This window comes from Aethalodelphis obliquidens, unplaced genomic scaffold (genome assembly GCF_003676395.1).
Source record: "Aethalodelphis obliquidens isolate GAN/ISIS:26980383/991018 unplaced genomic scaffold, ASM367639v1 scaffold8, whole genome shotgun sequence".
NCBI lineage: Eukaryota > Metazoa > Chordata > Mammalia > Artiodactyla > Delphinidae > Aethalodelphis > Aethalodelphis obliquidens.
In genome coordinates, this window is record NW_020837952.1 from 55,882,968 (window position 1) to 55,951,666 (window position 68,699).

The 68,699-nt window shown below is 52.8% G+C and overlaps 4 protein-coding genes across 7 annotated transcripts in view; 3 read left to right on the top strand and 1 right to left on the bottom strand.

The window, feature by feature from the left end:
• The window catches only part of MGAT3 (beta-1,4-mannosyl-glycoprotein 4-beta-N-acetylglucosaminyltransferase), a 30,940-nt gene extending 23,138 nt beyond the window's left edge, over positions 1-7,802 (top strand). Inside the window, exon 2 of the mRNA XM_027107704.1 lies at positions 2,962-7,802. Within this exon, the coding sequence (XP_026963505.1) occupies positions 2,963-4,564 (1,602 nt within the window). The 5' untranslated portion in view covers position 2,962 and the 3' untranslated portion in view covers positions 4,565-7,802. The remainder of the gene's footprint in view (positions 1-2,961) is intronic.
• A 17,188-nt stretch (positions 7,803-24,990) lies between these two features.
• On the top strand, positions 24,991-39,512 carry MIEF1 (mitochondrial elongation factor 1). Of its 4 annotated transcripts, none has more exons than XM_027107706.1 (6): positions 24,991-25,150; positions 27,026-27,368; positions 33,080-33,230; positions 34,138-34,315; positions 34,515-34,777; positions 35,284-39,512. In XM_027107706.1, exons 2-6 carry the CDS (start codon positions 27,364-27,366, stop codon positions 36,088-36,090), a joined length of 1,404 nt encoding a protein of 467 aa, XP_026963507.1. In that variant the 5' UTR covers positions 24,991-25,150; positions 27,026-27,363; the 3' UTR covers positions 36,091-39,512. The 4 variants fall into 4 exon arrangements, with proteins under 4 accessions (XP_026963507.1, XP_026963509.1, XP_026963508.1 ...); XM_027107708.1 differs by having other exon boundaries at positions 27,026-27,162; XM_027107707.1 differs by having other exon boundaries at positions 24,992-25,150; positions 27,026-27,382.
• Positions 39,513-41,692: 2,180 nt separating this feature from the next.
• On the top strand, positions 41,693-43,770 carry ATF4 (activating transcription factor 4). Its single transcript, XM_027107709.1, has 3 exons — positions 41,693-41,888; positions 42,451-42,768; positions 42,855-43,770. Exons 2-3 carry the CDS (start codon positions 42,543-42,545, stop codon positions 43,682-43,684), a joined length of 1,056 nt encoding a protein of 351 aa, XP_026963510.1. The 5' UTR covers positions 41,693-41,888; positions 42,451-42,542; the 3' UTR covers positions 43,685-43,770.
• A 2,997-nt stretch (positions 43,771-46,767) lies between these two features.
• Positions 46,768-50,267, bottom strand: RPS19BP1 (ribosomal protein S19 binding protein 1). The gene is made up of 4 exons (XM_027107710.1): positions 50,137-50,267; positions 49,846-49,974; positions 47,634-47,731; positions 46,768-47,240 (listed from the first exon to the last, which is right to left on the bottom strand). Exons 1-4 carry the CDS (start codon positions 50,186-50,188, stop codon positions 47,106-47,108), a joined length of 414 nt encoding a protein of 137 aa, XP_026963511.1. The 5' UTR covers positions 50,189-50,267; the 3' UTR covers positions 46,768-47,105.
• Positions 50,268-68,699: the final 18,432 nt, after the last annotated feature.

Genomic DNA, 68,699 nt, shown 5'->3' on the forward strand with positions numbered 1-68,699 from the left:
TGGATGAAATCCCATTATTGACCCCCCAGAATCGAGTCTGACCCTTACTAATTGTGTGTCCCTGAACAAGTTATACCATCTCTCTGGCCTCGGTCTCCTCGTCCGTATGATGGAGAGGACAAGGGTACCTGCTGCGTGTTGGGGGAATCCAGCGAGGACATGCGTGTAATGTGCTCAGGACAGTAGCTGGCCTGTAAGGGTCAGCAATCATCAGCTTTATCGTGACACCTGATGGTTCTGGATGAAGCTTTATAACAGAGGTAGAAATGCTGGAGCTGGGGCCAAATTTGGTCCCATGGCTTCAGCCCACAGCCAGGCCAGCTGCTCCAGGGAGGGCTACGGTCTCAGCTGTCAGGAGGGAGAGGCTGGCTCGGGAACAGAACTTATGTTCAGGTCCTGTTCAGTCACCTTCTTAAGGTTCTTTGGGGAAAGTCTCATCATCTTTGTGAGTCTCAATTTCACCTGTAAAAATGGGGCGTTCACAGTCCTCAGTCTCCCAGGGGTGGTGAGACTTACATGAGACCCCGGGTGCCAATGCTTATTTATTTATTTGTTTTCCTATTAATACGCCATTCACTCTAAAAAATGTATCTGAAGCACTTATCAAAATACTTGAAGATAAGATAAAAAGGGATCGGGCCAAGAAGAATAAGTTTAAAAAACACAGGCAGCTGTGTGTGAAAGTGTCCTGGAAAACTTGGCCTGTGACGCACTGACTTGCTCTGGGCCAACCACCGTGTGTCTGTGAGCCTCCTAGCAGCCCGAGCGATGAGGGAGACACACTCGGTTCCATGATTCTTGGCAGCAAGCCAGGCTGGGGCCTTATCAAACGGCCTCACCCTGAAGACCCCAGTGATTAAGAGGGGGATCCCAAGCACTGGTGAGTCTGTCCTCTGAAGCGCACAGCTGGCCAGGTGTAACTAGATCCTGAAAGCCAACCTGACCAGGGAGCCAAGGGGCAGCTGGGTCAGTGTGACCTCAGCAGGGCTGTAGGGGCCCCTTTGCTCTAAGCAGGGCGTTCACTTGCCTCCCTGAGTTTCACTGACCTTCCTAAGGCCTTTGTTCACTAGTCTGAGCGGCAGCCCCGGCCTTGCCCTTCACAGCTCACGGCCAGTTCAGTCCAGCAAGGGCTGGGATTGGGGTGCCCCACAGAGACACGCCCCAAGTGGGGACAAATAATCTGCCAGAAGAATCAGGGCTGCCTTGCCAGGTCCTACAAGCCCTCGGGTGGGTCACTCTGGAGGCTTCTGCAGTGTCGCCTTGTACCTAGTCCCTACCCCAGCAAGACCTCCTTTCCGCCTGCCTCTGTTGGGCCTCAGCCCTTTGCCCCTCCACTCGCCCTGCTGGCCTGGCCTGCCTGGTCTTGCTTTGCCAGAGCAGGGCTGGAACCCATGGTGGGGAGAGGAACCTGGAAGACACACTTCAAAACATTGCCAAGGAGCAGCCCTCCCTCCTGCCTCCCTGTGGAGACCTGTCCCCGCTCTGCCCCTGGGGCAGCTGACATTTAGCAGAGGTCAGGCCCTCACCCCTGATTGTCCTGCCTCCTATAGTCAGCTGTGCCGGCCCCCCGATGGCAGGCTCCAGGGCGTCAGCATTTAAACTGGAGGAGGGGGGACATCTGGGTCCTGAGAGCACAAGTACCGCCCTGGCCAGCGGGATCGGCGACTCGACTGCTTCTCACTAGCGTACTCAGGACTCCTCACCAAGGTGAGGCCGGGGAAGGCGGGCCTCCTCCACAGAATGAAAGGGTTGGTGGAGGTGGTCCTTAAAGTTTTGTCCTGGGTCCAACATTTCATGATTTTGTGCCTTATGACCATGTAGCTTAGAGAAAATTTACGCTGGAGTCTTCCAGCCTCGAGCTTTGAAAGAAGCGAAAGTTTATTGAGCACCTGCTGCACAGCAGGAGCTCTGTGCCCATTTCACAGATGTAGAAACTGAGGTTCAGAATGGTGAGGAGCCTTGCTTAGGTTAGGATATGGAGGGGAGGGGATAGCAGGAAGGCACCCAAATGACCCAGAGGAAGAACCAGAGACGTTAAGGGGAAGCCACAGAAAGGAACATTTTAAGGGAAGGGACAGCGTCCCCTACACAGGGATCTATGGAAGGGGACATGAAAACACCAGGTGCCAAAGGCCGGTTTCTGTCCCAGCCCCTCCCGTGACTCTGTAGGTCATCCCAACCAAGTATGATAATAATTATAAAAAACTGAGAACAGAAAAATTGCATGTAAGACCGGTGATACACCTCAAACACATAGACTGTTTATGGCTGGATATCAATCTACTGCCTGGCAAGGGGTAATGGAGGGGAACTTTTACTTAATTTTGTTCTTTAAATATGTTAGAATTAGAAGTGTTCCCTTGAGACCTGGGAATTTTTTCAGTGCAAAAGGTTTGTAAATATAGCCACAGAAAAGATAGATAAAGAGACAGAGAGATGGACAGATAGAAGGAGAAAGCACCGTGGGTGGTGCAGGGAAGGGACCCCACCTCCGCAGCCTGCGACCCACTCTCCCCCTCCCTTGGGGCCTGGAAGCCCCCTGGGGCAGGTTCTGCACTGCAGGGTTGCGCTTTTCCCAGGATGCATCTTGTTACTGGAGCAAAGCCTAGCAATGCAGCTGGTACAGTCAGGGTGGGGCGGGCAGGTTGCCAGGGGTATGTGTGGTGACCTGGTGGTCTTGGAGGGGAGAGGTTGTGGGGAAGGGTCCTGAGCCTGGTGGGGTCTCCTTGACGCTGGGGCTTCCAGGGGTCCTTGGTGCAGTGAGTTGGGCTCACAGGCTTGACTTCTAGAGGAGTCGCCTGGAGGTGACTTCCTGCAGGGTCACCAGGCGCTGGTCAGGACATGCACAAACACGATGGCGACAAAGCCCTCCCCGTTCCCTCCCTTAGGAGAAGAGCCTCAGGCTCCCCTTGCCCGGGTCTGCAGACCCTGACCCATCTGCTGTCTCCCTGTTTCCTGCAGGATGAAGATGAGACGCTACAAGCTCTTTCTCATGTTCTGTATGGCTGGCCTGTGCCTCATCTCCTTCCTGCACTTCTTTAAGACCCTGTCCTATGTCACCTTCCCCCGAGAACTGGCCTCCCTCAGCCCTAACCTGGTGTCCAGCTTCTTCTGGAACAATGCCCCGGTCACGCCCCAGGCCAGCCCCGAGCCGGGCAGCCCCGACCTGCTGCGTACCCCGCTCTATTCCCACTCGCCCCTGCTCCAGCCGCTGTCGCCAAGCAAGGCCACGGAGGAAATCCACCGGATGGACTTCGTGCTGCCCGAGGACACCACCGAGTACTTCCTCCGCACCAAAGCCGGGGGCGTCTGCTTCAAGCCAGGTACCAAGACGCTGGAGAAGCCGCCATCAGGGCGGCCAGAGGAGAAGGCAGAGGCGGGCGAAGGCGCGTCGGCGCGGGGCCCGGGCCGGCAGCTGCTGAGCGCCCGGGAGCGGCCGGGGGGGCGCGGCGCGCGGCGCAAGTGGGTGGAGTGCGTGTGCCTCCCGGGCTGGCACGGGCCGAGCTGCGGCGTGCCCACCGTGGTGCAGTACTCCAACCTGCCCACCAAGGAGCGCCTGGTGCCCCGGGAGGTGCCACGGAGGGTCATCAACGCCATCAACATCAACCATGAGTTCGACCTGCTGGACGTGCGCTTCCACGAGCTGGGCGACGTGGTGGACGCCTTCGTGGTGTGCGAGTCCAACTTCACGGCCTACGGGGAGCCGCGGCCGCTCAAGTTCCGCGAGATGCTGACCAACGGCACCTTCGAGTACATCCGGCACAAGGTGCTCTACGTCTTCCTGGACCACTTCCCGCTGGGTGGGCGGCAGGACGGCTGGATCGCCGACGACTACCTGCGCACCTTCCTGACGCAGGATGGCGTGTCGCGGCTGCGCAACCTGCGGCCCGATGACGTCTTCATCATCGACGACGCCGACGAGATCCCTGCTCGCGACGGCGTGCTCTTCCTCAAGCTCTACGACGGCTGGACGGAGCCCTTCGCCTTCCATATGCGCAAGTCACTGTACGGCTTCTTCTGGAAGCAGCCGGGCACCCTAGAGGTGGTGTCGGGCTGCACGGTGGACATGCTGCAGACGGTGTACGGGCTGGACGGCATCCGCCTGCGCCGCCGCCAGTACTACACCATGCCCAACTTCCGCCAGTACGAGAACCGCACGGGCCACATCCTGGTGCAGTGGTCGCTGGGCAGCCCCCTGCACTTCGCCGGCTGGCACTGTTCCTGGTGCTTCACGCCTGAGGGCATCTACTTCAAGCTGGTGTCCGCCCAGAACGGCGACTTCCCCCGCTGGGGTGACTACGAGGACAAGCGGGACCTCAATTACATCCGGAGCTTGATCCGAACAGGGGGCTGGTTCGACGGCACGCAGCAGGAGTACCCGCCGGCCGACCCCAGCGAACACATGTATGCCCCTAAGTACCTGCTCAAGAACTACCACCAGTTCCGCTACCTGCTGGACAACCCCTATCAGGAGCCCAAGAGCACAGCAGACGGTGGGCGGCGGAGCAAGCGTCCGGAGGGAAGGCCGCCCGCCAGGAGCAAATTGGACGTGGTTGAAGGCTAAGGCTGCATGATCTTATAGGGCCGGTGGCCAGGGTAGGGGGGTGGGCGGCTGCCGCCCTGTTACCTTCCTGTCTCCTTCCGCCGTCTGGGTGGCTCTTAAGAGAACCAGGAGTGGATAGGTGGGGGAGTCTTTCCTACTCAAGCCCTTGTGAATCCAGGGTCAGGCCTGTGAGCTCAGAAAACATCCCTCCTCGTCAGGAGAGGAGAGCAGGCCCTTTCACCCCTCCAAGAGTGCTGCAGCCAGGAGGTGCCAACGGAGAGTGCACGGTGGTTACTGGGGAGCGGGGGAGGGTGGGGAAGGGAGCCTGCAGGAACTCCCTAGGGCAGCCAAGTGGGAGCTACGATCCCCTCCGGGGAGAAGCCCACCATTCGGTCTCCTGGGGCTTTGGACCTGCAGTGGGAAAGGGGGATGCCGGGAGATCCCAGGGCTCTGTAAATAGATGCATTTGGGCCCAGGAGGAAGAAGGGACACCAAGGTCGGAGGGGATGAAAAGTGGCAGCTGGAAGGAAGCCCGGATGGATGCTTTGTAGTGTCCTCAGGAGTGCTGGGCCAGAGGGAGTAGGGACCTCCACCCAGCCGCTCCACAGGACACACTGCACGGATGGCCCTGTGCCCCCAGCCCCTCTGGACCTGACACAGGTGTGGGGCCTGGGGAAGCCTGGGAAGTCTTCCTTTTGGTTCCAAACCTGGCCTTGACATTCCTTCTTACTTTTGATATCGCTGTCTTGTGGGCTGCCCATCCAGTCCTTGCAAGACCAGGAGTCCAGTTTTCAGGGTGGGATGGGACTGTCAGCCAGCCTAGTAAGTCAGCCCTGGGGGAGGAGCCTCCTCCTCCCCCATCACCCCTTCCCACTGGAACCCACAGCCCCAGCTCTCCACCATCTCAGGTGGAGTCACCCATGTGCCCCTCCTTGGGGCTGGCTAGGGGCCAGGAAGGGGCCATGAGGTTGCCCTGGGCCCAAGAGGGACATTAAGGCCAGTTGTATGTTATCTCATTCCTTAGTTGCCTCATGGGGGAGGGGGATGTATTGTTAGAGTAGATTCTAAGCTGCTGTAATTAAGAGACCCCCCAAATACAGTGGTTTAAGCAGACAGAAGCTTGTTTCTAACTTAACTCTCCAGAGGGAGGTTGTCTGGATCTGGTAGGGCAGCTCTGCTTTCCTTCATCACACTTTCCAATTCTGGGTAGAGTGGTTGCTCGAGCTCCCACCATCACATGTGCATCCATGTCTGAGGGAACCAGAAATAGGCATGGAAGTGCACACCCTTCCTGTTAAGAGCATGAGCCAGAGATGGCACAGTCACTTCCAATGGCATCTCACTGGCCAGGACTTAGTCACATGGCCACAAGTAGCTGCAAGGGAAGCGGGAAAAGTAGTTTTCAGCTGGGCTGCCCTGCTCATTTATTAAAGGAAGGAGGAGGAGAGGATGGATATGGGTACAGGAGCATCTCTGGCACAAGGGGAGGAGGGGAGAGGGTGGAAATGACTGTTGTAGTTGTAGATCCTGCTCGCATGTTCAGAGCTCCTGAAACCTGCCCCTGCCCCCTCACTGCCAGCCCAGGGCTGGGGTGCAGTGAGAGCCTGCCACTGTGGGCCGGGAGAGACACCCCCTCCCCGAGGCCCCCTCAGATGTTTACCCAGTGATGCCGGATCGCAGAGCCTGCCTGTGGAACTGTACGTGTTTGTGCGTGAGTGTGTGTGTGTGTGTGTGTGTGTGTGTGTGTGTGTGTGTGTATTTATGGGCATGGGTGCATGCTTGCTGTATACTTGTACGTGACTGTGTTGGTGCGTCCCTGTACATATATGCTTGTGTGTGGATGTGGAAGCAGGGCCCAGGCCACCCTTCCCGAGACCTGGAGCCTGGGGCCACACCTCCTGCAACTTCCCGAAATGACTGAGGCAGAAAGCAAGCTGGGGAGACCGGAAAGCCAGGCTAAAGGGGATGTTGGGTCCGTCCGTCTGTCTGTCTGTCTTTCAGTCCAAGGAATGAGAATCCTCCCGACTAGAGTGCTGTAGGGCTGAGAGCCCACCACGACCCCCCGGCCCCTTCCCTCCATCCCAGCCCCTCCAGCCTCCAGCCGGGACTTTCTTGGGGTGTCTTATTGGGGCTTTCCTGATGGGTCGGGAGAGGAGGGCGTCTCCTTTGCCATAGCTCTGCCTGGGGAGGCGCCCGGCGTGGGTGCGGCTCGGGGAGCTGGCCGCAGAGCAGCCTCGGGCGGGAGGGTGTGAAGCAGGTATGGGGGTCTCTGTTGCCCCCACTGTCCCTCCCATTGAGGGGGTGTCCCGAGGGAACCCTTCCCTTGGAGGTAGAGCAGCCCCCTTCTCTCTGGCCCCTCTTGCAGCTAAGGGGCTCAAGAGGTCAAGGTGTCCCTGTGGCTCTGGGTCACCCAGGCCAGGGTGACCTGACCTCACCTCCAGCCACCTCTGCTCCCCGCCGGGCGGGCAGTCTCTGGGGGCTTCTGACTCGTGCCTGAGCCCCAGCCCAGGGCCCCCCTCCTTGACAGCTTCCTCATCCTATGCCCCTGGCACCCTCTGCTGCTGAAGGGATGCCCCTGTCCAGGCTGTCAGGGGTCCCTGGCCTCCAGTTCACCAGCTCAGGGGCAGGGGAAGGCAGAGGGGAGGAGCTCAGACCTGCTAGACCCCACCTTCCCTCTCAGACCCAGGAGGGCCGGGCACATTCACGGTCACCGCCAAGTGGAGGCCTGGCCACGGAGCGGAGCGCACGGCTTCCAGCGGGCTGTGGGGGCCAAGGCGTGGGGTTGAAGAGTTTCACTTATAGGCACGTCAGACACTGGGAATTTCGGGGGCAGGGGAGCCCTGGGCCACTCCCCCAGTATGAAGGGAAACCAAACTGTGAATGTGAGCGCCAGTGCACTGCTGGCCCTGGCGCCGTAGCCAGCTTGCTTTCTCTGGGAACCACCCGCCCTATGGCCTCCAGACTCAAGGAGGCCCAGCACACCTCGGATCATGTTGGTTCCCATGGGCAGGCGTGGAAGAGCTTTGGGGACAAAGGTGACAGGGTGGGGAGACAGGACTTGCCCAAGCAGCGGGCAGGGTCCTGGGAAATGTGTAATTTAAGGACACCAATAATAATAATAGTATTATTTTTTTTGTAAGGGAAAATCAATATGTACATTCTGAAATCATTTTCTCTGTAAATGGTTGGATTTCATTTCACCCTTAAAGGGATGCTTAAAGGAGAAGATAATATTAATAATAAAAACAGCTACAAAGTCTGCAGTGTGTGCTTGAGTGGCCAGTTTGGGGGTGCTCTGGGGCAGGGAGGGGTGCGAGTGGGTAGCTCTGGTCTTGGTGGGTCGGTGGGGTGTGAGCCTTCCTGAGGACTGGACAGCGGTGAGGGCGGGGCCATTCTGAGCATCTTCATTTAGACATGCAGTTACCCCCTTCCCTTGCCCCGACCAAGGGAGCATCTGTCCCTCTCACCGGTGGAAACGGGCCTGGAAAGGGAGGCGCTAACAGTCCTTCACAGAAGGACCTGGTCTGGCTATACCCACCCTCCTGAGGTGGGTGGGGACCCCTTTGGGGATCTAGATGAAGACTTTTGTGCCTCTAGTGAGAGTGGAGCAATTCTCCCGCAATTGTGCTCTCAGCGGTCTTCCTCCCTACGCCTGTCGGGGGTCCTAAGGCCACACAGCCACTTGGTGGCAGACCAGGGCCAGATCTGAATTCCCAGGACTAGTCCTGTCACCAGCCCTCCGGGGCAGGTAAGGGCGGCAGCCTCCAGGATGGGTCATCTCCCCTATGGAGCTAATCTGGACTTGTGCTGTGATGGTGTCTGGGCTGTGGAATGTGGGGACTTCCCCGACAGCTTCCTCTAGGCCTTCTGGATCCTGGCATTGTCCTGGGGAGGGGAGCCTCTGGGTATATTCTAAGGACAGTGTCAGAGATGGTGGGAGCGGACACACTTTGAACTCTGCCTTGGTACCTCATGGGGTGGCTGTGAAGCAACTGTCTGTGGGGAGACTGAGGCTGGGGATAGGAAGAGGAGTGACAGCAGTGTTGGTGGCTGGAGCAGGGGCTAATGCCTCCTGAGCCCCTGCAAATTGCCAGGCGCTGTACACACGTAAATCTGATGCCTGGACTCCTGGCCACACCCCCAAAGCCCAGGAAGGCGTCCACAGGTGCAGGATTGAGCGAGAGTGGAAGAGATGTAGATATCGCATCTATCTGGAAGAGAGCGGTGGTGACCCACTTGCCACTTAAAATAAGCTTACAGCCCTTAAATCACACCTGAGGGAATTCTCTGGCAGTCCAGTGTTTAGGACTTGGCGTTCGCACTGCCGGGGCGGCAAGGCCGAAAAAGAAAAAAAGTCTGAGAGTGAATCACGACCATCATAAACATTTACAGACATTATTTATTAAATGCCTATTTTGTGCCAAACTCTGGGCTAAGAGTGTTCCCTCCCCATCATTCCCATTTTACAGATGTGGAAAGTGAGGCTTGGACATATTAAATAGGCAGTGAATGGCAGAGTCAGAGTTTGCCTAAACCCAGAAGCTGAGCTCTTAACTGCCAAAGTGCACTCCCTCTATCAGCATCCACTCGGGGAGGAGGAAGGGGAGAAGAGGTGAGGACAGGATGGCAGTGATGCCTGCATCAATGTTCAGATATCATCCAGGCTCCTAACTGAGCCAGGCACAGTGCTGGGTCACCGGACACTGAGAGCGAGGACAGTCCCTGTTCACAGAAGGACCACAGTCAGTGGGGGAACACAGACAGGTAAGCACGACCTCAGGACGGTGAGGTGAGGCTAGCACAGAGTCCTCAGAGCCCAGGAACCGGCATGGTGCTCTGTCCGTGAGCATCAGGTACAGCACTCCCCCTCCGCTGGCCGTCCAGGAGGGTGTGGGGTGCTGACAGGCTCCATGACCTTGGGAGGGACGCGTATTCCCTTCCAGATTCAGTCTTCTCTCTGTAAAAATGGCCCATAGAAAGCTTTACTGCGCATAGAGGGTAAAATGAAATAAAGGGAAATGCATGGCAACCTGTTAAGCGCCATCAGGATGGAAGAGACAAGAGCAAAAGTGACGACTACAGTCAACACCAGTCATTAACCACCGCCCTGCCCAGTTCGCTTTGCAAGTTGGAGCTTCAGCTGTGTGCACATAAAACCCCCAAATCCCGAAGGCCCATCATCCTGGAGCCCATTGGAAGTCCCCACCCGTGTGCCCCAAATCATGAAACATCCACAAATCTCTGGTTAAAGCTCAAAGGAGTGAAAGGCCTTGCCCAGGGCCAGTCTTCTGGCCAGCATCCTTGGCCCCTCACCTGCTGTTCTAGTGAATTTCCAGAGACTCCGTTATTGCAGGAAACTAACTCTTTCAAATTCATATAGTTTTTTAATATTTTTTTTTTCTTACTCTATTGCTTATTTATTGCTGTAACACAAACCACCCTGAAATTTAGTAGATAAAACAACAATCTATCTGCTCACAGTTCTACCATTCAGGCTGGGTTCAGCCAAACGGTTCTTCTGCTCAGCAGCGGGCGGGCAGCTGCTACAGGGACGCACCCACCTGCTCAGACCTGACGTACACTGTTGGTGACAAAGGAAGGGATAACGCACAAAAGAATGAGCCTGTCAGCCAGTCAGCCGTCACATAGACAGACAGGACTCCCCCAACCTCACAGACCCACTGAGAAGACGCTCTGAGAAGGACCCCACATCACCCACGAGGTCGACTGCCAAAAGAGCCATTGCCTGATGATGATCCCAAGGAGCATCACACAAACCCACATTAAGGAACAATCTACACAAAAAATGGCCCTTCATATATACACCCCCCTTATCGCCTGCAACCCTGTGCTGCAGTATTGGCGAGAAAAGCCCAACCCTGTATCAGTATCACAGACCATCTTTATATATATATATAAATTTATTTGTTTATTTATTTATTTTTGGCTGCATGCAGGCTTTCTCTAGTTGCGGCAAGAGGGGGCTACTCTTTGTTGTGGTACGCGGGCTTCTCATTGCGGTGGCTTCTCTTGTTGTGGAGCACAGGCTCTTGGTGCACGGGCTTCAGTAGTTGTGGCACACGGGCTCAGTAGTTGTGGCTTGTGGGCTCTAGAGCGCAGGCTCAGCAGTTCACAGACCATCTTTGAAGCACCTATCCTAGACTACTGAAAGCTTCCAGAGACAAAACGTCAACAGTGACACAGATCATTACCAGTGTGGCCTCGACATGTGGCCTGGTTGTCCCCATCATCCCAACTGGTCGAGGCCAGAGAATTTCCCAGTCAAGTCCAACCTAAAGATCAATCCAGTCTCAGCTGAACTGCTTTAGCCACTAAGCTGTGGGGTGATTTGTTACACAGCTAGTTGTGGCTCTACATAACTGATACAGTTTGTTTTCAGTTAATGACAGAAAAGCCAACCCAAACTAGAAAAGCAGAGAAGGAATTTATTGGCTTGCAGGGGGTAAAGTTCAGTAATGGCAAAGGCTTTGGATCCAGCTTGAGGCAGAGCTCAGTGTCACATTGTCATCCAGCTCTCTCTGTGGCTCAGCTCAGTTCCACATCCCAACCCGTGTTGTCCTTATTCTCAGATGGGTTTACCCCCATGCCTGCAAGATGGCTGTAGCAGCTCCAGGTCTCACACCATCTCATCTTGCGTACTCAGCACAGAAGAAGTAGAGCTCCTCCCCCTAAAAGTCCTATGCCTGGATCTCACTGACTTGGATGTGGTCATGTGATCATGCCTTGAGCACTGAGACTGGAGGGGGGTTGGAATATAGTGATCGCCTTATTGAAAAGGAGGGGGGATGTTCCCCCCAAAGTGGGTGCAAAGATGTCACCATTGGTACAACCTCAACTTCCTCCATCAGGCCTTTTACCAGCCCTTGGTAAACTCCCTCTCCTGGATCATCTGGGAAATGAGGCTGTTCATAGGACAGACTTCCAGAGTGGTTGTGAAGAGGCTCAGAGCTTGGGACAAAGCCTGGGGCACTGTGAGAGTGCCATAAGTGAGAGTTATCATCATCATGACTATGTTCTCCCGCTCCACTTCCTCACGTGGTGCATCTGACACACGGATCACACAGCCTGTCTCAACACCCCTTCCCTTAGCCTCTGTGACTACTTCTTCCTCCTCCCTGACATTCCTCCTTGGTTGCCTTTCTGGGCTCCTTTTACGCCATGCACCCCTTCAATAAGGGGGCTCCGCATGGCTTAGTCCTGGGCCCACTGCTCTGCTTACAGTATATGACTCTAGTCAAGGTGGCGTCAGCTCACTGTCTCCAGGGAGTCCTGTCTCCTGAGCATCTGGTCCATGGAACCCACTGTTAGATGAGTCCCCAGGGTGTCAAGGTCACCTCAAACACCAAGGAGCCACATGGAACTCAGCTTCCCCACAGGCTCTTCCTCCTGTTCTGTACTTTCCATCCCATTGATTACCCTTCATCTTCCCAAACACAACAGCTGGAAATCTGAGAGTCATTCTTGAATTCTCCCTAATAGTAGCTACCATTTATTGAGTACCTGCTGTATACCAGGGACTGTGTTATGATCTAACCATCCAGGGTCCAAATCCCAGATTCCCACTTGCTAATCACATGACCCTAGATGTGTTCATCTCAGCATTTGTAAAGTAGAGATGACTGGGCTTCCCTGGTGGCGCAGTGGTTAAGAGTCTGCCTGCCAATGCAGGGAACAAGGGTTCGAGCCCTGGTCTGGGAAGATCCCACATGCTGTGGAGCAACTAAGCCCGTGCGCCACAACTACTGAGCTTGCAACTCTAGAGCCCATGAGCCACAGCTACTGACCTGCGTGCTTAGAGACCGTGCTCCGCAACAAGAGAAGCCCACCACAATGAAGAGTAGTCCCCACTCGCCGCAACTAGAGAAAGCCGTGCACAGCAAAAGACCCAACGCAGCCAAAAATAAATAAATACATAAATTTTTTTTTTTTTTAAAGTAGAGATGACAACTCAAAGCGTGGGTTGTCGTGGGTATTAAATGATGCCTGTGAAGCAGCTGACACAGAGCTGGGCACCCAGTAGGCACTCAGGCAGTGCTACCTGCTGTGGGCATCTGCACTTGCTCTTTCCCATATCTCTTCCTCCCAGAATTTTTTTTTGAATTTTATTTAATTTATATTTTTATACAGCAGGTTCTTATTAGTCATCAATTTTATACACATCAGTGTATACATGTCAATCCCAATCGCCCAATTCATCACACCACCATCCCCAACCCCCCGCGGCTTTCCCCCTGTGGTGTCCATACGTTTGTTCTCTACATCTGTGTCTCAACTTCTGCCCTGCAAACTGGTTCACCTGTACCATTTTTCTAGGTTCCACAGACATGCGTAATATACGATATTTGTTTTTCGCTTTCTGACTTACTTCACTCTGTATGACAGTCTCTAGATCCATCCACGTCTCAACAAATGACCCAATTTCGTTCCTTTTCATGGCTGAGTAATATTCCACTGTTTATATGTACCACATCTTCTTTATCCATTCGTCTGTCATTGGGCATTTAGGTTGATTCCATGACCTGGCTATTGTAAATAGTGCTGCAATGAATATTGGGGTGCATGTGTCTTTTTGAATTATGGTTTCCTCTGGGTATATGCCCAGTAGTGGGATTGCTGGATCATATGGTAATTCTATTTTTAGTTTTTTAAGGAACCTCCATACTGTTCTCCCTAGTGGCTGTATCAATTAACATTCCCACCAACAGTGCAAGAGGGTTCCCTTTTCTCCACACCCTCTCCAGCATTTGTTGTTTGTAGATTTTCTGATGATGGCCATTCTGCCTGGTGTGAGGTGATACATCATTGTAGTTTTGATTTGCATTTCTCTAATAATTAGTGTTGTTGAGCAGCTTTTCATGTGCTTCCTGGCCATCTGTATGTCTTCTTTGGAGAAATGTCTATTTAGGTCTTCTGCCCATTTTTGGATTGGGTTGTTTGTTTCTTTAATATTGAGCTGCATGAGCTGTTTATATATTTTGGAGATTAATCCTTTGTCCATTGATTCATTTGGAAATATTTTCTCCCATTCTGAGGATTGTCTTTTCATCTTGTTTATGGTCTCCTTTGCTGTGTAAAAGCTTTTAAGTTTCATTAGGTCCCACTTGTTTATTTTTGTTTTTATTTCCATTACTCTAGGAGGTGGATCAAAAAAGATCTTGCTGTGATTTATGTCAAAGAGTGTTCTTCCTATGTTTTCCTCTAAGAGTTTTATAGTGTCCGGTCTTACATTTAGGTCTCTAATCTATTTTGAGTTTATTTTTGTGTATGGTGTTAGGAAGTGTTCTAATTTCATTCTTTTACATGTAGCTGTCCAGTTTTCCCAACACCACTTATTGAAGAGACTGTCTTTTCTCCATTGTATATCCTTGCCTCCTTTGTCATAGATTAGTTGACCATAGGTGTGTGGGTTTATCTCTGGGCTTTCTATCTTGTTCCATTGATCTATGTTTCTGTTTTTGTGCCCGTACCATATTGTCTTGATTACTGTAGCTTTGTAGTATAGTCTGAAGTCGGGGAGTCTGATTCCTCCAGCTCCATTTTTTTCCCCTCAAGACTGCTTTCGCTATTTGGGGTCTTTTGTGTCTCCATACAAATTTTAAGATTTTTTTGTTCTAGTTCCGTAAAAAGTGCCATTGGTAATTTGATAAGGATTGCATTGAATGTGTAGATTGCTTTGGGTAGTATAGTCATTTTCACAATATTGATTCTTCCAATCCAAGAACATGGTATGTTGGTATCATCTTTGATTTCTTTCATCAGTGTCTTACAGTTTTCTGCATACAGATCTTTTGTCTCCCTAGGTAGGTTTATTCCTAGGTATTTTATTCTTTTTGTTGCAGTGGTAAATGGGAGTGTTTCCTTAATTTCTCTTTCAGGTTTTTCATCATTAGTGTATAGGAATGCAAGAGATTTCTGTGCATTAATTTTGTATCCTGCAACTTTACCAAATTCATTGATTAGTTCTAGTAGTTTTCTGGTGGCATCTTTAGGATTCTCTATGTATAGTATCATGTCATCTGCAAACAGTGACAGTTTTACTTCTTCTTTTCCAATTTGTATTCCTTTTATTTCTTTTTCTTCTCTGATTGCTGTGGCTAGGACTTCCAAAACCGTGTTGAATAATAGTGGTGAGAGTGAAGATAGTGGTGAAGATAGAATCTTCACTATCATTATTCTGAATTCTTTTTCTGGAAGGTTGCCTATCTCCACTTCATTTAGTTGTTTTTCTGGGGTTTTATCTTGTTCCTCCATCTGGTACATAGCCCTCTGCCTTTTCATCTTGTCTATCTTTCTGTGAATGTGGTTTTTGTTCCACAGGCTGCAGGACTGTAGTTCTTCTTGCTTCTGCTGTCTGCCCTCTGATGGATGAGGCTATCTAAGAGGCTTGTGCAAGTTTCCTGATCTTCCTCCCAGAATTTAACCATGCATTTTGGCAAGGTTGACACACAAGCACATGTGCACACACACATGCCCACACATGCACACACCAGCTCCTGAGGTAGCCCTGCATGGCTAAGCCAATTAGTGACATCTGCTGCCAGGTCAGGGCGATTGCTTCAGGGATGGACAAGTGGACCAATTCAGGCTAGTGATATAGAAGAAATTGCCGGAAGCTCCTAGAAAAGAAGTTCTTCTCTCTTCTTCAAGAATAATAGAAAAGGAACTACCCCCCTTCCACTACCAGAAAAAATACAGGGGTGTGTGTAGAGCATATAGCTTATAGCACTGGCTGCTGTGTGGAGCCTCTGCTAAAACCCACAGCTAGGACTTCTCAGCTATGTGAGCCCATAAATTCCCTTTTGTTAAAGACACTTTGAGGGACTTCCCTGGTGGTCCAGTGGTAAAGAGTCCCCTTTCCAATGCTGGGGACGCGGGTTCGATCCCTGATCAGGGAGGTAGGATCCCACACGCCGCGGGGCAGCTGGGCCCTCGCGCCACAACTATTGAGTGCCTCAACTAGAAAGACGCCTATGAGCTGCAATGAAGAGCCTGCGCGCCGCAACGAAAGATCCCACATGCCACAACAATGATCCTGCGTGCAGCAACTCAAACCCGATGCGGCCACAAAGAAAGTGGAATAAATAAATATTTTTAAAAAGATAAAAAATAAATACACTTTGAGTTGGGTTTTCTGCTACTCACAGCCAAAAACATTTGAACTCATCTGATGGAACTCATCACTCCTCTGCCAGTTCGTACCCACTATTCTCTCCTCCCAGAACCTTCTGCCACCATTTTGCACCCAACTTGTTCGCTCTTTTGGGCTCCACTCCGGTGTCAGGTTCTCCACACCCGGGTTAGGTGCTGACCTTCTGGGCTCCCGTTCTGCCTGAATGTCTCCAATGATGCCCTTTCCACACGGACTTAGAATTGTCTGCTTTTGTGTTTGTCTCCCAGAAACAGTTCTGGCACAACTCAATGGCTATCAGAGGAATGAATGACTAAACAACTCAACGCCACAAAACAGTGGAGGCGCCAGGATTTGAACCCGGGACTGTCTCCAGTGCTGTCTGATACCCCCACTTCCCTGACCCCCAGCTCCTTGGTCACCTCACTCTGCCAGCCCAAGGGCTGACGTTCTGTCACAGACACCCTCCCTGCCCACCCGAGGGATCGGCTGCCCCGCAGTTATCCACCCAGCCTGGCCCAGACTTGCCACTTCTATTGAATATCACACTGGATCAGCCTCTGTGGCGTAATTAGAACCTCCAGCCTGTCCTGCCAGGCTGCCTCTCTGAAGACCCAGCCTGCCTCACACAAGCCCCCCTTTAGGGGGCTCTGCCTTCTAGAGGGTCACACAGGACAAAGCCAGGCCCTCATCCACGTGACAGTCCATCAAGGAGGCAAAAATAACAATCCTCTCCCTCCCGTGATCTGCTCTGCCCGCCGCTCCCTTGCCCTTCCAGGAACGGGACTTCTAGACTTTCTTGCATTTGGTTCCACAAACATTGGTCAAGGCCTGGGGCGTAGGTTGAGGGGTGGGAGGAACAAGACACGACATTCTTGAGATTTGTACGAGGCAGAGAGTTCCCTGATTCACCCGTTCCAGTTAATGAGACCACTTCTTGGGACAGAAGGCTCTGCGGGGGGTGCTCAATTCAATAAAATTTTCAAAGAGGCCCCTTGATCGTTAGCATTTGAAGCAATCTGACTAACGCGCTTAGGAAGCAGTTACGTTCTTGCAAATCCCGTTCAGCCCTCAGGAAGCCCCACTGCTGATGCAGTCAGGCACGTGGCCCTGCACCATGACCATCAGTCCTCTGGTCTGACGCCCGCTGGTCCTACCACCATATCCGGGCCACTACTTGCCTTTCAACTTGACCCTCCATTCAGTGACAGACTGCTGTGTGACAGGCCCTGAGGAAGATACAGAAAGGACAAGACACATTTTCTGCCTTCCAGGAGCTCAAAATCGATGGGGAGTAGACCGGGGTTTCCTGACCTCACCGCTACCAACATGGTGGGCCAGGTCGTTCTATGCTGGGGGCGCTGTCCTGTGCATTGCAGAGGTTTAGCAGCATCCCTGAGCTCTACCCACTAGACGCCAGTAGAATCCACTCCCCCAAATGTGACAACCAAACATGTCTCCAGACATTGTTAGAGGTAAGCAGGAGCACCCAACCACTGAGCATCTGCTGTGTCCACGCCAGGCCCTTTGCATATGCGATCTCCTGTAATCTGAATAGTATTTGGCGGGGGGGGGGGTTCCTCCCACTTTCCAGCCTACGAGATTGGAGGTGGGGAGCCTAGGATTTAGGGACATTAAGGGTAGAATTTGCTCAATGGCACACAGCTTCCCAGCTGGGATTTAGGACCAGGGTTCCACCAGCCTTCTCGTGGTGCAGCACTGCCACCTGGTGGGAGAGCCGGGCATGTCCGTGACCCGCGGCGCTGGCTTCCCTTCTCTCCTTTCCTTCCTCTTTCTTCCTTCTCACTGGACACCACCCAGGATATGAGGTAGATTATACAAATACAGGCCACAGAATGGAAAAGCAAATGTATAAAAATCAGAACCGTGGAAAATGATAATGATAAAAGAAAACCAAACCTAGGATATAACTCAAAACGCTGAAGGCAGTGCTGGGGGAATGTCAAAGTGCTAGAGGCAGACAGAGGAAAGGGATCCTTTTCTCCCCTTTTACAGAGGAAATGAAGTTTCCAGAACTTGCACGGGAGGTGTCAGAGCTCTGAGGAGGAACACTGGTGGAGGACACACCTCTGGAGCATTTGTCTTGTCTACCCAGCAGGGCTGGGCCTCACTTCTGGGTCTCCAGCACTCTGCCCAGGGCCTGGCCACGCTCACTAAATCCTTGCCGAATTCTACTGACCCGAGATGCACGTAGTAACTCACCCTTCCTTGGGTGACTCGTCTCCCAGGCCTCTAACTGGCGTTAGAATTAGTAGTAGTAGATGTTGCTATCTGCTCCACCGGCGTGTCCCCAGTCAGGCCCCAAGGACTCAATTACTGGCCTTGTCATACACCCCAGACCTTGACCTGGAAATGCAGAAATCATTCATTGTTCTTCCTTTTCCCTCTTCCAGTCTCCCCCTCCTAATCCATTCTCCACGTAGGGCTGCTGCCAGCCCATACAGGCTTTTGTGCAAAACTGGGAAGGGCATCTCTTCCTCAAGACATTTTACTTCCATCTATTGGGAAATTGCCATGATGTACCGATTTCATTAGAATGAGACAAATCACTGCCTTCTGCTAAAGAAACGTCATAAGAAACACACAACTCTACAAGATCTAAGATGTGACAGGCGCTCCTTGCATGTGGTGTCCTTGTGCAGTACGTAACGTGAACAACCACACCCAGCAGCCCTGCCTCTACATTCTAGATCTGATTCTATTAGCACCGCTTCCCAACTTAAATATAGTCTATAGCTCCTCGTAACCTACCGTGCCAAGTCAAAGTTCCTGATGCGGCTCCAGGGAGCCTTGCGGAGGACACACTCACCCGGAAGTTGGGAAATGTGAAGTTGTCACAGTATTCTGAAGAACTGGAGATGGGGTGCTTACATACACACGAGAATTTAATATATGATAAAGGTGGCACTGGGGGAAAGAAGGATTATTTCATAAATATCTGACAGCCATTTAGAAAAAAAGGCTAATTACGATCCCTCCCTCACTCCTTACACCAAAGTGAATTCCAGATGAATACACCACAGATATAAACATTTTAAAAAGTACAATTTGGCCAGTATTTTCTGTCTCTGGGTGGCTGTACGGTTGAGTGTGTTTGTGGGGGGCGGCGGTCAGTAGGGAGGATTGAGCTGGATAAACTCCCAGGTCTAACAACGGTGAAAGCTGCCATTCATTCATTTCACCCCAACTCTAAGCCCACCACACCCATCTGCCCACCACACCCATCTGCCTCCTGTAACACTTTCTCCTTCACTGAAATATTCTCAGCTCTCTGGCAATCCTAGCCCCTGGGTGTGGGAGCCCTGCAGGTCCCAGCATCCCTCGGGAGCCCACCTCCCAGGCTGCACCCAGGCCTTCTGCTTCAGTTCCTTTCCGGGCTGTGGAAGTATTTACCTTGGACTTGAGCACAGCTGTGCTGTTTTGGTTTCCTTGTGCTGTATTTTAAGGTTTGGTGCTTTTTTTTTTTTTTTTTTTTTTTTTTTGCTGTATGCAGGCCTCTCACTGTTGTGGCCTCTCCCGTTGCGGAGCACAGGCTCTGGACGCGCAGGCTCAGCGGCCATGGCTCACGGGCCCAGCCGCTCCGCGGCATGTGGGATCCTCCCAGACTGGGGCACGAACCCGTGTCCCCTGCATTGGCAGGCGGACTCTCAACCACTGCGCCACCAGGGAAGCCCAGGTTTGGTGCTTTGTGATTGGAGCTGGGAAGACATGTCAGAGAGGGTATTCATCCTGACTCTGGTGGGCAGTCAGGCTTTCTCTCCGAATCCCTTTCCTTCCCATATCATATGAAAAATGCTCATGAGGCCTTGGCAGACTCAGCAGACTAGAGGAGCCCAACGGGTCATGCAAATGAGTGAACACCCATGGAGGAGACGAGAGGGAGCGGCGGGGATTGGGGTAAGCTGGGGAGCTCATACTCTGTCCAAAGGTGGCGGCTGCTCCTCAGCACAGGTGGGGAGTCCAGTGCTTCCAGATCTCCTAAACATTCAAGCAGGACTTCCCTGGTGGCGCAGTGGTTAAGAATCCGCCTGCCAATGCAGGGGACACGGGTTTGAGCCCTGGTCCGGGAAGATCCCACATGTCGCGGAGCAACTAAGCCCGTGTGCCACAACTACTGAGCCTGTGCTCTAGAACCCGCGGGCCACAACTACTGAAACCCATGCGCCTAGAGCCCGTGCTCCGCAACAAGAGAAGCCACCACAATGAGAAGCCCACGTACCACAATGAAGAGTAGTCCCCACTCACCACAACCAGAGAAAGCCCGCGCGCAGCAAAAAAGACCCAACGCAGCCAAAAATAAAATAAATTTAAAATAAATTAAAAAAAAACAAAAACATTCAAGCAAACCTGGAAAGCTGTCTTTTATAATTGTCTGCATCTTACATAGCTCTTTGTGGAGCAAGGAGAACACTTCTCAGTCCAGTCCAGCACGTGGACCTCCAGTTTGCCCCTTGAGGAGGTGGAAGCTATAGTCAGCCTGAGTGGTGCTGCCTCATCTGTAAGATGGGCACATTGATACACAGCCCTTGCAGGCTGTAGTAGTGATCCATGGGGATGAAGGATGTAAAGGGAAACCAACTAGCATTCATTGAGCGATTGCTCTGGGCTGGGCACGATCCTTCTCCTAAGGCCTGAAATTCCCTGTGCAGAGGTGCACAGGTGGGAACTGGGGAGATGGGATCTGGGCTCCGAGCCCACACATCTGCCGCCCTGGCCACCCACTCCTGCTGCCTGCCAAAGGGAGGTATTCCGTGAACAAGCCTACGTTCCCTTTGCCCATTGCAACAGTACCTGGCACAACAGTACCTGGCACAACAGTACCTGGCACAACAGTACCTGGCACAACGTGGGCATCAGAGATTTCACAGGACAATGGGGGAACCTCACTCCTGTCCAGGGATATCAGGTTTTAGTTTGGCGAACACAGGCTCAATGACATCTGAGGACAGCAAAGCCCGTTAGGAGGGGGGTGGCTCTCTGAGAATGATTTCCAGGTCCCTGGCTGGTGAAACTCCAGAGCCTCATTGATCTGGCTACGGCCAACATCTCCGTCATCCTGGGTGATAAGAGCATCTGCACCTTCACTCCACCCTGGGTTCCCCTGGGAGGGCTGCGGAGGGCTGGTGGGCTGGACTGAGCCTTCTGTCTTGTCATCCAATAGCAATTTCCCTCCACTTCAGAGCACCAAGCACTTACAGAGCATCTCAATTTTATAAGGCATCCTCCCGGGCAAAGTGAAGGGAATGAGACTGGAAAGACCCAGGCCTCAGGGTTCTCACTCTCTCTGCCTTCTTAGGGAAGCCTGGGGCTGTGCTGAGCCATTCCTCCTGCAGGTAAAGGGGTACCTGGCCCGCTCTCACTCTCCCCTCCTGCCCCTCTGTGACATCCCTCCAGGGAGGGCTTACTCACGATGGCATTTTCAGCTTCTCTCCCTCTACTGGCTCCTTCCCTCCCCTGCTTGAGGCTAGAACGGGCACCAGCCGACCCCAAGCCCAAGCCCACCCAACCCAATCTGCTTTTCTTCCCCTCTAACTGTCCTCTCATCTTGCTCTTTCCCTTCTCAGCAAAATCACTGTGTCTCTCTCTACTTTCCATTTACTCTTCAGTCCCTGGGCCTCTGCCCCCACCTCTTGCTGAGCCAGTCAGTCAGAGACCAGCTCCTAACAGGGGAAGGATGATATGGGACTGGCTGGGGCACTGGCCTCTGTGAACACACTCTCCTCCCCCCAGGCCTGCAGGACACTCCTGTCTTCTGACTGGTCCTCTCCAGCATCCTTTGCTTCCGATGGGTGTCGCCAGGGCTGCTCCTCCTTTTCCCCTGCCTCCACCCTGGTCCTGAGTGATTTCATCTAGCCCTGGGATGGTTTGGAGCTCAGACCCTAGTCCCACCGCTTATGGCTCTTCGAGATCCCGTCTCCTCGGATGCAGATGGGACAACGACAGTCTTATCCTCACAGGACTCTGATGGCAGGTGGGGGTTGGTGCATGTGTCTCGGCACAGGCGGAGAGCTCAGGAACTCTTCACTCTCACTGCCCACTGATGACCCCTTCGAGGGACACCACAGTGGCCTGGGGACTGATCTCCTGCAGGTCTCAGCCTGCCCGTCCTGTCGAACCAGGTAGAGCCCTGAGATTTCAGGACCACGGAGGCATGTGGGTGCCAGATGCCTGCCCCACTGCCCCACCTCCGTTGCCATGGGAGCATGGGGGGGCAGGGAGGAGCCTTGTGAGTCTGGAAATAAAGAGAAGACCCTGAAGAGTAAGAAGAGTCCGGGGGGAGCTGATCTGAAGGGCAGACCCCTCCCCGCCAAGGGACCTCCCTCCTTCCCTCCTAAAAATAATGGTCTGTAGGACAGGGGGATTAGGAGAGACATAAAAGGTCCCCTGGTCTTCCAGCTGGGAATGTCACCAATTAGATTTATTTGCGTCACAAAATTATTTCTTTAAAGAGCAAAGTAGGGCAGCCTCGAAGAGCAGAAAGGACACACACTTTGGAGTGAGACAGACCTGGGCTCCACAGCGAGCTTTTTGTCTGCCTGGCTCAGTGTCTTCGAGAAATGCCTGCACCTTTCTCTGCTTTGGTTTTCATCGTCAGGATAATCATGCTGACCAAACAGGGATGTTGGGATTAGACATAATACAACATTTGTAAACTACTCAATCCAGTGTCTGACACACAAGAGACGCTTCATAAAAGCAGATGTAGCGGCTGGTGCCACCGCAGTGTGCGTGTTTTTCCCACACCAAGCCAGCCCTGGGAGAATGATGCCTGAGATCCCAGAGGCCACGTGCATTATTGCTCTTAAACCTTAGGCCTCCTCAAGGCCCCCACCTGGGCCCCTCCCTTTCCTAGAAGTTCCAGGGGTTCACGATCTCCCCAGTATTGATGGGGCTCCATTTGCCATGGAAAGTCTTCCTTTACCTGAGTGGGGACCCTAGGGCCCTGGAAAACTGCCTTCTTTTAGCAGTTTGGGAGGCCTGGAAGATGCTCCTGGTTAGGCTGGAGCAGAGAGGCAGCAGGGCAGTTGCTCAGGCAGGACGCTGAAGCCACGGTTGACCCTTCTATCTCACCCCCACATCAGCAACTTCTGGGGCCCCACCTCCACATACTTCCTGGATCTGACCGCCCCCCTCCACACTGCCACCTCCTGGTCTGAACCCCTGTCCTCTCTCCCCTGGGGCTTTGCAGCAGCCTCTTGACCAGTCTCCCTGCTTTAGCCCTTACATCCTTCCGTTAGTCTCAAAGCCAGACTGATCCTGTGAAAAATGGAAGTCAGGGACCCTTTTCACAAAGATGGCGCCGAAAGTGAAGAAGGAAGCCCCTGTCCTCCCAAAGCTGAAGCCAAAACAAAGACTCTGAAGGCCGAGAAGCCGGTGCTGAAGTGGATCCACAGACACACACACAAAAGACACAGCGGCTCCAACGGCAGCCTAAACATCCTCGGATATGCGCCCCCAGGAGAAACAAGCTTGACCACTACACCGACACCACGTTCCCCAGACCACTGAGTCTGCCGTGAAGAAGAGAGCAACACACTTGTGTTCACTGTGGAGGTCAAGGCCATCAACACGTATCAGACAGGCTGGGAAGACACTTTTGTGACATCGCATAGCCAAGGCCAACACCCTGATGGAGTCTGACAGAAAGAAGAAGGCATATGTTCAAGGCCCTGACTATGATGCTTTGGTGGTGCCAAGAAAGTTGGAATCATCTAAACCGCATCCAGCTGGCTAACTCTAAACATAAATGTTTTCACCAGAAACAAACAGACAAATGGAAGTCAGGTCCCATCACTCCTTTGCTCCAGACTCTCTGGTGACTCCTGTCCCAGCAAGATTTCCCCTCCCCTGCCCCTGATAAGGACCCCCTGTCCTGCCTCTTCCCACCCCCCTAGCCCTTGCTCACGCTCTCACACTATTCCCCATGCACTGGCCTCCTCCCTGTTGCTCCTAGGACAGCCTGAGGGCCCACCTGAGGGCCAACACGTGGAATGCCCTTCCTGAAGGTCCTACTCAGGTCCCCTTATCAGACAGGCCTTCCAGCAACACTCCAAGTAAAAAAGCAACTCCTGGGCTTCCCTGGTGGCGCAGTGGTTGAGAGTCCGCCTGCCGATGCAGGGGACACGAGTTCGTGCCCCGGTCCGGGAAGATCCCACATGCCGCGGAGCGGCTGGGCCCATGAGCCGTGGCCGCTGAGCCTGCGCGTCTGGAGCCTGTGCTCCACAACGAGAGAGGCCGCAACAGTGAGAGGTCCGCGTACCGCAAAAAAAAAAAAAAAAAAAAAAGCATGAGGACTTGATTTCTCTGTTCCCTGCAATGCCTGTGGCAGTGCTTTGCACATTAGACACCCCAAACAAGGATCTGTGCAAGAATAAATGGATGGGTGGGCAACTGCTCTGTGTAAGTGCCCACCCCTTTCTGATAGATGCCTTTTAAATCCTCACAAAAGCTGAGAGGGGCTGAGGGGGTTAGGAAAGTTGTCAGGGGGCAGGCAGCTGTCCTTAAGTGGTGGAGCTGCATCTGGAGCCGCCTGGGCCTGATTCCAAAGCCTGCCTCTTCCCCTCTCCCTCTATGGATTCCATAATGACATGGCTCCTGCCCTCAAATCTGATGAGAGACAGAAACTAATGCAGAAATTAAAAAACAGTGCTTGGCAAATAACAGGCGCCAATAAACACGTTTTGCTGTTGAAGGAGCGAAGCCCTGACGGCGGTGTGCAGACATTTCTGTGGGGCCCAAAGGAGACACCTAAGTGTGTTGGATGAGGGGCGAGGAAGGGTACCTAAAAGACTTCTAGAGGGGGACATTTGAGGGGGACCTTGAAAGGTAGGTCCTTGCCAGGGGTGCGGGAACAGCACGGAGGGATGAAAAGAAAGCAATCTGAGAAAATGGAAGACCTTTAAAAGCCACGATACGGAATACCCTTAGTGTTAAACCTCCCCCAGGCACCCCCATGGCTCCAGCCAGAGATCAGCAGACAGTGCTGGGGCCACACAGGCTACAGAGCTGGCAGCAGGTTGGGGGACTACGCCGCACAACGTCTGCACCCCGCCTTCCCCAGCTCTGCCCAACCCGGACTCCCGCTCCTCCGCCCCCGACTGGGCGGGGCCCGAATGGGTGGGCGGGGCCCGAATGGCCTCGGCCGGCCCGTCCTTAGGTGACGTCACGCATGGAGGCGGGACTCCGGCCTGTGGGGCGGAGCCGAGCAAGGGGCGTAGCCTGACGCGGCTCCTGGCCCCACCCCTAGAGAAGCATAGGCCTGGAAGACCGGAAGTCCTCCAGCCCCCGCCTGCCTCCAGGCTCCCTTCGGTCCCACTCCTCAGCTCCGTGCGCAAGGTCGTGTCCCGGAAGTGAAGGGGCCATGTTGGTGGGTAACCCCAGGAGAGATACCGGGCGAGAGGCGAATCCCGAGGAGTGGAAGCGTGCGCGGTCCGCAGGTGAGTGAGGGGTGGAGTGAGGGCCGGGGTCGGGGGCTCGCCACGCCTTCTCTCAGGGCCTCTGCCTGGGCCCCCCCATCCGGCCCGGGCCCGGGCTACCGGCCTGGTCGTCGGGGGTCTCGCCCCAGCCCGCCCTGGGCTTTCCCCTGGAGGCCGCCCCGGGGCTCCGCCTCAGCCTCCGGAGCCCTCCCGGGCCCCCTGAGCCGGCCTGCCCCAGCCTCGGGGTCTCTCCACCCCGGCTAGGTGCGACGCCCCGCAGGGTAGGGGGAGGACCTGGGGACCTGACGGGGCCCAGCGGTGCACTCGCCGATCGACCTTGTAGTAACAGCCCTCGCGTGACAGTCGCCTCCTACTTCATAAAGCATTTATCCTGTTGATTTCTGGATTCATCCCCCACTCCGGGAGGCCCTTGGGGCCGAGGGGCGCTCTTCTACAGCTGAGGAAAAAGGGACGCGGACAGTGGCTTCCTCGAGCTCGCGCAGCAAGTTATGAAGGCCGGAGGCTGATGGCTAGCCGACTTTGGGCCCAAAGTCCAGACCTTTTTACCAGTCAGACACCTCTTCCACTCAGTCTCAGTTCTTTATTTCATAAAGAGGGACGATGCCTTTTTCCACACAGGGACGTTGTGAGGGTTCCCTCTTTCGTTCAGCTTCTTTTTTGAGCCCTTGGTATGTGCCAGGCGGTGTGCTGGGAAAGTTTGTAAAGCACCTGGAAGTGCTGTACACATGGTAAGATCCCAGCAAATAGGAGTTATCATTACACAGGCAGTCAGAGTTGGGGTCGGGAGTGCCCCCCCGCCCCTTTATAGCTGGGTGCCCCTGTGGGCAAGTTACTTCTCTCTGGGAGCGTCAGTTTCCTGCACTTAAAATGGGGATACTGACGACACTGGGATTGTTGATGGAATGAGAAGAGTTGTCACGTGGGATCTGCTTGGCCCATGCGTGCTACATAGTAAACACTCCCTAAGCGTTAACACTTCTTGTTACGAACCTTGACTACTTCATAAATGCCTCAGTTTAAATGTGATAATGGATGACAAAGCACTTTACAGAGGGTAACTCTCTGTGATTGTGTAAGGCTTCATTGTTACAGAAGGAAGATGGTGACAGTTTATGTGTATCTAATACTTACCGAGCACTTACAAACGAGGGTAGGTAGCATTAATAATATTGACACCTGTCCCTGATAGACTGCTTAGTATATGCCGAGTGCTATTCTAACCACGTTTACATACATTAACGCATTTAATCCTCATATAAACCATATGGAAAATACAATTTTAATCCTCGTTTTACAGATGAGGAACTAAGGTAAGCCCAGAGAGGTTAAGAAACTTGCCCAAGGTAATGAATGAGCTCATAAGCGGTGGTGCCAGGATTCAAGTATGACCGAGACCCCTCGTCTCCAACGGCTCCTGACCACCCCTTGTGGTGAACTTCAGTTACAGGTGCTTTACAAGTGATATCTCAGGCAATTCTCAAAATAACCCGATGTGGTAAGTACTGTTAGCATATGTCGTATTGACACATAGCAGTATGTAAACGTAGATAGCATTATCTGTATTTTAAGAGTGAGGAAGCTGATGCTCAGAGAGGTTATGTACTTTGCCCCAAGCTATGTGGCAGATAAGTGGCAGAGCCAAGATTCAAGCACACAGCCCAGCTTCCAAGCCCTGGCCTTTCAGCGTAACTGGTGGTTTCCCACAAGCAGGAGTCGGTAGGCTGGGATACAGTCCCAGCCCCGCCACTAAGTCATATTGTGACCTGGGGGGGTCTCTAAGACCTAGATTAAGAACTGCTGAATTAGATAATCTCCACAGGCCCTTCCATCATTAATTCTGATTCTAGGCTTCTCTTTCTTCCCTTCTGCATATAGCCTGACGCCCAGCCCCTGTCAGTCCCCCATGGCCCCATGGAGCCGAGAGGCGGTGCTGAGTCTCTACCGGGCTCTGCTGCGCCAAGGCCGAGAGCTTCGCTACACTGATCGAGACTTCTACTTTGCCTCCATCCGCCGTGAGTTCCGGAAAAATCAGAAGCTAGAGGATCCTGAGGCCCGGGAGAGGCAGCTGGAAAAGGGCCTGGTATTCCTCCACAGCAAACTGGGAGGGATTATTTAGAATCCTTTCCTTTCCCCTCCCATCCTAATTCCAAGGGAAAGAGGACAAAAGTGCCTTCCATAGACACGCCTGCCTCTCTCCCACCGCCACCTCACAGATGCGGTAAGAAGCCTCAGGTAGGTAGGCCCTTGTTCCTGTAGGTTTCATTTTTTCTGTTGCAGGGGTCCAGGAGAGGGAGAACCTTTCCTTTAGTGACCAGAGTCCTTTAGTCATAAATCAATGGAGGAAATACAAACATATTAACAGCAGTATGTTCCCTTGTTAAGAAAAAAAAGGCCCTGAGTTTCAGGCCCCACCAGGAGACCATTTTGTTTCATAAAACATTTTACATATGAAAATGCTAGAAAACACATTGGTTAAAACTATTAGAGCTCAGTTCCTGGCTGCCTCATTCTTTGGTAGAGTCACTTCTATCGAGGGCGAGATCATGTTTCCCCAAACATAACTGGACTCTGTTGCAACAGTCTCTAAGGCAAGCACAGTGCACGGACCTCGGGGGACGGCACCTCCTGACACCGCTACTGACAGCTGTGGGATTTACAGTAAATCCCTAAATCCGTCTAGGCCTCCATTCCCTCATTTGTAAAATAACAGTACCTACCTCTTCAGCTTATTGCAAGAATTAAATGAGACAACTCGGGAATTCCCAGGCGGTCCAGTGGTTAGGACTCTGCGCTTTCACTGCTGAGGGCCCAGGTTCAGTCCCTGGTCTGGGTACTAAGATCCTGAGGGCCGCACGGCGCGGCCAAAAGAGAAAAAAAGAGATAATGCACACAAAGTACTTGGAATGGTTCTTGGCCAGTGGTATGTTAGTTCTATTTAGTTCCCATGCCAGTGTGATAGTCCCACTGTAACCAAATGATTGTATTTAATTCAGCAACTTCCCAGAGGGCCTTCTCTGGCCCTGGCATTCTGGTAGGCTCTGAGGTTGAGGTGAATGACGTGGCCCATCAAGGGACGGGTCGCATGTGGAGATCGACGGGAGGTAATTCCAGGGTGAACAGCTCTGTGCTAGAGGTCAGGTAAAGAGCTTGGAGACAGGGATGATGCCAAAACTGTGCCTTGGGGGCGGGGTGGCAGTGGAGGAATCACAGGTGGCTATAGAAAAGAGGACATTTGAGGTCTGCCTCAAGTGAGAAATAGAAGCTTGCCGGGCAGACGGGCAATAAGCAAGTGTGGAGTTTGAAACAGAGACTACCACATTTTATAGTCTGGAAACCCGAGTCCAGAGTGGCTCAAGTGGTGCACCTGTAAGGCAGGTGACCAGAGTTGAGGCTGGACCAGGTCTGGAAGGACATCGAATCCCCTGTTGAGGAGGTTGTGACACCTGACAGAGGGAGACCATCAGAGCTTTGTCAGCAGGGGAATGGCGTGGATGAGGGATCGTGTCAGTGGCGGCATGGAGAATACATTGGTAGGGGATACCAGAGGCCGCGGCTCCGACCAGGTGAGCTGGAGGGACTGTGGCGGCCGGGTGGCCCGTGAGCACACTGTGCGCAGCAGCGGACTTCACCAGGCGGACGCTGGCTGCAGCAGGAGGAGAGGGGAGCGAGCGATGACCGGGAGGTGTTAGCCGTGCCAGCTGGGTGGGTGGCACTGTCTTTAACAGAGGGAAAGCAGGAGGAGGAGCCTGGCGTAATGGCTTTGGGTCCTCCTCGGCCACTCAGGTTGCTGGGCAGACTGGCTTTGGGGAGTAAAGGGCCAGGTGAGAGATGATGCCCACAAGGGCCTGCCTGCCCAGGGAGAGTGGAAGTGAACACTGAAGGCTTTGTGTTCCTAGTATCTTGACTGAGTTGGGTTACAGGTGCTGCTACCACCTCCTCTGCCCGCCCCCCCTCCCCCCCGCCCAGAAAAAAAAAAGCCATAGAATCAGTAGCTCATTCATGCAACAGATATTTGCTATGTGTCAAATACTGCTGGCCCTGAGGACACAGCAGGGAATGAGCCAAAATGCCCCTGGGAAGCGTACGGCCGAGTCCGAGTGGTTAGCAGAGAGGAGACGTGTACGAGGAGGGGCTGCAGGCTACTTGTAAGCTACTCCCCAGCCCCGTGAACTCCAGGTTCAACTCATGGCTGCACAACTTTCTGACACGGTGACCTGGGGCCACCACTTTACCTCTGCCTCAGTTTCTTCATCTGTAAGTTGGAGGTAACAATGTGACTGATCTCATGGGATTGTTGGAACTAAGGGAACTAATAGGTGTAAAATGCCCAGCACACGGTACACGCTCAGTATATGTTAGCTCTTCTCAAGTGTACTCAAGCCAGACGTTTAAGTCATATGCCCTTTTCAAGGAGAATAAGTTGGAATTTTCACAGTTCTGTGCTGTCATCCTAGGAAGATACAGGGCCTCCATTACTCATCATTCCCACTGTAATGGGGTGATGAGTATTTCTATTCCCACTTTTGTATCTAAGGAGACAGGTTAAACAACTTGTCTTAGATGTTCCTAGAGTTCACATTCCCCATCCTCAGCCCTGCCCACCAGGTCAGTGTTCTGCCTCCTCTTTTTTTTTTTTTTCAATATTTTAACTGTTTGTAAGTGTACAGTTCAGTGGTGTTAAGAATATTCATATTGTGGGGACTTCCCTGGTGGCGCAGTGGTTAAGAATCCACCTGCCAATGCAGGGAACACGGGTTCGAGCCCTGGTCCGGGAAGATCCCACATGCCGCAGAGCAACTAAGCCCGTGCGCCACAGCTACTGAGCCTGTGCTCTAAAGCCCGCGAGCCACAACTATTGAGACCACGTGCCACAATTGCTGAAGCCTGCGCGCCTGGAGCCCATGCTCCGCAACAAGGGAAGCCACAGCAATGAGAAGCCTGCGCACCGCAAAACAGAGTAGCCCCCGCTCGCCACAACTAGAGAAAGCTCGCGCGCAGCAACGAAGACCCAACGCAGCCAAAAATAAATAAATTAAAAACAACAAAAAAAGGATATTCATATTGTTGCACAAGAGATCTCTAGAGCTTTTTCATCTTGTAAAACTGGAACTAAACGCATTAAACAACAGGGCTCCTCCAGGCCCTTCTCCTTGCCAGGCAGAGCTCCCACCTCCTGCAGGCTCCCAGGTAGTGCGGCAGAGCCTGAGTGGAGGGTAGACTGTGGTTAAGTAGTTTCAACTGGAACAGATTGAGTTCAGTTTTAGAATAGAAACTTTGATCTCCCTGTGGGAGCTGTGGGTGTTCTTTCCTCTTCCAGGTCACCAGATCTTTGACATCACCTGGTCCTTGGGTGGGGCGGGGAGTATATTGCACTAGAGTAGAAAAGCCTTTTCCCAAGCTTGCTCAACTTCATAGTTTTGGTCTCAAGCCCAGGATAGCATCAGCTTGGGTTTCATAGGCCATTCCTGGCTCAGTCTCAGAAGGTAAGATGTAACTCACAGGACAGTCTGGATTGCTGACTGCCTTCTGGAAGCTGACCTTTTGTCCTGTGGATGGAGATCTTAAAAGACTTAATGATGGCCCACATTTGTAGAGTCCTTTTACGGTGTATAAAGTGTTCACATACGGTATTTTAGTAGATATGTCTTCCTCACTACAACCCTATGATTTAGGCCATGCAGGCATCATTCTCCCCATTACATAGCTGAGGGGTTAACTCATTTGAGGGCACCCAGCTAATTAGTCAGGGCTCAAAGGCAAGTACTCAGTCTCAAGATTTCCGACTCTAAAACCCAGGCTCAGAGGGGCCGAGGGGCCAAGGAGCCAGAGAGGCTCCTTCCGGCTTCTGCGTGGAGGGAGAATGTGCCCTTCTTGCTCTGCTGCATCACATGCAAGGATCATTTAGAGCAGGGTCCCCAACCTTTTTGGCACCAGGGACCGGTTGGAAGACAATTTTTCCCTGGGCCCGGGCGGGGGCGGGGGATGATGATGGCTCAGGCGGTGATGGGAGTGACGGGGAGCGGCAGATGAAGCTTTTCCTCACCCACCACCCACCTTCTGCTGTGTGGCCTGGTTCCTAAGGCTGTGGACCACTACCGGCCGGGGGGTTGGGGTCCCCTGATTTAGAGGGTGGTCCTCCCTATTGTAAATACATCTCTAAAGGTTCTTTTGTTTTAAAAGCAATAAAACGGTAGCCATGGTTTTGTATTGGGAACTGTGTAATGATCACCTTTGTCCTGATTGGATTACTCTGCCTCAGATGAGTTTATGTCCCATCTCTGTCTCAGTGGCCACTGGAGGGAGGATGACTAGAGTTCTTGCCTGACCCCACCTGTAAATGCAGAGTTTAACTCTTCTCGTCAGCCTTGTTTGCTCTGTGCATCTGAAGTGGGAGTATATTTCATTGAGCCAAGCAGTTTCTCATTACGTCCCTAAACCTGAAGCTCCTGTCGAAGGTAAAAGGTGGAGAAGAGAAAAGTGCCATGGTTGTGAACTCTAGTTGGGAAAAAATAATTTTGGGATCGACAGCGACTCTTAGTTAACTCAATTGCTGGAATAAGTAGAGGCAGAATTATTTCTCTCTTGTTGACAGGGGAGGCCAGGGGCATGACATGCGACACTAGCAATACCCAGTTTTAAGGGTATTAGAAAGAATGCTACTTCGCACTGGAAGATGCACCAGTGATCTTGTCCCTCTCTGTCCTCCCGTTCTAGGTATATTGGTGAATGGTAAACAACTGTTTTTCCCTACGTGGTTCCTGGCGTACAGGACACGGGAGGTAGGAGGGGTAGCAGTGTTAAAAGCAGTGCTCAGATTTGAGCCACTTTGCCATCCTTTATCTGGGTCAGGCCCAGGGTTCTAACTGCATGGGAAGTGCGCTTACTGGGAGACCAGGGGAACTTCAGTCAGGATGACCCCGTCGTTGCCAGGGAGCAAAGGCGTGCTCGCCTCGCTCCAGCACTGTACGGAGGCCAGCCTCTTCTGCCTTGTGCCCTGATCTCCGCTTAGGTGACCACATTTTTAGTTCATTTTCCAAGCACACTTGAGCAGGTGGATATTTTGTTTTCCAGTTAACAGCTGAGTCTGCAGTGACCGTTTTGTTTATTCTCAGTCTCTGTCACAGTGCCAGGCTCACCTGAGCTTCTTGTGGTGCCCCTGCACACTTGCCCCAAGAAACAAAGCATTTGTCAAGTGGGCCTGTCCACAGAGTTCTCTTCTTCTCTGGATCTTTCTCACATGTGGACTTGTAGTTTTGTCTCCGTGTGCCAGGGTATTTAGTCTGTGTTGTTGTTGTTATTATTATTTTTCGCAGGAAATACATAGAATAGGAACAGTTTGGCTTGGGTAAGGGGAAACATGATACAGTAGAAAAACCGTCATGCTAGGAGTTGAGAGGCGGCCTGAGTTTTGCATATGGCTTTGTCATTCCTTTTCTCTGGGACCTCTGGCAAGTCACCTCCCTACATGTGAAGTGATGTGATGGGATTAGATGGGTCTCTAATTAATTTACACCTTCTCAGGTCTAACCTTCGATAAGCAGTGGTCAGAGGATCAAAATATGATCTGCATTGTAATGTTGGGAAGGGGTCCGGAGGGTGGTATTGCGTGGGGGCGGGGTACTTCACTCTCATACGAGAAAGGGTTGACGGTGAGCTTATTATCGCTCTCTGTAATCTCACTAGATTGGTGGGGAGGCTTTCCCATGACTAGCATGATCATTTCCTCTGCCTCGCATCCAGATACATCAAGGGACACGATACCTCCCTCCTGACCCTAGAACATGGAGTGCTAGAGGCCAGAGGATTTGGGTTCCTGGAACTCACAGAGTACCCTGAAATTGTTGGGGACTGGCCTGATGGGGGAGGGAGGAGGAGGGCTGCCTCCCAAGGTCCAAGGTGGTGATGGCTGTGTTCTGCCTTCCTTCTCAGGCGAGCAATGGCAGGCGCTGGTGAGCGCAAAAGCAAGAAGGATGATAATGGCATCGGGACGGCCATTGATTTTGTGCTCTCCAATGCCCGGCTGGTGCTGGGGGTGGGTGGAGCAGCCATGCTGGGCATTGCTACACTGGCGGTTAAGCGGGTGAGTACACTCAGCCAGGGGTTGGAGAGGTGGTGAGGCTGCCGAGTGGAGCTGACTTAGAATAAGACTTTGCTACTGCTAATGGAAATGTAACTTGGTAATTTGGCATTATTAGACGAGACCTTAAGAGGATTCAGTAAATCTGCTTCTTAGGACTCCGCCCTAAAGAAACTGTTGGAGATACAAATAAAAAGTTTATCCCAGCGAGTGAAAAATTGCAAATAATCAAAATAGCCTTCCTTGACTACCTTGTTTAAAATAGCAGGACTCCCACCACACATTTTTCCTATTTCTCCTTCCTACTTTACTTTCCTTAACACCTATATCTGCATGGTTTAGCTTGGATTATGTATTGCCTGTATCCCTCTGCTAAACTGCACCCTCCACGAGGGCAGGGATTGGGTCTCCGGATTACTGCTTTATTCTGTGCACCTAGAACAGCTCCTGGCACAGAGCAGCCATTCAGTGATGTATTGTTAAATGGATCAGTGTTTGACATTACAGTACATTCATGAAGTACAGTGTGGTATAGTTAGAAATTGTACCATAATGTTCAACACTGATGCATTTTTAGTGATATGGGGGAGTGATAAAAATGATACGTAAAAAAAATCAGTTTTCAAAAGTATATATAGAGGAGGATCCTAATTACACAAATATATATTTTCAGAAAGAAATATACCAAAATATTAACCATTATCTCTGGGTTATGACATTATGGATAAATCTGTTTCTTATTTATATCATTTAGTATTTCCTGAGATTTTCTGTGTGGAGCAAAGTATTCCATAATCTAGAATAAAACAAAGTTATTGAAAAATAGTAGCTGAACTCATTAAGGCAAAGCTGCTGGGAAGGAGGGAAACAGGAAAGAAGGTCATGTGCTGGGTCCTCTCTGCTGTTTCAGATGTATGATAGGGCAATCAGTGCCCCTACCAGCCCCACCCGCCTGAGCCATTCAGGGAAAAGGAGCTGGGAAGAACCAAACTGGATGGGCTCCCCCCGATTGCTCAACAAGGACATGAAGACAGGCCTGAGCAGGTCCCTACAGGCCCTTCCCACAGGCTCCTCGGCCTTTGACACAGGTGAGGAAGGCTGGTACCCCTTCTGGGACTGACCTCGGGGCTCTCAGTGCTACTCATGCATTCAACACATTTCTTAGGGACATACGTGCCAGGCACCATGCTAGCCTTTTGTGCCAAGCCCGTCTCCTTTGGGGCTGAGGCAGCCGTGGATGAGCAAGCACGGGAAGAGCTCACGTGCCTCTCTCTCTTGCCTTGGCAGATACATTCTGCCCGCCCCGGCCCAAGCCATTGGCCAGGAAGGGCCAGGTAGACTTGAAGAAGTCACGACTCCGCATGTCCCTGCAGGAGAAACTTCTTACTTACTACCGGAACCGGGCGGCCATCCCTGCTGGCGAGCAGGCTCGGGCCAAGCAAGCTGCCGTGGACATATGTGCCGAGCTCCGGAGCTTCCTGCGGGCCAAGTTGCCTGACATGCCACTTCGGGACATGTACCTGAGTGGCAGCCTCTATGATGACCTGCAGGTAAGCAGGGGGTTCTTACGAAGGGCAGGGTTGTACTGACCAGGATGCTTCTCAGTAGGGCTGTTGGTACAGGCTTGCCAGAAAGGTTAGTCCTACTGCGTCTGAATTCCACATACTGCGGTAGCATTTGGAGATCCCTGCCTTTAACGTTTTTTGTTTTTTAGTCATACTCACAACTTCTAGGAAGCTGTCAGAGGCCTCCTCCTTCCTATATTCTTGTCCCTATCTTTCCTTTCTGGCTTTCCTTTGAGCCATCAAGGCCTGGGGGATGTCATGTGTACTTCTGTGTCCAGAGGCAACGTGGTGTGTGGAATGAGCACGGGCGCCAGTGTCCGACTGACCTGGGTTGAAATCCACACTCTGAATTGATATGGTCACGTGGAAGAATTCTTAGTTCCCCTTTTCGTTGGGGGGGGATATAAGATGGTGGGACCTGTGTTTGGGGAAACTTGGCTCTTGAGCTCAAGATTAAATCCCTCAAAACCTTTTTAATTCTTCTCCACCAGGTGGTGACAGCCGACCACATCCAACTCATCGTGCCCCTTGTGCTGGAGCAGAACCTGTGGTCGTGTATCCCCGGAGAGGACACCATCATGAACATCCCCGGCTTCTTCCTGGTTCGCCGGGAGAACCCAGAGTACTTTCCTCGTGGTAGTAGTTACTGGGACCGCTGTGTAGTAGGGGGCTACCTCTCTCCAAAGACAGTGGCAGACACGTTCGAAAAGGTGGTGGCTGGCTCCATCAACTGGCCGGCCATCGGGTCCCTCTTGGACTATGTGATTCGACCGGCCCCACCCCCGGAGGCTCTGACTCTGGAAGTGCAGTATGAGCGCGACAGGCATCTCGTCATTGACTTCCTGCCGTCGGTGACCCTTGGTGACACTGTCTTGGTGGCCAAACCACACCGGCTAGCCCAGTATGACAACCTGTGGCGGCTGAGCCTGCGTCCTGCCGAGACGGCGCGCTTGCGGGCTCTGGACCAGGCCGACTCTGGCTGCCGCTCTCTGTGCCTCAAGATCCTCAAGGCCGTGTGCAAGTCCACCCCGGCCCTGGGTCACCTCACTGCCAGCCAGCTCACCAACGTCATCCTCCACGCGGCCCAGGAGGAGGCTGACTGGTCTCCCGACGTGCTGGCTGACCGATTCCTGCAGGCCTTGCGGGGACTCATCAGCTACTTGGAGGCCGGAGTTCTGCCCAGTGCCCTAAACCCCAAGGTGAACTTATTTGCAGAGCTTACCCCTGAGGAAATAGACGAATTGGGATACACTCTCTATTGCTCACTGTCTGAGCCAGAGGTGCTGCTGCAGACGTAGGGCAGGTGAAGGCAGGTGTCGAGCGGTCAGGCCCTGGATTCTCTGTTAGAAACACTTGGTTCCATAGTTGATGCCTCACGGGGTCCCTAGGTGCCTCGCGTCTTTGCTGGTCATCGCCCTGGGCATTTCATGCTGATTAGAAAGGTATCCCTCTCTCCTCTTTAATCACCAACCATTTCTATTTTTGTTACCAAACACTGTGCTCCCTACTTTTCCCCTCCCCCTTGCTCCAGGCTAGTTTTTCTTGGAATGAATTGAGAAGGTGGAGCAGTGGCCTGAGCTGTGGAGACCACTTGGTGTTTTGCATTTCGGCACAGGTCTGCTGTGTCTGCCCTGCCACCTGCCCCTTTTCAGTGTCTTCTTTTTCCACCTGTTCACACCTGTTTTGCTTTTTTTTCTGGACATCTGCCTAATCAAGATGCTGCCTTGTAGTTGACTGTCACTGAAGTTATGATTGCATGTTTCAAACTGAACTCTGCAGAGAGCGCCCAGACAGTATTTAGGGTTTCTAGGGGTAAAGCTGGTGGAAAAGCTGGCCTTTGACCCAGGTTCCTGGAAAAGAAGCCCATCCCCCCCCCCACCAACCTCTTGACCAGCTCATATCCGGAAGTGCTAAGAAGGTCTCTCATGGGAGCACTGTTGTTGCCGCACACGGGAGCGAGGGCTAAAGATAAACTGGATGCGTAGTTATTCGGAGACTGTGTTTCTTAGTGGCCATCAGTGAGAGAGTAGAGTGGGGGAACCTGGAGGTGGTGGAGAGGGTCTGCGTGCCTAATGTCTGTGCCTCATCTGTGGCTGGTCCAGCCCGGCACCACTGCGTGCGGGAGTCAGACAAAGACTGGGAGGGAAGGGGCTGTTGTTTGCTCCTTCCCCACCTTCTTGCCAATTAGGACAAGGCCTTCGAGGACACAGTCTTAGTGCTAGAGGTTCAGCTAGACAGGTGGCTGAACGTCAGTGACCATGTTTCTCCCACGTCAGGCCCTGCCTTTCTAGGATGTTGCCTTAGAGGAAGAACAGGCCCAGCAGCCAGCCCTCCGCTCCCCAGTGTCTGTCACAGGAACGTGATGGGGGTGTTTGCTGAGCTCTCCAGGCACCTCCAGAGGCCAGAGGGCAGGCACATATGCACAGACCTCTTCCCCCTGTCCTGTCTCTCACCCAGCACCTGGGAAACCGGTGCTACCTAGGAAGAGAGCGTATGGCTAAAACACATCTGAGAGGGAGGTGGGTACTTGCCACGTTCCTTCTTGTTTCCCGCTGCTAGAGTTGCACTATTTATTGCAATGTAAAAAGTATCCTGAGAGTGGGGAGGAAAGTTTAATATACAATGTCAGTGCATCTTCTTGTTCTGTGTTTATTTTTTCCTGTTTGTGCCAAGAGGCTGATGATAATTCTGTTTCTGATCTGCCCATCCAGTATTTTGTTCTCCTCCCATCAAATCCTATTATTATTTTTATTCTTACTACCTCTCCATCAGTGAGATTCTGGTGAAGCTCTCTGCAGCTGTCTCATTCCTTCCCAATGACCGCGACATGAAATGACTCTTTAAATAGCATTGAAACCTTAGCTTCCCTTTGAATTTAAGGTAGAGCTTCTTGTCCCCTTTTTTGTCCTGGATTAGGAGGTTGAGAACTAGGGTTAACCTTGGCTATATTTGGAGACTCTTCCTGCCTCTTCTCTCATATACATGCGAAGCTTCCCTAAAATGGTTCAGTTGTTTCATTTGTATGAAGACATTGAGAGAGAATGAAAAATAGCAAGCCCAGAGCCCTGAGAGAGTCTCCATCCTGGCTGTTCATCACAATCAACTTGGAGTTTATGAAACACTCCATATGCCTGAGTGCTACCCTGGGGGATTGGTGTAGAGGATGTCCACAGAGGGTGGAGCCTGGCACTGACGGTTCCATTGCGCCCATTTGGTGTCACTGGAAGGAAGGGAGAGGGGAGGGCTGAATGTGTTGGAAAAGCATGGGTTTGTCTTCATTCACATAAAGGATTTGGTTTTCCCAATGTGAATATTATAAAACCTATAATTTTCCCAAGCTGGAGTCTGACCAAATTCCATATAAAACATTGGAAGGAGAGCTCAAAAAAGAAAAGATTTTAAAGATCAAATCCCAAATTATCAAAGCCAAGTGTAATGGTGATTTGAGTTTACCTCCTCTTAAAGAGCATCTTTCTAAGGGCAGCTCTGTCTCTTACCTATGTTTCACAAAACCAAAAACCATAACTGCCATTTCACAAGCAAGAACCTCTTAGAAGTCCTCAGAACTAGAAGCGGTGGGAATCCTTGGCTCATGTCCTGGTGGGTTTGCTGACTGAGATGGGGCAAGTCTCATCGTAATACCTGGACGACAGTCCAGTGCTTTGAGATTCTTGGTTAGAGGAGGGGAATACCCCCCACCCCAACACACACACATTTTTTTTTTTTTAATCTTTGGGGAAATATGTAGGGCCTTTTCCTGCTTTTCTGCCTTTCTACTCAGTAACTCCCACGTTTGCCTGAAGTAACAGCATCTGCTCCTACTTCTCCATCTGGAAGTTTTTTTGCACCATCTAGGTTAGCAAAGCACATAGTTAGCCTAATGCTTGAAGAAAGACTCATCATCTTGAAAACCCAATCAATTCCAAAGTGTATTTTGCTTTTCCCTGTTGCCCCTTCCTAAAACGTGAGTTCAGGACAACAGTATTTTTCTTTGCTTGGTTGTGACTTTTTTTTTCAAATAAAAAAATAATTGAAGCTCATGTTTGGAAAAACTGTTGTGAGGCCTACAGTCTTTCCTCCTAGGCTCAGCCCTTGGTGGTCCTGTTCACACTCCAGATTAGCTGATTTTGCCCCTTTCTACTCCACTCAAGTTGAGAGCTCAAATGGTTTTGACAAGGAATCAGCTTCAGGATCAAAAGGTCCTGGAGAGGAGCCGGGGGGCCTGGGATCCCTGCATGTGTCCAGAGGCTCTGCTCTCACAGGATTTGTGAGAACCCTGCTCTTCGTGCTGAAGCTCAAGGCCAAAGAGGACTTAGGACTAGAGCTGTGAGGCTGTAGCCCTTGTAGATATGCTTAGCTGATTCTAAGCGGCCAAAATACCAGGGATGTGAGTTCTGGGGTTAACTGCATATAGCGTGGTGTTTACCTTTTCATTCTGATCACCTTATGTTCTCTGTGCTTGGCCCCTGAGGCCAAGTCCACAACCTGCCTTCCAGTCACTTGCTTGCCCTTCAATAAGCAGTTGATGTGTTTAGCTGATAGATTTGGAATCAGTCACCAGTCTTTCTGTCCTGTCTTGGCTAGGTCCATATAGAAGCAGCTTAGCCCTGAGACCCAGAAAACTACTGTCCTTTTTCTCCTTGAGGGAGGGAATAAAGCTGGGGAACATGCTGTCCTTCCACAGCATGGGAAGAAGAAAATTAAAGTCTCCTTTCCAACAGCTTTGACTTGTGTGTGTGGTATGAAACATTTTCCTACAGCAGTGGGACTGGTTCTCCATTTGCAGCTAGGAGAACCTTTGAAGTGCCTGATCTGGGTCACCATAATAGAAAGGATGGGACAAGGTGCCACTGGAGTCATTCTCCCACCCCTCTGCAGTGTCAACCTGGGGCAGCATTACTTTTAATTCTCAGCCATCTGCATGGTCATCTGACAGCGAAAGGAGGACATGCCCCGAGGGTCCTTTTTAAGATTTGAGTAGTAGCTCACTGCCTTTGCACTGAAAGACTAGATCCTTTATATATATCTAGATACTCGTGATTCCCCAAGGGGAGGAAAAAACCACATCAAGCATCCAGTATGCTTTGCATATACCAGTTGTTTATAGTTGTTGATTTCAGTTAATAATAGTCCTCTGAGGAAGCAGGATGATGTAGTGAAGATGGGGAGGGGGCCTTGGGAGGTGTGTCAGAGACCTGAGTTCTAATAATAGGAGTAATAGCAACCATTTATCCAGCACTTATCAGATACCAGGCGCTAAGCTCAGTGCCTCTTATATTATCTTCATTCTAAGTGCAAGGATACTCACCATTCGCTTCATTTTACAGCTCAGGAAACTGAGACTCAGCGAGGATAAGTCACTCAACCAAAATGTCTCCGCTAATAAATGGAAGAGCCAAGTTTGCGGGGTTTACCCCTAAAATCTCTTCTAACTCCTACCCCATACTGCCTTCACTGGGCAAGACCCTTCATCCCTTTAGTCCTCAGTTTACCATTGTAAAATTGCTGGGCTAGACTGAATCAAGTCAATGAATGGTCAGTAATGTAGGACAGTCCTTCCCAAATTTTTGACATCAGTCCTCAGAAATAATATTTGTAGGGCTTACTGAAAGGAATGGAAGCAGAAACTCAAGGTTTCCGCCCCCGCAGTGTCTGACGAGAGGGCTGGAGGGTGGGGGAAGGCTTTCTTGTTGCTCTTAACAGTTCCCCAGTAGAGAGAGCAAGTTGTTGGCCTGACCTGGACTGCGGCCTCCGAATACACAAACTCCGGCAATTGGGCATTAGGAGGACTTGCTGGGAAGCGGTTATGCCTGGGAGTTGTACAGCGTTGGGAGCTAACTGAAACTACCCTAGAGTGAGAGAGAGCAGCTGAATAAAATCTTTCTTCTTAGAGGAACTGAAACTACATGAACTGAAAGAAGTTCCCCTGTGATAGGCTGCATTCTTCAATAAAATAGCAAACATATTTTAGCTAAACGGATATGTAAAAATACGATAGACTATAGGATTACGCATTTCCTCGACTCGCCTTTGATGGTAGGTGCGCATAGATCGGGTGATCTCGACTGAGGTCATCAGCCTCCCCTTTCAACTACTGAAGGGCTTGCACGTCCTCAGTATTTTGCAAGTGTTTGTGTGTGAAAACGCACACGAAATGACATTTCCTTTTGCCTAGTTTCATCTTTGGGCCTGAACCTGGTCGCTACTTTGGAGCTTCGCTGAGGACGGCAGGAAAGGACTGCAAGGGGCGGGGCCTAACGCCACTATTTGGGACGCACTGGGCCCGGGCTGCCCGGGGCAATCCTGACCGGCTGCGGGTGGGCAGGGCTGAGGAAGCCACTGCAAAGCGCCGTCACAGAGAAAACCGGAGAAACCGCAGAACCAGACGGAGGGAATCGTCGGCCGCTCCGCCCCTTCCCGCGCAGATCAGCGGCCTGAGCCAATAGAAACTCGAGATATATATGACTCACCATGTCTGACCAATCATCTTGATGCGCGCTCTCCTCCAGCATATCGCGCGAGAACTAGGAGACCTCGTACTTCACAGTAAAAACCTTTCTTGGGATGAAAGACTTCTCTCTCCGCCCTTCGGACTAACGCCGGAAATGAGTGTGGAGAATCCTTCCGCGCTCCCCGGCGGCGGACGGGAGTGACCCTTTCATCTTAAAATCCTTGTAAAGTAGTGCGTCTTTTTCTTGAGGCCGTAAATAAAAACAATTCATTCTCTCATCACAGCTACGCCCTAGACTTAAAAGTCGGAGATTGGAAACGATAGGGCCGTCGAATAGATGGCAATGCGTGGGTGGGAGGCGCGAGTCACGTGACCGCGGCGGAAGGATATGGTCTGTGATGCGTCCTCACAGGGAGCAGAGTTTATAAAGGCCCCGAGCTCGGCGTCTCGCCGCCATTTTTTCTCCTTCTGTCTGTATATGTGATTTCTCCGTGCGAGTGCGTGCCTTCTTTTCTCCGCTCCCGTAGCGTCCGCGGCCACCATGGCGTATTAGAGGCAGCAGTGCCTGCGGCAGCATTGGCTTTTGCAGCGGCGGCAGCAGCACCAGGCTCTGCAGCGGCACCCCCCAGCGGTTTAAGCCATGGCGTAAGTACTGGGCCTGCGCTGCTCTGGCCGTGCACCCCTGGGTCGGTGAGGGGTTTCTGCCTGCTTGGGAGCGGCCGGCGGCTGGGCGGCTTCGCGGAGGCGGGAGTGGTTTTACGAGCGCCCATAACGCGTGGCCCCTGCTTGGGTGTCCCCAAAACTCCGGCGCCCTTGGGTCGGGAGCCCCCGGCAGCCCCGGCCCCCCGAATCCGCCGGCTTCCACCTGGTGCCCCGCGAAACGTGGCAGCAGCCAAGATGGCGGCGTGGTAGGGCGGCGGCGGCCGCCGCGTGAGTCACGGGGGGCGTGGGCGGGGCCGGGCGTCCAGAGGCGGATTTGGACGTGCGGGTGGGGCGGCTTCCTGTTCTGGCCGGTGGGGGAACGGCCGGGCGTCCATTTTGTGCAGCCTGAGGGACGCGGCGGTGACGCGATGGCCCTGGGGCCACGTGGTACCGATTCTCAACACCGAATGGAGTTCTATTTTGGCCATCTTGCCTCATGGATGAAAAGATGAAATTCTCAGGCCAGCTGAACTTTAATGGGACTTGGTTTCTGATTTGTCTTCAGGCTTTTCAAGGCATTCAGCAGCAGCGTTGCTGTAACCGACAAAGACACCTTCGAGTTAAGCACATTCCTCGATTCCACCAAAACCTCGCGACATGGCCGAGAAGAGCTTCCTGAGCAGCGAGGTGTTGGTGGTGGACTTCATGTCCCCCTTCGACCAGTCGGGTTTGGGGGCTGAAGAGAGCCTGGGTCTCCTAGATGACTACCTGGAGGTGGCCAAGCACTTCAAACCTCATGGGTTCTCTGGCGACAAGGCTAAGGCGGGCTTCTCCGAATGGCTGGCTATGGATGGGTTGGTCAGTGCCTCAGATAACGGCAAGGGTGAGTGGGCTGCTTTTATCTGCTGGTGGGATCTGGTGATAGTCCTGTACATTTGATTCATTGGTTCCAACTTTCTTTTTTTGCAGAGGATGCGTTCTCTGGGACAGATTGGATGGTGGAGAAAATGGATCTGAAGGAGTTTGATTTTAATGCTCTGTTGGGTATAGATGATCTGGAAACCATGCCAGATGAGCTTTTGGCCTCGTTGGATGACACGTGTGATCTCTTTGACCCCCTACTCCAGGAGGCTACTAAGGAGCCCCCCCAGCTTGTGAACCCAATAGGCCATCTTCCAGAAAGTTTGCCAACAACTGACCAGGGTGCCCCTTTCACTTTCTTGCAGCCTCTTCCCCTCTCCCCAGGGGCCCTGTTCTCCACTCCAGATCATTCTTTTACTTTAGAGCTATGCAGTGAAGTGACGTCTGAAGAAGATAGGAAGCCAGACTCCACTGCTTACCTTATGCTGGTCCCTCCATGCGTAAAGGAAGAGGATGCCCCCTCAGATAATGATAGTGGCATCTGTATGAGCCCTGACTCCTATCTGGGCTCTCCCCAGCATAGCCCCCCTACCTCCAGGGGTTCTCCAAATAGAAGCCTGCTATCTCCAGGTGTCCCTGGTGGCTCTGCCCGCCCCAAGCCCTATGACCCTCCTGGAGAGAAGATGATAGCAGCGAAAGTAAAGGGCGAGAAACTAGATAAGAAACTGAAGAAAATGGAGCAGAACAAGACAGCAGCCACTAGGTACCGCCAGAAGAAGAGGGCAGAGCAGGAGGCCCTCACTGGTGAATGTAAAGAGCTAGAAAAGAAGAATGAGGCTCTGAAAGAGAAGGCAGATTCCTTGGCCAAGGAGATCCAGTATCTGAAAGATTTAATAGAAGAGGTCCGCAAGGCACGGGGGAAGAAGAGGACCCCCTAGCTGTAGGGTAGTCAGGAGGGTGTGTGTTTGTACATAGGCTAGTGCTGAAGCTGTGTGTTTTAATAAATTATTTTGTAGTGAAAGTATTTTTGCAGACTGCTGCGTCTGGTTTCTTGCCTCTGGTAAAGAGCCCAGTCAATCCCCAGAAGCACCAGTTTGCTTTGGGGTTGGCTATCGGGACTTGGAATTGAAGCCCAGAGTGAGATTCTTTTTTTTCTGACACTGTTGGGCTGTATGTCAGGGTCACTGATGACCAGTTGGACCCCTGAGACGGAGTTGGGCTAGATAACCCCCTAGTAGGTGGCTGGGTGATTTCCCCAGAACCAAAAACTGTCTGACTCGATGTTAAGCACCCTTGGGTGCGAGTGAGGCTGGGGAATTTTATGAAGGAGCAGGGTGGCAGAGAAGTGGAGCCTGGGCTCCCCCTGTTCCCGCATGATTGTTGCTTTGTGCCAACAGTAAGTACCCAGATAAGGCCCCACAGTCTGAGCTGGGCACAAGGGGATTCGGTTTCACTGATAAACTGCTGCAGTTCTTAGAGGCCTTCCCAGAAGGGTCTATTCAGGGACAGATGGCTTCTCGGTTCTTGCTGGAACAAATGGAAGAGCAGGGCCGAAAGGCTGGCTGCTTCCCTGGCTGGCACCTTCGGCGAGCTGGAAGGCCTGCCATCCCTGATGTCGGGATGAAAGGGCCCTGCAGTCCTGGCTGGTAACTTATTTTATTGCAAGATAAGGGAGATGTCATCATCTGTTGAGTACAAGAGTGAGCCCAGCCGGCGCAGGTTTCTTCTCTCCTTGGGTCCTTTAGGGCCTGCTGAGGGAGGACCATTTTTCCATTGTGAAAGTGTAGAAGAGTGGCTGGGATGAGGGTGATGCAGATGGGGCACCAGGCACACAGGTCCTACGGTAGAGGGCGTTTGGAGGAGTTGTAGAGCCTATTTGAACCCAGGGTTATGGGCGTTTGCCTGTTTTGCCTCCTGTGGTGGGGCTGATATTTCCCTCACCTGCTTCCTGATGCCTAACAGAGGGTAATGTGGGAGAAGTAATGGTGGTGGCCCAGATGGGAATGCTTCCCCAAGGCACCAAGGGAGGTGTCACATGTGGACCTTGGACCTGGTGATCGAGGTCTTAACTGCCCTGAGCTGGGCTTCGAAGGACAGGGAAAGTTGTGGACGTAGAATGGGGAGAGCACCCTGAGAAAAAGCCTCGGAGGAATGGGCACACGGTCCCACCCACCTCTCTAGGAGGGCTCCCTGGCCCCAGCTGTGTTAGATGTCACCTGATGGGGATCCGCCCAGCTCCTGCAGGAACTTAAGCCTCATACACACACCCTGGCGGAGGTCCCACGTGGCAGTCCTGCCCTCCTGGGTCTCCTCTAGGCAAATGTGTCAGCTCCTCCAAACCACCAGTGATAGAGCCGCTCCATCGGGGAAGGCCTCTTCCTCCCAGCCCTCAGTGTGGCACCACAGTGTCCTCTTACTTGGTTCCTGTCCCTTTCCCAAAAGATTGTCAGTCACCCGGTCCGTGGCTCATGGTTAGCACCCCCATGTGTGGCTCTTGCACCGGCACCCCTCCCCGGTGGCACATCCTTCTCCTTTCATCGCCAGCACCCGCCTCCCCAGGGCCCCCACCCGCTGCCTTCTCACCACGTGCAACGGAGCCGTCCAGGGTGACTGTTAAACAGCAGATTGTGGGGCCCCACCCCGACCCATAGGACCAGTGTCGGGTGAACGCTAACGTCAGTCATGCCTTGGGGTCACGGACACACCCACTGGTGCTACTCAGCACAAACATTAAGACTTACTGGAAACTCACAAGCAGAGAAGCGCAGGACCCCTGCTCTTACCCTCCCGCAGAGGCAGGCTCCTCATTCTACACCTGGGGAGGGGGCAGGAACCTGTTCGTGATGACGTAACAGCAGGTGCGTGCCCGTTAGAGGTTCTGGTCAGCCGGTTCTTCAGAGAACTGGTGAGAGAAAGCAAGAAGCTGAGGCTGCTGCTTGCTAAGATGCTTAACAGAGGAAGGGAATGAGCCTCCAAGGACACCGGAGTGTCTCTCCTCACAGGGGTCAGCGAAGCTCAGCAGGCAGGAGGAGAGCTTGGGAAAACACCCCCTCTCCCTTCTTGGAACAAGCCATCTGAGGATGGTGGCGCAATACCGGTTTGGAGTCACGACACCTCTTCTGCCCACCTTGACTTCCTGGATGGCTGGTCTGCTTCCTACTCTCGGAGGCCACCTGCACTGCAGACAGGACAGGCGCCAACTCTGCCTCAGGCAATTCTGTGGTCCCCTCCTGTCCCCACTTGGCATGGAAAGCTGGATAGCAACCAGGAACAGCCCTGCCGGGGTCTGGCTGTGTGAGGGGTAAAACTTCCCCTTCTCTTGCACAGAAGAACCCACGGCAGGGTCCTTTCAGAAGTCCCCTACCAGACAACACGTGTCCCAAGGAGCCTTTAGGCGTGCGGGGGGTGGCACTAGGCGAGCCAGACGGAGCAGCCTGGAGGCCTCCAGGGCCCCCTCCCCAGAAGGGACCCCTGGGCTTCTAGGACTTGTCATCAGTGCCACAATGAAGACCCAGGTGGGCAGCACCACCCGCTCACTCGGGCATCTGCTCAACAGCACCTGCCCTGCGCTGCCCCCGCCGGACGCGGCCCGGCCTCCACCTTTCCCTGGTGGTGCAGCTCTGGGCCCAGCACCACCCTTCTGCTCGGCAGACCTGTTTCTTGAGCTCACCTCCTGAGTCGCCCCACTAGTCCCCACCTCCTGTGACAGAGGTCAGAGAAACAAAAAGTGGCCTTTCATCCCGCCCCCCCCAAAAAAAACACACAAGGGCACAAGCCCTGGGCACTGGGCTGAGGCAGCCATGCTCCCTCCCTCAGCTTCCTCAAGAGCTGCCTTCTCAGCTGGGGCTGCCACCCCAGGGAGAGGAGGCCTGCGGGGTCTGCGGATGGGTGAACTGCTCTCTGGTGGTACCTGCGCTGGGGCTGGGCTGCAGGACTTCTGACCTGGAGCCCTAAGAACCAGCCGGGAGGTGGGGGAGGGAGGGAAGGCTCCTCGGTGCCAGAGGCGGCGGGAGACACCCTGTTAGAGCAGCACACACAGCCCCTGGGCCACGTTTATTAGAACCTGGAAGCCCACCCAGCGGCCCTCGTCCTATCAGAGGTGTGGTCCCCAAGGGCCCAGTGACAGGCCTCTCCACAGCAAACAGCCCCGAGGCCCTCCCTGGGCCAAAGCAGACAAAACAGTCCAATGTGTTCCTTTCCAGCAGGCAGGTGGTACCTCCCGAGCCTGCAGATGTCAGTTCGGGTCTGAGCGAAGGTCCTCCCCTGGGCTTCCAGCTCGCCAGCTCCGTGCCAGCCTCCACTCCACGGCTTTCCTGAGCCAGGCTGAGAGGTCCGAGGCGGCTGTGCCCTCCCGGGAGCCTAACTGCCGAAGTACTCCTGCTGGAACTTCTGGAAGTCTTCCTCAGTGAACACGGTGCCCTCGGCCTTCTTCTTCTTCTTAGTCTTGCCCACAGGCCGGTCACAGGCCTTGCGGCCCCGGTCCTGGCGCACAATCTTGGGGGGTGTGAGAGTCAGGAGCCCTGGGTGGGGACTCCCAGCCACTTACAGCCACACAACCTGGTGCAGCCGACCAAGTGCCACCCTCTCACCTGGCCCTCACACCGTCCCGGGAGGCAGGGCGTGTGGTTTCCATTTACAGAGGAGCCAGCGGAGGCCCACAGGGGTCCCAGGGGAGCAAGGCCAGGCCCGGCCTCCCACCTTCCCCACACTGCTCTCGGCCCTCCAGGGGGAGGCCCCTCACAGCACAGCGGGGTGTCCAGCTCTTAGGAGCCTGGAGGGGGCTCCACCCTCCAGCCTATGCTCAGGGCTGAGACTCCCACAGATCCCAGGAACAGCCTCAGTTCTCACCCCCCAGGTTCCTTCCCACAGCCCATCCCCCTGACGAACCTGCTGGGTGACGGATTCGGCCACTGTGCTTCTTACACTAGTCATAAACCTCAGGTTTACTCCAAGGTAACCTCGACGCTCTCGCTTCTGGAACTCAGCTGTGGATGGCAGGCAGGGTGGCATCATTTCAGATTCACTCCCTGGAAGCCGCCTGGGTCCCCTCCTGACATCTCCCCACCCCACTCCCACCTCCCATGGCCCTACCAAAAGCCCTGTCGTCCCTTCCCCAGGCTGCTGCAACAGCCTGGGCTCTTCTGTCAAAACCACACTCCACACAGACCCTGCTCAAAGTCCCCCTTGGTTCCACCTGCTCAAGTGATTTACTCAACAAAGGTGGCCTGGGCACTTACTGTGTGTGTGTCAGCCACTGTTCTAGGTGCAAGAGCACAGAGCAGGAAACAGAACAGACAAAAAGTCCTGCCCTCATGGAACTTCCATTCCGTGGGAAGAGAGATGGTACACAAGGTAAACGGTACTTCAGAGGGTGATCATTTTATGGAGAAAAAGAGAATAGTAAACAGAAATGAGAGATGCTGGGGGGAGGGTTGCAATTCCAAACAGGAGGCTCTGAGAAGGCCTCAATGAAATGAATTCTGAGCAAAGACTGGAGGGAGAGAGTGTGACACTGTGGGAGAAGAGCATTCTGGGTAGAGGGAACAGCCAGTGCAAAGGCTCTGAAGCAGAAGTGTGACTAATGTGCTTGAAGAACAGAAAGTGGTTGGACAGAGAGGGGAGAAGCCGAGGAGACAAAGCTGGAAGGAGCAGATCATGTGGGGCCTGAGCAGGCACCGACAGACTCAGGCTCTCACGCTGGTGGGTGCAGGGCAGAGGAGAGACAGGTCTGACTTTACAGGATCACTTCGGCTGCTATGGTGAGAACAAGATTACTAGGGGAGGGGGCAGTGGAAGGGAGACCAGATAGGAGGTTTCTGCAATAATCCAGGCAAGAGATGGTGTGTAGCTCAGACCAAGGTGGCAGCCACAGAGGTGTTCTTTAGGTTGGCCACTGAGGGTTGAGAGAGTCCCCTCAGTCCTCAGTCGTGTGCCATGACACGGTGGTGGGGCGGGGGCTGGGATGGAGGAGTGACCTCCCTCGGGCCCCTTGTGTGCCTGTTCCACACCAGCACCACTGTGGCTCAACCCAGGCTCACTTTCCTGCCTCCACACTTTTGCTCATGCTGTATTTCCTCGGAATTCATAGTTCTTTTAACAAACAACTTGAACACCTTTTATGCACGAGGCCCTGGGGATTCAAAGACACACTAGGAGCTCACCAAGTCCTGCCACAGGTCAAAAACACCCTGCATTCCTGCCCACTCCACCTCCTCAAGTCTGTAGGTCTCGTTAAGTGGCGCCACATCCCCCAAGACATTCCGTACTCGCTGACTCCCTCTGCCTCCATCCTCACAGCCAATTCACCACTGACGCCATCAATGCCCCCTCCTCACCGCATCTTCCACCTGCACAATTCTCTTATCTCCGCACCATCACCACCGCCCAGGCCATAGCATCTTGAAGCAGTAGGTGGGATCAGGGCTCTGGAGACAATCTGCCTGGTTTCTACCTGTACTATCTGGGCAGGGGCCTGTTTCTGCTTCTGTAAAATGGAGGTAATGATAGTGCCGACCTCACAGGGTTGCTGGGAGCAATTACACGAGCAAACATTTGTACGAGGCTTAGAACAGCACCTGGCACACGGAGTATTAATTTTATTTAATGCTCCGTCTCTGACCCTCGTTCCCTGTATGTCACTTTGACCAGGCTTCTTTTTTTCCAAGATTTCAAAGGCAATAAACTTCTTTCTGACTCCGCATATGCCATTCTCCCTAGAATACCCTTCCCCGGTTCACTCGTATACTTCCATCGGGTCTGGGCTTAACTGTTGCTTCCTCAGAGAAACCCGATTCGGCCTTTCATTCTAAGTTCCTCTCAGAGCACCACAGTCTTAATGCATAGACCCTATCACAGCAACCATACGCTGATTTTGAAACTCTTCGATGCTTCTCTCCCTACTAGGGCTGTAGACCTTGAAGGCCGAGACAATGTGATTCGTTCACCTCCGTGTTCCCAGGGTCCCGCCCCACGCCCGTCGCACAGCAGGTATTCTAGAAACTCCTGGGTAACATTTCAAGCCCTCACTCTAGCGCCCCTTCCTCCCCGGCACCGCCCCCCGACCCCGGGAGCAGCGCGTCCAGCCCCTTCCCGAGCTCACCCAGCGCCGATTTGGGCACCTTTCCCTTGGCCGAGTTCCGCAGTTTCTGGGCCTGGGCCGCCTTTGCCTTCCGCTTCCGCTTCATCGGAGCCTCGCTCGTCTTGGTTTGGCCTGGCGCGTCCCTGGGGGCTGTAGGGGAAGAGAGGAACCGACTCGGTTCGGAGGGCGCTCAGGGTTCCCATCCCACTGAGGCTAAGCCCGGTCTGGATCGTTCGCACCCTCGGGGCTCCTGCCCCCAGCCCCTGCCGCCTTCCCGCCCGGGCTGGACGTCTCTGGGAAGAAGCTCCTCACCCTCAGGCACCCCCAAAAGCTCCAAACCTCGCCGCAGCAAGGAAACCGACATAGCGGTGCTTAGCTCCGCCCACACGCCTCAACTACTTCCGCCTTGGCCGCCCTTGTCGTTTCGGTGGAAACGCGAGCTAGAACAAAAGGTTCCGCAGTGGGCGGGCGGAAGTGCCCACCTTCCTTAGGACGCAGGCGTTGGGTTTACCACTGGGCGGGATCTGGAGGCGGGGCCAACGCGCCGAAGGACGCATTTGTCGTCCAATCGCAACCCCACCGACCCTTTGGGAGCCAGGCCCCGCCTTCTCCCGGAAACCGTCCACCGCTAGCCCAGCCTGGTGGGTCAGTCCTATCGCGTCAAGCGTCTCCGTAGTGGGCGGGGCCGGGCTCGGGACGGAGTGTTAGTATTCTGAATTTTTACGAAAAAGGGGAATGTATTTTTGGAAGTATTATACTACAACCAGAGCAACGTATCGCACAGATCTAGTTCGGCATGAGAATCCAGCTATCTTCCATTAGAGACATTTGCAAAAATGCAAAACAATATCAGTGTTTTCCCACTATTTTGTTTTGTTTTCATTAAAATATGTCACTTATGTTAATATGTGGACTTGTTATTGTTGTTTTAAATGAATTAATAAGTATTTTTTAAAATTCTGTTTTAGTTTCTAACATGGTAACTCTTGTTAGTTACACATACAAAAGCTCTTTGGGATCCTGAATTTTTTTGAGTAAAGAGTTCTTAGACAAAATAGTTTGAGAACTTCTGGCTTAGAAATTAGTACTCTTCTTGCTGTGGGGAGGAAACCTGTCTTGTTCACTGCTCCATCTGCAGCTCCTAGCCCAGTACTTGGCATGCAGAAGGCACTCAGTAAATCAGTGGTGAATGAGGGGGAACCACTGAATTCACCGTACAAACATGTTCTGAGATCCTTTTGTATACATGACACTAGAGTGTAGGACATGGAGGTGACTCAGTTGGTCCTTTGTGAATGAACCTCACTAACCTCCATCAGCTAGTCCAGGAGGGAAAAACCTAAACAGATGTTAATAATAACAAACATTGTGTCAAGGTGCTGTCTTAAGTGTTTTACATTTGTTAACTCACTTATACCACCACTGCCCTCCCCTCCTCTGGAGCAGGAACAACTGCTTCCCCCATTTTACAAATGAGGAAAGGGGCACAGAGAGGCCAAGGAACCTGTCCAGGTCACAAGGTGGTGTCAGAGCTGGGAATCAAGACAGACAGCCTGGCCTGAGCAGTTATGCACTGCTCCCCAGTGCCACCCACCCAGGAGAGCATTGCAGGGGCGCTGGGTGGGAGTCAGGAGGACTCTGGAGGAGAAGAGGAGCCGGCCATGTGGGAGGGGAGTATCTCAGGCAGGAGGATCCTGTAGTGAGGGCATGTCCCTTGGGACAGGAGTGGCCCCAGAGGAGCAAGGAGGGCTGCATGGTTTCATTGGCATCAGGCTCCACGGATTTGCCCTGAGGGTTGTGGGTCCCCTGGAGCTCAGTGATGCTGTCAGACAGGCTCTTTTTCTCCTGCTTCTGAAATAGCCAGATTGTTTTTTAATTTCTTTTATTATCTTCATTTATTGTTTTATTTTAATTTTTTTGTTGTTGTTGCACCAGAGTCCTAGCTGTGGCAGGAGGGCTCCTTAGTTGTGGCATGCGAACTCTTAGTTGTGGTATGCATGTGGGATCTAGTTCCCTGAGCAGGGATCAAACCTGGGCCCCCTGAAAGAGGAGCATGGAGTCTTAACCACTGCCCACAAGGGAAGTCCCACTCATTTATTGTTTATTGACTGTTTCCTCACCCATTCTCCACTGTAAACTCTACAAAGGCAGGGATCTTTCTTTGTTCACCAGCGCCTGGAACAGAGCCTGGCATACAGTAAGGGCTCCATAAATGCACGAATCAGATAGATGAAGGCAGAGATGTCCAGGTGGGATGAGTGAGTCCGCCCCTCAGGAGGGCAAAGGACCAAACTCCACCGTACCTCTTTCTCCTCCCGACCTGGGGTGGTCAGAACACGGTCCCCAGGGTGGAGGGACATTTTGTGTTCCAATGTCCCAGCGAAGCAGTAGATTCTTGCAGCGTCTCTGCCAAACTCTGGAGGGGCCGAGCGGCCACTCTGGCCACTAGGTGGCGCCGCAGGACAGCTGTCTCGCGCGGCGCGGCACCGTGATCTGGTCCGCCGCCGTCCAGGCTGGGGTGTCCGAGAGTGGGGTCTGGACGCCCCTCGACGTCAGCTGGCTCTTTGCGGCCAGCCCTGCGTGGCCCTGGCTTCCGGCTGTCCCTGCCCCGCGGCCTTCCAAGACTGAATGGGGAAGCTGAGGCAGAGCCACCAGGCTGGGCTGCCCAGCGGGGACATGAGGCTTTCTTCCGGAAAGGTGTGCACATGACAGCTGGGCACTCACTCGCTCAATCCCTTAATAGACAGTGCCTCAGTTTGTTCATCTGTTAAATGGGACTTAGCTCCGTAATAAAGTGGGTGTGAGGAGCAAGTAAGTTAATACGGGTAAAGCTCTTATTACCCGAATAGGAACTGGGTGGGTCAGTGGTGTTACAGACGGGTCCGCCCCACTCTGAGCAAGAAAGAGGTGCCCGCATATGGGCACCTAAAAAGTGCCAGGCCTGTCTTGAACCCCTGATGGGACAGGCTGTGAAAGGGCAGCTCCCTCCTGCTCTGTCCCTGTCCCTGTGGGGGGTGGAGGGCGGGAGTCGTGAGGTCTCACAGGTGGGTTTCTGTCCTGGTTGCCTGGCTTCAGGGTGCTTTCCTGCCCTCAGCCTCATCTACACGTGGGAATGCTGGGCCCTGGCCCTTCTCTGGATGCCTCTCGGTGCCTGCTCAGCCCAGGCCCTGGGCCACACAGAAGGAGCATCACAGTGAGGTGGCCACCTCCCTAGCCTCTGTCGCCCACGTGCCCCATCCCGGTCTCCTTCCTGGCCTTTCTGGAACCAACTTAACCTCACTAGGCCTTGGTGGGGGGAACCCCAAGGCTCAGAGGGAGGTAGAGTCTTCTGCAGGGTCACAGGGTATTTCAAGAGCAGAGGGAAAACTAGAACCCAGGTCTCTGAGTCCTGAGCAATAGCGTGGGTGAGCGTGTGTGTGTGACCTTTTTGAATTGTGTGTTGGGGGGGACACCTGGGATCTTGTAATTTGCTTTTGCCTCACCATCTTTCTGTGTGTCTCTGTCTCCTTATCTCTGACTCTTTCCTTCTCTTCTGCAGTCACCACCCCCCTTCCCCCCAAGTTCCTGGCCTTTCTCCACCTTCAAATTGAAAACCCAAATGGAATTTCCAATTGCCTCTTCTGACCGGTGATCGTCTGGCCCTCTCCCTTCTCTCTGCTGCCTGGCCCTGCGTTACTTCCAAGGCCCCTCTCCCTCCCTCCCTCTCACTTCCTACTCCTGCCATCAGTGGCTTTGAAGTGTGTTCACAAGACCTCTCAAGAGAAAATCCATTTCTGTGCTGTCTGGTTCTAAATGGGCGAGGAATGGGCTCCTTTCGGCCTCTGGTTTCATCACATCCCTCTCAGGGTCTCTGGAGCTTTCTTTTCTGAGAGGTGATGCTCCTGCCTCAGGTCTCATTTCCTCCTGACCAGGCTGTCACCAGGCAATCACTCCTGCTCAGTCCCCCCGGGTGGGGGAGGGCACCGTGGGCAGAGGGAAGGGTTGGGAGATGGGCAGGGCTGGGGGAACCCCCAGGGGGCTGGGACTGATGCAGATGCTCTGGGCTTCCCGGCCTGGGCTCACACAGCTGTGTACCCCAAAGCAGGCCACCTTCTTTCTCCAGACCTGTTTCCTCCTCTGTGAATTGGGCTTTGAGAAATATTGTCCAGCCCTCCTCCCACGGCTGAGGGTGGTGGGGACCCAGAGCTTCTGGCTCCGGGGTCCTGAGGTCTGGAGGGAGCACGCGTTCTGGAGCCAGGCTGTGTAGGTTCCGATTCTGGCTTTTTCATTCACTCGCTGTGTGACTTTGGGCAAGTCACATAACCTCTCTGTGCCTTGGATTCCTCATCTGTATGTTGATTATAATAACGGTCCCTACCTTGCAGGGTGGCTGTGAGGACTGAGTACAAAGTATATACTTGGAAAAGCACGTTGGGCACAGAGTAAGCACGACATGTTTGAAAATAAAGGATTGCCATGTGGGCCAGCAGTGTGCCCGTGGGACCCGTGTCCACGTTTGTGAGTGTGACCTGCACATGTATGTAGCTGCTGGACCTCCATGCTTTTGTGATCAGCACAAGGGGAGAGTAATGCTCCAGAGCCTGGAGTGAGCGGGTCTGTGTTCAAATGCAGCCTTTGCCACCTACCAGCTGTGTGACCCGGGGAAGGGCTCTTGTGGGCGCTGGTGGTGCCTCCCTCAGGGGTGTGTGGAGGGGGAGGGTGCAGTGGGAGTTTGCATGGCATGTTCTCATCACCAGGCCTGGCACTTAATCTTCTATTCACTCAATAAACATCTGCTGAGCCCATACTAGGAGCCGGGCCATGTGCAGGGAAGTGGATTTTAGGTGAACAAGGGATCTGGGTCCCGTGCTGCTCACACACTCGTGTTACACTCTCGGCAGGTGTGAGCCTTTTCTGCCTCTTGAGGGCCTGTGTTTGTGACCCCAGGGTTTGTGGAGTTTAGGGTGGTGCGCATAGACACTCCCCAGGGACAGCAGCCTGTCTGGGGGTGTCCAGGCAGAGGCAGAGTAACTTCTTTTCAACGATTTGAAAAGACAAAATTGCTGGCATGACTGATTTTAAGAACTTAATAAAGACACAGGAAGAAGCTGCTAGAAATTCTCCACGGAGGTCTGGGGTCAGATAGTGGCTCTGGGTGGGGGGTCAAGGGTGGAATATTTTGAAGGGCTCAACGCTGACCAGCCAAAGGCACAGCTCTGCCACTAAGCTGCTGTGTGACCGTGGCACATCCCTTGGGCCTCAGTTCCCCCTGGGGTGCGATGGGAGGAGTCCCCCAGCCCTGCCAGGCCCCCAGGGCCGCTGAGAGGTTGTGAGATTACAGGGAGAGGAAGGGTGAGCCTGGAAGAGTTAGGGGAGGACTTGAGGGGCCCTCAGCAAGCCAGCACCCCCACCTCCAGCCAGCTCTTGCTCTGAGACCTCACCACCACGGAGGGGGTCCTTGGGCAGAGCAGACCTTGGGGACTTGTCCTCGCTGTGAGATCCTGAATAAGTCCCTTCTCTGCTCGGGGCCTCAGGGTCCCCATCTGGGCAGTGGGGACAGACGCCAGGAGTATAGTGGTTGTGAAAATGTCAGAATAGGGCTCTGGGTGGAGCAGAGGGTGAGTAGTCGGAGGGGGGGGTTCTGGCTCCCCAGGGACTGGGAAGGATTCAGTCCCTTCCAGCCTCAGCTTTTAAATTCTAATTACATCTCCATTAAAATGCAAATTTCCAACAAACACCCGGAATGGAGGCCCTGTTGTCATGGCAACTGGAGTCTGAGGTTGGGGAGAGGGGAGCTGGTCTCCATCTCCTGAACCTTCCTGACCAAGCTGGGGCCTGCCTGGGAACCCCACTCCTCCCCCTCTCAGAACTCTGAGCATTTCATCCACAGCTTGGGGGTCTCCTGCCCTGAGGCTCGGTCTTTAGGGGAAGCTGGGTAACATTGCTGAAGTCATTTCCCTTCTTGGCCCTAGTAGCTCCATTTGCGAACTGGGGATATAGGCCTCTCTCGCAGGGTCATCCCGGGGATTCAGTGATTTAACGTGTGGGACATCAGGGAAGGGAGCGTCTGCCCTCCAGATGCAGTTCCAGGGTACTTGATGAAGCCATGGCCTGGACCCCTCCCCGTGAAGAATAAGGTGTCTCTTGCCCTGGAGTTCTAGCCTCTGCTCCATCCCTTAACCAAGAGCCAAAAGAGCCAGAGTGACCTTCAAGTCCTGTGTACGCTCAGTTCTTCAGGTTGGAGCTTCCCTTACACTAATACTGTAGCCATTTGACTCTTTTTTTTTTTAACATCTTTTTTGGAGTATAATTGCTTTACAATGGTGTGTTAGTTTCTGCTTTATAACAAAGTGAATCAGCTATACATATACATATATCCCCATATCTCCTCCCTCTTGCATCCTCCTCCCTCCCTCCCTATCCCATCCCTCTAGGTGGTCACAAAGCACCGAGCTGATCTCCCTGTGCTATGCGGCTGCTTCCCACTAGCTATCTGTTTCATGTTTGGTAGTGTATATATGTCCCTGCCACTCTCTCACTTCATCCCAGCTTACCCTTCCCCCTCCCCGTGTCCTCTATGTCTGCATCTTTATTCCTGTCCTGCCCAGAACCCTTTTTTCCAGTTTTTTTAGATTCCATACATATGTGTTAGCATACAGTATTTGTTTTTCTCTTTCTGACTTACTTCACTCTGTAGGACAGACTCTAGGTCCATCCACCTCGCTACAAATAACTGAATTTCGTTCCTTTTTATGGCTGAGTAATATTCCATTGTGTATGTGTGCCACATCTTCCTTATCCATTCATCTGTCGACAGACACTTAGGTTGCTTCCATGTCCTTAGCCATTTGACTTTATGCTGTTCTTTCCTTGCAAGGGGGACATGGGTGCCTAAAAAGTGCTGGGGGGATCTCTCTATCCCCAGTGGATCTGAAAACAAGGGAGGATAAACAGAAAGAGCTTTGGGAAGGGAAAAGAGCGCTGGCCAAAGAAGCAGGAAGGGATGCCTATATGGAGGGAGAAGTTGTTTCTCTTTTTGCCTCTGTTGCTAGGAAGCTCCGGTTGGATAGCATTATTACTGTGCTGTAGTAATAAAGGTAACTGATTACATTATTGTATTACATTACTGTATTATTCAACTGTAGTGTGTCCATTGCAACTTTCTAATGTATCTAGCTCATTCCTGTTCCCTAAATGATTTCTAATCTTTTATTTCACTTTCTAAGAAACCCTCTTTAGAAATAGCTGAGAGTATAAATGATAAATTAACAATTATGACAGCGAGAGAAAGAATGAGCATGGGCTGTTCTGTGCAAACCTTTCAGCTCCTGAACTTCTGGGTGATTGTGGCCTTATGCTAAGTGCTGGGAGGGGAAGACAGGGGTGGGGAGTAACGGCTGTAAAATGCGACTGATGATTGATTTTGAGTTCTTGATGCTAAAGTGGTAAGATTGCATCCCTGCAAGGACAAGGGTGGGGCTCTAGGGGCTGGTCTTGGAGGGGCCAGATACTGAACAAGACAGGGGCTCAGTTCTCAGAAGTGGCCAGAGAATGTGCATTAACTCTCTTACCAGTCATGACTGGACAGTGCTGGTGTTTACATCAGCTCCCCTACCTCTACCGCTGCTTCCTTTGCAATTAGGTAGGGTAGGAAATTAGTTCTGGCTGATGGAGTGTTGGTGGAGGGGATGATGCCACTCTGGGCCTGGCCAGGCTCTTGCAAGCATCCCTTGCAAGCTTCAGCTCATGCTTCTTGCTACCATGACCTTGGTACATTATACTGTGGATGGCAGAGGATGGTCCAGTTGAACTGTGACACAGATAAGCAATAAACTCTTCTTTTTTTTTTAAATAAATTTATTTACTTATTTATGGCTGCGTTGGGTCTTCATTGCTGCATGTGGGCTTTCTCTAGTTGCGGTGAGCAGGGGCTACTCTTCATTGCGGTGTGGAGGCTTCTCACTGCGGTGGCTTCTCTTGTTGCGGAGCATGGGTTCTAGGCGCGCGGGCTTCAGTAGTTGTGGAGCGTGGGCTCGGAGTTGTGGCGCACGGGCTTAGCTGCTGCTTGGCATGTGGGATCTTCCCGGACCAGGGCTCGACCCCGTGTCGCCTGCATTGGCAGGCGGATTCTTAACCACTGCACCACCAGGGAAGCCCAAGCAATAAACTTTTGTTGTTATAGTTTTTATAGCTCTGAGATTTCAGGATCGATTTGTTACCACAGCACAGCCAGTCACATCCTGACTAATACACCTCCCAGTTTCCCTCCTGGCAGTCCCCAGGAGCCTCCAGGAGGTCAGGCTGGGGGTCTGGAATGACCAGTGTCATGTGAGGTTTATGAACAGAGGCAGAACGAGGAGGCTTTGTCATGGCTTCAGGGTCCCATGTCTGTTCGGTGGTGAAAACCCTGGTCCCCTGCAGGCGCAGGCTTCAAGGATGCAGAGGACGAAGAAGCTGGAGCTGGAGCTTCAGGCCTGGGGGTGTACTGAGACTTTGGCCAGGCCTCTGGGGCTTCCTCAACCACAGAGGAGGAGGCCCCAGCGTCCTGAGATGCTCAGAGGGGACACTTAGAGAGGAACAAGGGTCAGAGGCTGGGGCTCTCATCGCACTCCTGTGCGTCCTTGCTCTCAGCCCAGGAGAGGCAGCCCTCTTTGATCCTCTTTGCCAACCCGTGAAAAGAGAAGGTGTGAAACGTCTGACTCTCTTCACCCCACACAGGTGGAGCTGAGGGTGCAGGGGCCAGGGGCTGGGCGGGTGGTGGGGACGTCCCTGGACCCCAGAGCCCCTAATTGGGTGTGTCCTGAGAGGATGCCTCCCAGTCAGGAGCCTGGCATCAGGAGTCAGATGTGGCCAGAGGGGAATCGCAGGATCTCCCAGAAGGAAGCAGAGTTGGTAGAGATTTGCACCAATAACTCCACCAAGGACCCGCAAGAGGGGCCAGTTCACTCCATCCCAACCCAGCTGGTCCAACCCAGCCAACAGTGCCAGAGGGTCTGCTTTTGCCCGCTGGGCTTTGGAGACACAGAGAAGGAATGCTCTGCCCCCACCACTGTCAAGGAGCCTGGGGAAGACGGGTGACAGTGCCCCTTGGCTGTGTGATTAGGGCTGGCAGGCCTGAGGAAGAGGGGCTGGGAGTGAGGGGAGCATCTGTTAGAGGCCTTCTTCTCTGAGGGCAGGACTGGCTACCTATTTGTGGATTCCAGTGCAAAATAAAAGTGTGGGGCCCCTTGTTCAAAAATAATTGAGATGGGGGAACTTCCCTGGTGGTCCAGTGGTTAAGACTCCACGCTCCCAATGCAGGGGGCCCAGGCTCGATCCCTGGTCAGGGAACTAGATTCCACGTGCTGCAACTAAGGGTTCGCATGCCGCAACTAAAAGATCCCACACACCGCAACGAAGATCCCGCGTACCACAGTTAAAGACCTGGCACAACCCAATAACTAACTAACTAAATAAATAAATATTAAAAAAATAATAACTATTAAAAAATAATTGAGATGGTGAGCTGAGAGCAGAGCATTAAACTAAGCATGAGGCCCTTCCGGGGGCGGGGGGAGGGGAGCCCCGTGGGACTGTGCCTGTCACACCCCAGTGATGTTGCCCTTCCCGAGGGTGAGGGCACACGGGTTGCCTGGAAGGGTTTTCCTAAGACGCTCTCACCCCACCCTCCCAGCACAGGAACCAGACAGCCTGGTTCAGGTCCTGTGTGAGACCAGGGGCCAGAGACCCACCCTGCCTGTGCCTCGGTTTCCTCATCTGCAAAATGAAAAGAATGACACCCACCTTCTAGGGCTGTGAGGACTCAGGAGTGCTAGCACGTAAAGCCTCGAGCCAGCATGGGGCAGTAATGGATCCACAGCTGGATCACCCTGGGATCTTCAAATTACCGTGGCCTGCCCCCCAACACCCCACTCCCCGCACCCCTCCCTGCTGTTCCCTCCACAGCACTTACCAAGGTCTAACCACCAGATATTTTCCTTCCACTTTTTTTTTTTGCGATACGCGGGCCTCTCACTGCTGTGGCCTCTCCCGTTGCGGAGCACAGGCTCCGGACGTGCAGGCTCAGCGGCCATGGCTCACGGGCCCAGCCGCTCCGCGGCATGTGGGATCTTCCCGGACCGGGGCACGAACCCGTGTCCCCTGCATCGGCAGGCGGACTCTCAACCACTGCGCCACCAGGGAAGCCCTACTTCCACTTCTTATTCTTGTTTGTTGTCTGTCTTCTCAATCATGATGTGAGGGCCACAGAGCTTCTATACACCCTTTTTTCCCCTGAGTCTTTTGATTGAAGCCTTTAGTCCATTTACATTTAAATTAATTATTAAATGTAACAGGAGCGCACTTACCGCCATTTTGTTAATTACTTCTGGTTGTTCTTGTTGTTCTTCTCTGTTCCTTTCTTCTCTTCTCTCTTCCCTTGTGATCTGATGACTTTCTTTACTGTTATGTTTGTCTTCCTTTCTCTATTTTTTGTGTCTGCTATTGGTTTGTGGTTACCATGAGGTTTTATGTAACAACCTATGTGTATGGCAGTCTCTTGTAAGTGGATGGTCGCTTAAGTTTGAGTGTATTCTAAAAGGGCTACATTTTTACTCCCCCTCCCACATTTTATGTTTTTGCCGTCATATTTTACATCTTTTTGTTCTGTGTATCCCTTAACTCATTATTGTAGAATAGACGGTTTCACTGCTTTTGTCTTTTAACCTTCGTACTAGCTGTATAGGTGGTTGTTCTACTGCCTTTATTATATGTTTGTCTTTACTGTGAGATGTTCTCTTTCATAATATTTGTATTTCTAGTTATGGCCTTTTCTTTTCTTTTTAGAGGAATCCCTTTAACATTTCTTGTAAGGTTGGCTTAGTGGTGATGAACTCCTTTAGCTTTTGCTTGTCTGGGAAACAGTTTATATCTCGTTCTTGCCTGTAGCCGCAGACCCTCAAGTGGTGCCTGGCAGATGTTTGTTGAATGAATGAATGAATGTCAAGCCATTTGTTAGGTAAAAAATATTACTGAGCACTTACTATGTGCCGGAAACTGTTTCCTCATTCAGTATGAGCGAGGTTTGAGGCAGGAAGCGTGACAGGGGAGCAGAGTGAGTGTGAATGTGAGACGCTAGAGCCTGGTGTGATGGGTGGGGTACAGATGGTGTCCACAGACTCAGACAGGGAGATGGGTGGGAAGGCTTGGTTGGGAGGAGGGAGCATTCATTAGTTGTGTGGCTGTAACCTGTCACGGGGAGCTCACTCCTTAGTGGGCAGCCTGTTCCCTGGCAGGATGGCTCTCAGACTTGGAGAAGCTGCGGTAAAGTCAGCCCCTGGTGCCCACACTGTCTGCCAGCGTCTGTGCTTGAGGTCCTGTCTCTTGAATTGCCTGGACGGGAGGCAAAGCCCAGCCTGAGGACAGCGCAACTTGCAGCCTCAGTCTAGGAGGGAGTCCTGGGTGACAGCCCCCCAGGCCCCCGCACTGGGGCCCTGGCTTGGTGGACAGGGGCAGGAGATGTCCCCAGAGGGTCCTGGCAGCTCCACTCAACTCCTCTCCTGAGAAACAGGTAAAAGGAGGCTGGTGAGTCCACCAGCCCGTGGCTGGGCCACCCCAGGCTGTATGGCTTCTACATGAGCTCAGACCTCTCTCTAGGGCCCCAGACTCATGTCTCCATGGCCTCCTGGGCGTGTCCTCTGCTCTTGCATGTTGCATAAACCTCTCAGCTTCAACTTGTCCCAACTGGAGTTTGCTTTCCTCCCCCAAACCTGCTTCTCCTCTCCTCTGTCTCACGTCAGCCAGAAACTGGGGTGCCACTCTCCCCTTGTCCTTTACCCCCCATGAGAGGAGTCACCCGTCCTGTCCATTCAACTTTCTAAATCACCTCAGACTCTCCTGTCTCTCCACCTCCAGGACTACGCCCCAGCCCAGGTCATCAGCCCCTCTGGACAGCCTCTCATCTGCCCCCAGGCCTGTCCCCCTTCAGATGCTTCCTAGTGGCAGGAGTTGCTGGGCACCTTTTGCCTGTCCAGCTGGTGGCCCATGTGGCCCTTAGGGCTGCTGTTGCCCCATCTGCTGGCCCCTGGGTTGGCAACACACCCCCTCCCCACCATACAAACCTTTGTGCCTGGGGCACCATGGCTTTGGCTCCTACACAAATGGCTCCTAAGACCCCTCGGTCCTTGGGGTGGGGCGCTAGGCTGTGTCCCCGCCCCAGGTCTGGTCCCAGAATTGTCCCCTCTTCTGCTTCTGCTCTCACTTGTTCTCTGCCAGATGACCTCCTTCTGTGTCCTCCCAGGTCTCATCACTGGCTCCCATCCCTTCCCCACCCTCCCTGATGCTCCCAGGTGGAGGGAGCAGAGCATGGTGGTTAAGGGCATGACTCTGGGACCAGCTGCCTGGGTTCAAATCTTAGCTCCACCATCTATGGGCTGTGTGACCTTAGGCAAATTACTTAAACTCTCTGTGCTTTAGTTTCCTCATCATAAATTGTGCTTAACCATAATGTCAACCCTGTAAGTTGTTGTGAGGATTAAATGAACACATTCTAAGTGCCTTAGGAACGTAGCTATCATGTTTTTGGTGCCTATCCATTTACAGAGTGCTTTCCCAGTTAACCTCTGGTCCTCCCAGTTAATCTGTGACACAGATGTCTGACCTATTTGACAAATGAGGAAATTGAGGTTCCCACCTACTCAGTGCAATGGAGAGCCTGGAACTTGGTCAGACCTGGTGTGAGTTTAAGTTAGGTCATTTCCTGTGTGTCTTTGAGAGATGCCCTGCCCCTTCTAAGCCTGTTTCCTGATCTTTAAAGTCAGGATTATAAACCCTACTCTGCAGGACTCTAAGAACCCACTACTTCCCAGGTATGTGACCTTTAGCCAGGTTGCTCGCCTCTCAGTGCCTCAGTCTCCTCATCTGTAAAATGGGGGTGATAATACTAGCACCTACCTCATAGGACTGATGTGAAGGTTAAATGAGGTAATACGTGAAAGTGCTTAGAACAGTGCCTAGCTCACAGTAAAGACTGTATGAATGTCTGCCCTTATTATTATGTTGATGAAATTTGCAATAGGCACAAGATTTCCCAAATACTTCCAAGAGGTTCATCCCTGGAGTGTCAGCATCCTAGGATTAGACATCTCCTGGGATTCCTTGTCCGAGATGCGGCAGGTGGGGGTGGGGGTGGAGGTAGAGTTTATGGGCAGCGGCTTCGAGCCAGAAAGAAAACTGTTGAGTCCTGGTTGTGCCTCTTACCTACCTTATGGTCTTGGGCAAGTCATTTCCTCTCCTTGGAGCCTTGGTTTCCTCTTTTGCAAAACACAGATGGTAATATTGAGAGGTAAACGTTAAGTTGGATGCAGGGCCTGACAACAGAAGACCCTCAAGAAATGATTGCAGTGATTATGATGCCCCAGCACACGGAAGGGAGTCCACAACCAGTTCCCTGCTGTGTGAGCGAGCACTGTGTCTTTTAAAATAGTGGGGGGGTCCCCAATACCCCCTGCTTCCTCCACCAGCTGCTACCCTGCCCTCTGCCAGCACCTTGTTTGTCTCAAAGTCCAAGTCTGATGGAGGGATTCCCTTCAGGGAAAGTAGGGGGCACACACAGTCCCAGAGGAAAAGGGGACTACGGCCTCTCTTTCTCCCTTCTCTGAAACAGGAAAGGAAATCCTCCCTCCCTCTCGGAAACTATTGAGCATTTCCTCAGACTCCAGCTCAAAGCTCCTCAGAGACCCAAATGAATTAAAGATGTAATTAAATTAGGAATCGTTCATTATTTGAAGGCTGGGATTCTCTGGCAGGTGGGGTGGTGGAGGAGAGGGGGTGGGGCCATCTTTCTGCCAAGGCTGATAGATTCTCTCCTAAGGGATATGTATGGTCAAGCTGGGGCCCAGGGGCCTGGAAGAGAGAGCCAGCCCCCTCCCCACCTGCTCCATTCAGAAGGACATCCCTGTCGTCTCGGGCAGCTTCGGGATGCTCACTATCTCCCTGGACAACTGTGCACCAAGGCCCTTCCTCTCTCAGCCTCAGTTTTCTCATCTGCAAAATGAGACAAAGCAGGGAGGGAGGATTGTATTAAACTTCCCTTAAGGTTGCTTTATGCAGTAAGTTTCTGTCTAAGAACGTGGAGACCTCTCCCTTTGAACACCTGCACCAATCTCCTTGCTAGAAAAGTCAATTTGCACCCCTCCTCCCCAATCCTAGAATATTTAGTCAAGTGTTTCTTCAGTTCAGCTCACTCATCTAAATGGAAGGGAAACCCAGTAAGTGGGTATGACAGCCCCTATGCTGGCTGCTGGGGATACTGAGATGAGTGTGGTACTTCCTGCCCTGCAGAGTCCAGCAGAGGAGACAGAGAAGCTAGGCCTAGAAGGAGAAAAGGGGAAAGGAAGGCACTTCAGGTGTGTGAGTGGGAACAGCATGTGCAAAGGCCCTGGAGGCATGAGACAGCATAGGGAGGGGGCAAGTGTAATTGGGGGATGGGGGGGGGGGGGCAGGTGTGTGCCAGGGAATGGGGCTCCTGAGCCTGGCATGTGATGGGGAAAGGGAGGGTTAGCATGCTTCTACGTTCCCAGAGGAAAACAAAAATTTTCGAAACTGTCAGGAATGTGATGGAGCTGTGAGGAGTACATGAACCAGCCACGTACCCTGGGAAACGGAAGTCACGGCTCTGTTTGCTCTGTGACAGTGTGAAAACGCACAATCTTTTCATCAAGATGGGTAATAAAAACACAGGAAAACTAGAAGCGTTTTGGTTCAAGTCTGCTGAGGACGTTACCCTCAGGCTGCCCAGTTTCCGCCCTCCGGCCTGCATTCGTTTGTGCGTGTCAACACTCGCCCAGACTTGCAGACGTCTCACTCTGCCTTGGTTCCGCGACTCGTCAGCCATCTTTGCTGTGGTGTTCCTGGTCACTGTGGTTATTTGAAAATTATGTCAAAGGAGAAATCGCTCTCTCTCCCTGAAAACCTTTGGCTGAGGCCACCTCCTTCACAATCCCTGTCCTTTGTCTCCATCTCCCCCTTCCTTCCCACCACTATCTCATCCCTCAACCCTGCTGAACTGCTGGGAGAGGTTTGGGTGGGAATGGACCCTGTCCAGGCCTGGGAGAGGCCCTGGAGAGGTTCAGCACCACGGACAGTGACACGGCCCACGATCTACAGGACGGGACTCTACAGGCTTATGACCGGGGTGGTGGGCTAGCCATGCACGCGAACTCAGGAGGTCTGGGTGCAGGGAGCGGGGTTGGGGGCTGATGATGACAGAAGAGCTCCCTGTGGGTCCAGAGATGATTTTGCCAATGGAATTCTCTTTCTCCTTCTCTCCCAAGACCCTCAGTCACCACCCCCTACCATCAGCCCCAGTTCCATTTCTTCCGTGTTCTGCAGAATTTGGCTCGCGCTTTCTCTCCCTCCAAGCTCCACGCTCCCTTCTCCAGGCCCCAGCCTGCCTGCCCCTGGGCACTCAGTCCCACCACCTCAGGCCCTCACCTCTGTCTCCTGCGGGAGCTTCTGGCTTGGCAGTCACAGGAGGCTCTGGTGGGGCTCATCTACTTGCATGCTGTGTGACCTTGGACAGGCGTCAACCCCTCCCACCTGACCTCCTGAAATCAGAAAGGGGCAGTTTGGACCATGTCATTCCTGAGCTTGGAGCCAAGCTCCATGGTCAGCTCCTGGCAGCCAATACACTGGTGGGGAGAGCTGTAGGCAAGGGCAGGACGTGTGCTGGTGGCTGCAGGAGGGCACAGGCAGGGCCCTGTGGGCTTGGGGGAGGGAGAGGCAGGGGCTCTGAGTGTGTGTGTGTGTATGTGCGCGCGCGCGCGTGTGTGCGTGTGTGTGCTAGGGAGGGGAGGTGAGGGCGGGAGGAAGAATGCAGAGGAGCTGCTGGACCAGAACAGAAGAACCCCTTAGCCTGTATGTTTAGCTCATCGAGGTATATAAACAGAAGCCTGGAGCCAACCCAACGCTCCCCCCCCCCCCCCCCCAGTGTGAGTCATCAGCGCTGCTGCAGCTAAAGTTAGGCTCCAATCACAGGCTCCCTCTCCCTCTTTCCCGTCTTCATCCTCCGTCCCCTTACTGCCTCCTTGTCTCCTTATTTTTCCTCCCCAACATTCCCCTCTCCTCTCCTATCTTTCTCCCTAAATCTCTCTCCTCCTGGATGTTCTAAACTCGCTCCCTGATCTGCCCGTTCCCTCACTCTCTCTCTCTCCCTCGATCTTTCCACCTTCCTCCTCTTTCTCTTCCTTCCCTTTCCCTCTGTCTCTCTAACACCTAACTATGCCTTTCTCCCTTCATGAGTGCCTTTGAGAAAGGGTATTTTTGCTCTGTGTTTGTGTTTGTGTGAACCTAATAACAGTAACGCTCAAGTGGCTGTGTGTACTTGAGAGGGAGTGTGAACGTATCTGTGCGAATCTGTGTCTTGCTGTGAGGGTGTATTTAATAAAAATTCTATCTGTTTGGGTGTATGTGTGAGGCTGTCTGTGGTGTTTGTGGTGTACACACAGGAGTGTGGGGATTGTGTGTCTCTGTGTGTTTCTTCTTCTCTGGGGGCGTGCAGCTCTATACCCCGGAAGTGAAAGTAGTGGAGAACCCCTCTCCAGTTTTACCCAGAGGCTTGGGGTGCGGGGGGATGTCAAGGTCCCCAAAGACTGGGAGCAGGGTGGCTGCAATCCCCAGACTATCTAGAGAGTGGACCCAGGCTGGGCTTTTGAGCTCTGTTGCTTTCTGCTGTGTGACCTCGGCCAGTCTGTTGGCCTCTCTGGTCCTTGCTTCTGCACCTGCCAGAGGAACATGATGACCCTGCTCACCTTGAAAAGCTGGGGGTGGGGAGCAAGGGAATTCACGGATGTGGAGGTGGTGAGGTCATGCTGGTTACCAGAACACCTGAGGCCTCTCCAGCAAGTGTGTGCTTTTCTGCCTCAGTGGGTTAGCTCATACTGCTTCCCCAACTGTGTAGATATAATTTGACATTCAAATAGAATTGGAGGCTGGATTCCGCGACCCCCCCGCCCCCCACTGGAAGTGTCCCCCCATCTTAATCTGTGAATGGCTACTCTCACCTTCAAGGTGCATCTTGAAAGCCACCCTCTGCAGGAAGCCTTCCAGATCTCCACTGAGGATGTGCATCTGTGTCCTCCATTCCCCCAGGGACCCCTCAAACACCCTGACCATGGTCTGTGTCTCCGCCCTAGATGGAAGGATTCCTGGAAAGGTTTTATAAAGGGAATGTTTGTGCCCTAGGGATGGTGGAAGAGAATGGGAGATGAGAGATGGATGGAGGGGCTGAGATAAAGTGGGCCAGCTTGAGCCCCAGGCTCTGCTCACCCACAGGGAGAAGAAAGAGTCTGGGCCCTCAGCTGGGTAGGTGGGCCCAGGTGTCAGGGGCCATTTGCATCAGGGACCAGGGACCTGCTGAGAAAGCATCAGTCCTCTGGCCCTAGAGCGTGCGGAGACGGATGAGCAATGCCCCCTCCCAGCCTGGTCGCTATGCAGCAGCCAGGATGATCTTTTAGGATCTGAGTCTGATCGTGTCCCTGACTACCTCGCTTAAAATGACCCCTCCATCCTCGCTGTCTCTCTTTCTCCCCAGCTGTATTTTTCTCTACAGGCTGATCATATCTGATGTACTATACATTGCACACTTTTATCTTACGTATTTTCTGACTCGTTGACTACAATATAAGCTCCGTGACAGGGCAAGGACTTCATTTTGTTCATTGCTCTACCCCCAGGGCCTAAAACTGTGCCTGGCACATAGTGGGGGCTCAGGGAGGAGCTGCTAAACGGACAAAGTGGCCCTGTTACACCCTCCTGTGTGATAATCATTCATTCATTCATCCATTCATTCATTCAGCAAGCCCCTGCCACCTGCTCTATGCCCAGCTCTGCCCTTCTTTGCAGGGGTCCCAGTCTGGCAGGGGCAGGACAAAGTGCTAGGCTGTCAATTCAGGGTGGGGGTGAGGGGTGAGGACCACACTCGTCTGGTGTGATGCGGGGAAGAGACTGAGCTGGCCTTGAGGACGCAAAGGCACTCTCTAGGTGGAGACATTTGATCATGGCTTTTCATCCCCTCCTCCCAACCCCCAAGACCAAGGCCAAACAGAGGGCAGGACTGGGGATTATTCTCCAAAACCCAGAGCTGGCATAGGTACAGACCTGGCCCCAGGGCTGGGGAACTGGGCTCCATGATTCTTCCTGGGGCCAGGGGTGGGGCAGGTAGGGGAGTGGGAGGTGGGGTGAGGTGGGTTCCAGTTTTAACAAAGATCAGACCCTTAAAGGAAAGGAAGAATTTCGACCACGCAGGGAGCTCCAGGAGCTGCTCCGTCGAATGCCTATCCTGAGCCAGCAGGGGTCCCGGGGTTGCAGGGTGAGGACTGAGGGCAACCTGGAGTAGCCTCTGCAGCCCAGGGCCCCTCTCCCACCCGCACAGCCCCCAATCATCTCTCCTTGAGGGCGACATTGAAGGTGGCTTCCCGGAGGCCTGACTGCAGGGGTGCCAGCGTTTGTTTGTCCAGCGGAGGATAAAGGGAAGAGATGCCTGCTCCATTATTCTTTCTCCAAACAGCAGGAAGGGCAGAGAGAAAAAGACAGTGAGAGCACGTGTGCAGGGAGACTTACACACAGAGGATGAAGACAGATGGAGAGGGAGTGGTCCCCCGAGTTAGGGAGACAGGGGAATACTGGGAGGAGAGGTGGACATGGACAGAGGGGGATGGAGGGAGAAAGATGGACAGAGTCAGAGAAAGGAGGAAGGGAGATGGGAAAGAGGAACAGGAAAAAGGAGAAGCGCTCCCGAAGAGACAGAGACAGAGAGAAGAAAGCAGAGGCTGATTCCCCTTGGTTCCTCCGTCGCTCTCCCCTCCGGCTCCACTGTGTCTCTGGTCTCTCCCTTCACCTCTCTCTTCCCATGTCCTTTA

Excerpts from the sequence above, each read along its gene's own strand:
- ATF4 (XM_027107709.1), top strand. The coding sequence starts at position 42,543 with ATGGCCGAGAAGAGCTTCCTGAGCAGCGAGGTGTTGGTGGTGGACTTC. Across the intron at positions 42,769-42,854 it reads TGCCTCAGATAACGGCAAGG|AGGATGCGTTCTCTGGGACA; the intron begins GTGAGTGGGCTG and ends CTTTTTTTGCAG.
- RPS19BP1 (XM_027107710.1), bottom strand. The coding sequence starts at position 50,188 with ATGTCGGTTTCCTTGCTGCGGCGAGGTTTGGAGCTTTTGGGGGTGCCT. Across the intron at positions 49,975-50,136 it reads GCTTTTGGGGGTGCCTGAGG|CCCCCAGGGACGCGCCAGGC; the intron begins GTGAGGAGCTTC and ends CTTCCCCTACAG. Across the intron at positions 47,241-47,633 it reads CCGAATCCGTCACCCAGCAG|ATTGTGCGCCAGGACCGGGG; the intron begins GTTCGTCAGGGG and ends ACACCCCCCAAG.
- MIEF1 (XM_027107705.1), top strand. The coding sequence starts at position 31,877 with ATGGTAAACAACTGTTTTTCCCTACGTGGTTCCTGGCGTACAGGACAC. Across the intron at positions 31,930-33,079 it reads TGGCGTACAGGACACGGGAG|GCGAGCAATGGCAGGCGCTG; the intron begins GTAGGAGGGGTA and ends CTTCCTTCTCAG. Across the intron at positions 34,778-35,283 it reads GCCTCTATGATGACCTGCAG|GTGGTGACAGCCGACCACAT; the intron begins GTAAGCAGGGGG and ends CTTCTCCACCAG.